Source organism: Nothobranchius furzeri, chromosome 13 (assembly GCF_043380555.1).
Source record: "Nothobranchius furzeri strain GRZ-AD chromosome 13, NfurGRZ-RIMD1, whole genome shotgun sequence".
Lineage (NCBI taxonomy): Eukaryota > Metazoa > Chordata > Actinopteri > Cyprinodontiformes > Nothobranchiidae > Nothobranchius > Nothobranchius furzeri.
In genome coordinates, this window is record NC_091753.1 from 3,322,532 (window position 1) to 3,394,620 (window position 72,089).

Genomic DNA, 72,089 nt, shown 5'->3' on the forward strand with positions numbered 1-72,089 from the left:
ATGGCACCCAGAATTATGTTGCACGAAGCACAATTTCACATCATTCTGGGTTCATTTGTGTGAAAACAAGGTCCAATCAGGCTGAAACGTTACAGGAAAGTAGAATCTATTGAGTTGTAAGTGATATGAATGTTTCATGATGATAGCACTTTCCTAAGGGGGTCAAACCATGTCCCAAAGGTCACCGGATCTGGTGTCAATTTAAAGAAGTAGTCCAGTTACACATTTGTGGGCTTATAACTTGGCTTCTGAATGTCCTAGAGAGATCAGGTTTGTTTTAGTGTACTCCAATCAACAGCCCCTACAACCACAAAAAGGAATGGAGTCATTATCACTTAAGGTTTGTAAATGGCACCCAGAATTATGTTGCACGAAGCACAATTTAACATCATTCTGGGTCCATTTGTGTGAAAACAAGGTCCAATAAGGCTGAAACGTTACAGGAAGGTAGAATCTATTGAGTTTTAAGTTATCTGAACGTTTCATGATGATAGCACTTTCCTAAGGGGGTAAAACCATGTCCCAAAGGTCACCGGATCTGGTGTCAATTTAAAGAAGCAGTCCAGTTACACATTTGTGGGTTTATAACTTGGCTTCTGAATGACCTAGAGAGATCAGGTTTGTTTTAATGTACTCCAATCAACAGCCCCTACAACCACAAAAAGGAATGGAGATATTAGCACTTATGGTTTGTAAATGGCACCCAGAATTATGTTGCACGAAGCACAATTTCACATCATTCTGGGTTCATTTGTGTGAAAACAAGGTCCAATCAGGCTGAAACGTTACAGGAAGGTAGAATCTATTGAGTTGCAAGTGATCTGAACTTTTCATGATGATAGCACTTTCCTAAGGGGGTCAAACCATGTCCCAAAAGTCACCGGATCTGGTGTCAATTTAAAGAAGTAGTCCAGTTACACATTTGTGGGCTTATAACTTGGCTTCTGAATGTCCTAGAGAGATCAGGTTAGTTTTAGTGTACTCCAATCAACAGCCCCTACAACCACAAAAAGGAATGGAGTCATTAGCACTTATGGTTTGTAAATGGCACCCAGAATTATGTTGCACGAAGCACAATTTCACATCATTCTGGGTCCATTTGTGTGAAAACAAGGTCCAATCAGGCTGAAACGCTACAAGAAGGTAGAATCTATTGAGTTGTAAGTGATCTGAACATTTCAAGATGATCGCACATTCCTATAGGGGGTAAAACCATGTCCCAAAGGTCACCGGGCCTGGTGTCACTTTAAAGTAGTAGTCCAGTTACACCTTTTGGGCTTATAACTTGGCTTCTGAATGTCCTAGAGAGGTTAGTTTGTTTTAGTGTACTCCAATCAACAGCCCCTAAAACCACAAAAAGGAATGGAGTCATTAGCACTTATGGTTTGTAAATGGCACCCAGAATTATGTTGCACGAAGCACAATTTCACATCATTCTGGGTTCATTTGTGTGGAAACAAGGTCCAATCAGGCTGAAACGTTACAGGAAGGTAGAATCTATTGAGTTGTAAGTGATCTGAACGTTTCATGATGAGAGCACTTTCCTAAGGGGGTCAAACCATGTCCCAAAGGTCACCGGATCTGGTGTCAATTTAAAGAAGTAGTCCAGTTACACATTTGTGGGCTTATAACTTGGCTTCTGAATGTCCTAGAGAGATCAGGTTTGTTTTAGTGTACTCCAATCAACAGCCCCTACAACCACAAAAAGGAATGGAGTCATTAGCACTTAAGGTTTGTAAATGACACCCAGAATTATGTTGCAGGAAGAACAATTTCACATCATTCTGGGTCCATTTGTGTGAAAACAAGGTCCAATCAGGCTGAAACGCTACAAGAAGGTAGAATCTATTGAGTTGTAAGCGATCTGAACGTTTCAAGATGATCGCTCAGTCCTATAGGGGGTAAAACCATGTCCCAAAGGTCACCGGGCCTGGTGTCACTTTAAAGAAGTAGTCCAGTTACACCTTTGTGGGCTTATAACTTGGCTTCTGAATGTCCTAGAGAGGTTAGGTTTGTTTTAGTGTTCTCCAATCAACAGCCCCTACAACCACAAAAAGGAATGGAGTCATTAGCACTTATGGTTTGTAAATGGCACCCAGAATTATGTTGCACGAAGCACAATTTCACATCATTCTGGGTTCATTTGTGTGAAAACAAGGTCCAATCAGGCAGAAACGTTACAGGAAGGTAGAATCTATTGAGTTGTAAGTGATCTGAATGTTTCATGATGATAGCACTTTCCTAAGGGGGTCAAACCATGTCCCAAAGGTCACCGGATCTGGTGTCAATTTAAAGTAGTAGTCCAGTTACACATTTGTGGGCTTATAACTTGACTTCTGAATGTCCTAGAGAGATCAGGTTTGTTTTAATGTACTCCAATCAACAGCCCCTACAACCACAAAAAGGAATGGAGTCATTAGCACTTATGGTTTGTAAATGGCACCCAGAATTATGTTGCACGAAGCACAATTTCACATCATTCTGGGTCCATTTGTGTGAAAACAAGGTCCAATCAGGCTGAAACGCTACAAGAAGGTAGAATCTATTGAGTTGTAAGTGATCTGAAGGTTTCAAGATGATTGCACATTCTTATAGGGGGTAAAACCATGTCCCAAAGGTCACCGGGCCTGGTGTCACTTTAAAGAAGTTGTCCAGTTACACCTTTGTGGGCTTATAACTTGGCTTCTGAATGTCCTAGAGAGATCAGGTTTGTTTTAGTGTACTCCAATCAACAGCCCCTACAACCACAAAAAGGAATGGAGTCATTAGCACTTATGGTTTGTAAATGGCACCCAGAATTATGTTGCACGAAGCACAATTTCACATCATTCTGGGTTCATTTGTGTGAAAACAAGGTCCAATCAGGCTGAAACGTTACAGGAAAGTAGAATCTATTGAGTTGTAAGTGAAATGAAAGTTTCATGATGATAGCACTTTCCTAAGGGGGTCAAACCATGTCCCAAAGGTCACCGGATCTGGTGTCAATTTAAAGAAGTAGTCCAGTTACACATTTGTGGGCTTATAACTTGGCTTCTGAATGTCCTAGAGAGATCAGGTTTATTTTAGTGTACTCCAATCAACAGCCCCTACAACCACAAAAAGGAATGGAGTCATTAGCACTTATGGTTTTTAAATGGCACCCAGAATTATGTTGCACAAAGCACAATTTCACATCATTCTGGGTCCATTTGTGTGAAAACAAGGTCCAATCAGGCTGAAACGTTACAGGAAGGTAGAATCTATTGAGTTGTAAGTGATCTGAACGTTTCATGATGATAGCACTTTCCTAAGGGGGTCAAACCATCTCCCAAAGGTCACTGGACCTGGTGTCAATTTAAAGAAGTAGTCCAGTTACACATTTGTGGGCTTATAACTTGGCTTCTGAATGTCCTAGAGAGATCAGGTTTGTTTTAATGTACTCCAATCAACAGCCCCTACAACCACAAAAATGAATGGAGTCATTAGCACTTATGGTTTGTAAGTGGCACCCAGAATTATGTTGCACGAAGCACAATTTCACATCATTCTGGGTCAATTTGTGTGAAAACAAGGTCCAATCCGGCTGAAACGCTACAAGAAGGTAGAATCTATTGAGTTGTAAGTGATCTGAACGTTTCAAGATGATCACACATTCCTATAGGGGGTCAAACCATGTCCCAAAGGTCACCGGGCCAAGTGTCACTTTAAAGAAGTAGTCCAGTTACACCTTTGTGGGCTTATAACTTGGCTTCTGAATGTCCTAGAGAGGTTAGGTTTGTTTTAGTGTACTCCAATCAACAGCCCCTACAACCACAAAAAGGAATGGAGTCATTAGCACTTATGGTTTGTAAATGGCACCCAGAATTATGTTGCACGAAGCACAATTTCAGATCAATCTGGGTTCATTTGTGTGAAAACAAGGTCCAATCAGGCTGAAACGTTACTGGATGCTAGAATCTATTGAGTTGTAAGTGATCTGAACGTTTCATGATGATAGCGCTTTCCTAAGGGGGTCAAACCATGTCCCAAAGGTCACCGGATCTGGTGTCAATTTAAAGAAGTAGTCCAGTTACACATTTGTGGGCTTATAACTTGGCTTCTGAATGTCCTAGAGAGATCAGGTTTATTTTAGTGTACTCCAATCAACAGCCCCTACAACCACAAAAAGGAATGGAGTCATTAGCACTTATGGTTCTTAAATGGCACCCAGAATTATGCTGCACTAAGCACAATTTCACATGATTCTGGGTCAATTTGTGTGAAAACAAGGTCCAATCCGGCTGAAACGCTACAAGAAGGTAGAATCTATTGAGTTGTAAGTGATCTGAACGTTTCAAGATGATCGCACATTCCTATAGGGCGTCAAACCATGTCCCAAAGGTCACCGGGCCAAGTGTCACTTTAAAGAAGTAGTCCAGTTACATCTTTGTGTGTGGGCTTATAACTTGGCTTCTGAATGTCCTAGAGAGATCAGGTTTGTTTTAATGTACTCCAATCAACAGCCCCTAGAACCACAAAAAGGAATGGAGACATTAGCACTTATGGTTTTTAAATGGCACCCAGAATTATGTTGCACGAAGCACAATTTCACATCATTCTGGGTTCATTTGTGTGAAAACAAGGTCCAATCAGGCTGAAACGTTACAGGAAGGTAGAATCTATTGTTGTAAGTGATCTGAACGTTTCATGATGATAGCACTTTCCTAAGGGGGTCAAACCATGTCCCAAAGGTCACCGGATCTGGTGTCTAAAGAAGTAGTCCAGTTACAAATTTGTGGGCTTATAACTTGGCTTCTGAATGTCCTAGAGAGATCAGGTTTGTTTTAGTATACTCCAATCAACAGCCCCTACAACCACAAAAAGGAATGGAGTCATTAGACTTATGGTTTTTAAATGGCACCCAGAATTATGTTGCACGAAGCACAATTTCACATCATTCTGGGTTCATTTGTGTGAAAACAAGGTCCAATCAGGGTGAAACGTCACAGGAAGGTAGAATCTATTGCGTTGTAAGTGATCTGAACGTTTCATGATGATAGCACTTTCCTAAGGGGGTCAAACGATGTCCCAAAGGTCACCGGATCTGGTGTCAATTTAAAGAAGTAGTCCAGTTACACATTTGTGGGCTTATAACTTGGCTTCTGAATGTCCTAGAGCGATCAGGTTTGTTTTAGTGTACTCCAATCAACAGCCCCTACAACCACAAAAAGGAATGGAGTCATTAGCACTTATGGTTTTTAAATGGCACCCAGAATTATGTTGCACGAAGCACAATTTCACATCATTCTGGGTTCATTTGTGTGAAAACAAGGTCCAATCAGGCTGAAACGTTACAGGAAGGTAGAATCTATTGAGTTGTAAGTGATCTGAACGTTTCATGATGATAGCACTTTCCTAAGGGGGTCAAACCATGTCCCAAAGGTCACCGGATCTGGTGTCAATTTAAAGAAGTAGTCCAGTTACACATTTGTGGGCTTATAACTTGGCTTCTGAATGTCCTAGAGAGATCAGGTTTGTTTTAGTGTACTCCAATCAACAGCCCCTACAACCACAAAAAGGAATGGAGTCATTAGCACTTATGGTTTGTAAATGGCACCCAGAATTATGTTGCACGAAGCACAATTTCACATCATTCTGGGTCCATTTGTGTGAAAACAAGGTCCAATCAGGCTGAAACATTACAGGAAGGTAGAATCTATTAAAATGTAAGTGATCTGAAGGTTTCATGATGATAGCACTTCCCTAAGGGGGTCAAACCATGTCCCAAAGGTCACCGGATCTGGTGTCTAAAGAAGTAGTCCAGTTACACATTTGTGGGCTTATAACTTGGCTTCTGAATGTCCTGGAGAGGTCAGGTTTGTTTTAATGTACTCCAATCAACAGCCCCTACAACCACAAAAAGGAATGGAGTCATTAGCACTTATGGTTTGTTAATGGCACCCAGAATTATGTTGCACGAAGCAAAATTTCACATCATTCTGGGTTCATTTGTTTGAAAACAAGGTCCAATCAGGCAGAAACGTTACAGGAAGGTAGAATCTATTGAGTTGTAAGTGATCTGAACGTTTCATGATGATAGCACTTTCCTATAGGGGGTCAAACCATGTCCCAAAGGTCACCGGGCCTGGTGTCACTTTAAAGAAGTAGTCCAGTTACACCTTTGTGGGCTTATAACTTGGCTTCTGAATGTCCTAGAGAGATCAGGGTTGTTTTAGTGTACTCCAATCAACAGCCCCCACAACCACAAAAAGGAATGGAGTCATTAGCACTTATGGTTCTTAAATGGCACCCAGAATTATGTTGCACGAAGCACAATTTCACATCATTCTGGGTCCATTTGTGTGAAAACAAGGTCCAATCAGGCTGAAACGTTACAGGAAGGTAGAATCTATTAAGTTGTAAGTGATCTGAACGTTTCAAGATGATCACACATTCCTATAGGGGTTAAAACCATGTCCCAAAGGTCACCGGGCCTGGTGTCACTTTAAAGAAGTAGTCCAGTTACATCTTTGTAGGCTTATAACTTGGCTTCTGAATGTCCTAGAGAGATCAGGTTTGTTTTAATGTACTCCAATCAACAGCCCCTACAACCACAAAAAGGAATGGAGTCATTAGCACTTATGGTTTGTAAATGGCACACAGAATTATGTTGCACGAAGCACAATTTCACATCATTCTGGGTCCATTTGTGTGAAAACAAGGTCCAATCAGGCTGAAACGTTACAAGAAGGTAGAATCTATTGAGTTGTAAGTGATCCGAACGTTTCATAATGATAGCACTTTCCTAAGGGGGTCAAACCATGTCCCAAAGGTCACCGGATCTGGTGTCAATTTAAAGAAGTAGTCCAGTTACACATTTGTGGGCTTATAACTTGGCTTCTGAATGTCCTAGAGAGGTTAGGTTTGTTTTAGTGTACTCCAATCAACAGCCCCTACAACCACAAAAAGGAATGGAGTCATTAGCACTTATGGTTTGTAAATTGCACCCAGAATTATTTTGCACGAAGCACAATTTCACATCATTCTGGGTTCATTTGTGTGAAAACAAGGTCCAGTCAGGCTGAAACGTTACTGGAAGCTAGAATCTATTGAGTTGTAAGTGATCTGAACGTTTCATGATGATAGCGCTTTCCTAAGGGGGTCAAACCATGTCCCAAAGGTCACCGGATCTGGTGTCAATTTAAAGAAGTAGTCCAGTTACACATTTGTGGGCTTATAACTTGGCTTCTGAATGTCCTAGAGAGATCAGGTTTATTTTAGTGTACTCCAATCAACAGCCCCAACAACCACAAAAAGGAATGGAGTCATTAGCACTTATGGTTCTTAAATGGCACCCAGAATTATGCTGCACTAAGCACAATTTCACATGATTCTGGGTCCATTTGTGTGAAAACAAGGTCCAATCCGGCTGAAACGCTACAAGAAGGTAGAATCTATTGAGTTGTAAGTGATCTGAACGTTTCAAGATGATCGCACATTCCTATAGGGGGTCAAACCATGTCCCAAAGGTCACCGGGCCAAGTGTCACTTTAAAGAAGTAGTCCAGTTACATCTTTGTGTGTGGGCTTATAACTTGGCTTCTGAATGTCCTAGAGAGATCAGGTTTGTTTTAGAGTACTCCAGTTAACAGCCCCCATTACCCCAAAGAGGAATGGAGTCATTAGCACTTATGGTTTGTAAATGGCACCCAGAATTATGTTGCACGAAGCACAATTTCACATCATTCTGGGTTCATTTGTGTGGAAACAAGGTCCAATCAGGCTGAAACGTTACAGGAAGGTAGAATCTATTGAGTTGTAAGTGATCTGAACGTTTCATGATGAGAGCACTTTCCTAAGGGGGTCAAACCATGTCCCAAAGGTCACCGGATCTGGTGTCAATTTAAAGAAGTAGTCCAGTTACACATTTGTGGGCTTATAACTTGGCTTCTGAATGTCCTAGAGAGATCAGGTTTGTTTTAGTGTACTCCAATCAACAGCCCCTACAACCACAAAAAGGAATGGAGTCATTAGCACTTAAGGTTTGTAAATGACACCCAGAATTATGTTGCAGGAAGAACAATTTCACATCATTCTGGGTCCATTTGTGTGAAAACAAGGTCCAATCAGACTGAAACGCTACAAGAAGGTAGAATCTATTGAGTTGTAAGTGATCTGAACGTTTCAAGATGATCGCTCATTCCTATAGGGGGTAAAACCATGTCCCAAAGGTCACCGGGCCTGGTGTCACTTTAAAGAAGTAGTCCAGTTACACCTTTGTGGGCTTATAACTTGGCTTCTGAATGTCCTAGAGAGGTTAGGTTTGTTTTAGTGTTCTCCAATCAACAGCCCCTACAACCACAAAAAGGAATGGAGTCATTAGCACTTATCGTTTGTAAATGGCACCCAGAATTATGTTGCACGAAGCACAATTTCACATCATTCTGGGTTCATTTGTGTGAAAACAAGGTCCAATCAGGCTGAAACGTTACAGGAAGGTAGAATCTATTGAGTTGTAAGTGATCTGAATGTTTCATGATGATAGCACTTTCCTAAGGGGGTCAAACCATGTCCCAAAGGTCACCGGATCTGGTGTCAATTTAAAGTAGTAGTCCAGTTACACATTTGTGGGCTTATAACTTGACTTCTGAATGTCCTAGAGAGATCAGGTTTGTTTTAATGTACTCCAATCAACAGCCCCTACAACCACAAAAAGGAATGGAGTCATTAGCACTTATGGTTTGTAAATGGCACCCAGAATTATGTTGCACGAAGCACAATTTCACATCATTCTGGGTCCATTTGTGTGAAAACAAGGTCCAATCAGGCTGAAACGCTACAAGAAGGTAGAATCTATTGAGTTGTAAGTGATCTGAAGGTTTCAAGATGATCGCACATTCTTATAGGGGGTAAAACCATGTCCCAAAGGTCACCGGGCCTGGTGTCACTTTAAAGAAGTTGTCCAGTTACACCTTTGTGGGCTTATAACTTGGCTTCTGAATGTCCTAGAGAGATCAGGTTTGTTTTAGTGTACTCCAATCAACAGCCCCTACAACCACAAAAAGGAATGGAGTCATTAGCACTTATGGTTTGTAAATGGCACCCAGAATTATGTTGCACGAAGCACAATTTCACATCATTCTGGGTTCATTTGTGTGAAAACAAGGTCCAATCAGGCTGAAACGTTACAGGAAAGTAGAATCTATTGAGTTGTAAGTGATATGAAAGTTTCATGATGATAGCACTTTCCTAAGGGGGTCAAACCATGTCCCAAAGGTCACCGGATCTGGTGTCAATTTAAAGAAGTAGTCCAGTTACACATTTGTGGGCTTATAACTTGGCTTCTGAATGTCCTAGAGAGATCAGGTTTATTTTAGTGTACTCCAATCAACAGCCCCTACAACCACAAAAAGGAATGGAGTCATTAGCACTTATGGTTTTTAAATGGCACCCAGAATTATGTTGCACAACGCACAATTTCACATCATTCTGGGTCCATTTGTGTGAAAACAAGGTCCAGTCAGGCTGAAACGTTACTGGAAGCTAGAATCTATTGAGTTGTAAGTGATCTGAACGTTTCATGATGATAGCGCTTTCCTAAGGGGGTCAAACCATGTCCCAAAGGTCACCGGATCTGGTGTCAATTTAAAGAAGTAGTCCAGTTACACATTTGTGGGCTTATAACTTGGCTTCTGAATGTCCTAGAGAGATCAGGTTTATTTTAGTGTACTCCAATCAACAGCCCCAACAACCACAAAAAGGAATGGAGTCATTAGCACTTATGGTTCTTAAATGGCACCCAGAATTATGCTGCACTAAGCACAATTTCACATGATTCTGGGTCCATTTGTGTGAAAACAAGGTCCAATCCGGCTGAAACGCTACAAGAAGGTAGAATCTATTGAGTTGTAAGTGATCTGAACGTTTCAAGATGATCGCACATTCCTATAGGGGGTCAAACCATGTCCCAAAGGTCACCGGGCCAAGTGTCACTTTAAAGAAGTAGTCCAGTTACATCTTTGTGTGTGGGCTTATAACTTGGCTTCTGAATGTCCTAGAGAGATCAGGTTTGTTTTAGAGTACTCCAGTTAACAGCCCCCATTACCCCAAAGAGGAATGGAGTCATTAGCACTTATGGTTTGTAAATGGCACCCAGAATTATGTTGCACGAAGCACAATTTCACATCATTCTGGGTTCATTTGTGTGGAAACAAGGTCCAATCAGGCTGAAACGTTACAGGAAGGTAGAATCTATTGAGTTGTAAGTGATCTGAACGTTTCATGATGAGAGCACTTTCCTAAGGGGGTCAAACCATGTCCCAAAGGTCACCGGATCTGGTGTCAATTTAAAGAAGTAGTCCAGTTACACATTTGTGGGCTTATAACTTGGCTTCTGAATGTCCTAGAGAGATCAGGTTTGTTTTAGTGTACTCCAATCAACAGCCCCTACAACCACAAAAAGGAATGGAGTCATTAGCACTTAAGGTTTGTAAATGACACCCAGAATTATGTTGCAGGAAGAACAATTTCACATCATTCTGGGTCCATTTGTGTGAAAACAAGGTCCAATCAGACTGAAACGCTACAAGAAGGTAGAATCTATTGAGTTGTAAGTGATCTGAACGTTTCAAGATGATCGCTCATTCCTATAGGGGGTAAAACCATGTCCCAAAGGTCACCGGGCCTGGTGTCACTTTAAAGAAGTAGTCCAGTTACACCTTTGTGGGCTTATAACTTGACTTCTGAATGTCCTAGAGAGATCAGGTTTGTTTTAATGTACTCCAATCAACAGCCCCTACAACCACAAAAAGGAATGGAGTCATTAGCACTTATGGTTTGTAAATGGCACCCAGAATTATGTTGCACGAAGCACAATTTCACATCATTCTGGGTCCATTTGTGTGAAAACAAGGTCCAATCAGGCTGAAACGCTACAAGAAGGTAGAATCTATTGAGTTGTAAGTGATCTGAAGGTTTCAAGATGATCGCACATTCTTATAGGGGGTAAAACCATGTCCCAAAGGTCACCGGGCCTGGTGTCACTTTAAAGAAGTTGTCCAGTTACACCTTTGTGGGCTTATAACTTGGCTTCTGAATGTCCTAGAGAGATCAGGTTTGTTTTAGTGTACTCCAATCAACAGCCCCTACAACCACAAAAAGGAATGGAGTCATTAGCACTTATGGTTTGTAAATGGCACCCAGAATTATGTTGCGCGAAGCACAATTTCACATCATTCTGGGTTCATTTGTGTGAAAACAAGGTCCAATCAGGCTGAAACGTTACAGGAAAGTAGAATCTATTGAGTTGTAAGTGATATGAAAGTTTCATGATGATAGCACTTTCCTAAGGGGGTCAAACCATGTCCCAAAGGTCACCGGATCTGGTGTCAATTTAAAGAAGTAGTCCAGTTACACATTTGTGGGCTTATAACTTGGCTTCTGAATGTCCTAGAGAGATCAGGTTTATTTTAGTGTACTCCAATCAACAGCCCCTACAACCACAAAAAGGAATGGAGTCATTAGCACTTATGGTTTTTAAATGGCACCCAGAATTATGTTGCACAACGCACAATTTCACATCATTCTGGGTCCATTTGTGTGAAAACAAGGTCCAATCAGGCTGAAACGTTACAGGAAGGTAGAATCTATTGAGTTGTAAGTGATCTGAACGTTTCATGATGATAGCACTTTCCTAAGGGGGTCAAACCATCTCCCAAAGGTCACTGGATCTGGTGTCAATTTAAAGAAGTAGTCCAGTTACACATTTGTGGGCTTATAACTTGGCTTCTGAATGTCCTAGAGAGATCAGGTTTGTTTTAATGTACTCCAATCAACAGCCCCTACAACCACAAAAATGAATGGAGTCATTAGCACTTATGGTTTGTAATTGGCACCCAGAATTATGTTGCACGAAGCACAATTTCACATCATTCTGGGTCAATTTGTGTGAAAACAAGGTCCAATCCGGCTGAAACGCTACAAGAAGGTAGAATCTATTGAGTTGTAAGTGATCTGAACGTTTCAAGATGATCACACATTCCTATAGGGGGTCAAACCATGTCCCAAAGGTCACCGGGCCAAGTGTCACTTTAAAGAAGTAGTCCAGTTACACCTTTGTGGGCTTATAACTTGGCTTCTGAATGTCCTAGAGAGGTTAGGTTTGTTTTAGTGTACTCCAATCAACAGCCCCTACAACCACAAAAAGGAATGGAGTCATTAGCACTTATGGTTTGTAAATGGCACCCAGAATTATGTTGCACGAAGCACAATTTCACATCATTCTGGGTTCATTTGTGTGAAAACAAGGTCCAATCAGGCTGAAACATTACTGGATGCTAGAATCTATTGAGTTGTAAGTGATCTGAACGTTTCATGATGATAGCGCTTTCCTAAGGGGGTCAAACCATGTCCCAAAGGTCACCGGATCTGGTGTCAATTTAAAGAAGTAGTCCAGTTACACATTTGTGGGCTTATAACTTGGCTTCTGAATGTCCTAGAGAGATCAGGTTTATTTTAGTGTACTCCAATCAACAGCCCCTAAAACCACAAAAAGGAATGGAGTCATTAGCACTTATGGTTCTTAAATGGCACCCAGAATTATGCTGCACTAAGCACAATTTCACATGATTCTGGGTCAATTTGTGTGAAAACAAGGTCCAATCCGGCTGAAACGCTACGGTAGAATCTATTGAGTTTTAAGTGATCTGAACGTTTCAAGATGATCGCACATTCCTATAGGGGGTCAAACCATGTCCCAAAGGTCACCGGGCCAAGTGTCACTTTAAAGAAGTAGTCCAGTTACATCTTTGTGTGTGGGCTTATAACTTGGCTTCTGAATGTCCTAGAGAGATCAGGTTTGTTTTAGTGTACTCCAATCAACAGCCCCTAGAACCACAAAAAGGAATGGAGACATTAGCACTTATGGTTTTTAAATGGCACCCAGAATTATGTTGCACGAAGCACAATTTCACATCATTCTGGGTTCATTTGTGTGAAAACAAGGTCCAATCAGGCTGAAACGTTACAGGAAGGTAGAATCTATTGTTGTAAGTGATCTGAACGTTTCATGATGATAGCACTTTCCTAAGGGGGTCAAACCATGTCCCAAAGGTCACCGGATCTGGTGTCTAAAGAAGTAGTCCAGTTACAAATTTGTGGGCTTATAACTTGGCTTCTGAATGTCCTAGAGAGATCAGGTTTGTTTTAGTATACTCCAATCAACAGCCCCTACAACCACAAAAAGGAATGGAGTCATTAGACTTATGGTTTTTAAATGGCACCCAGAATTATGTTGCACGAAGCACAATTTCACATCATTCTGGGTTCATTTGTGTGAAAACAAGGTCCAATCAGGCTGAAACGTTACAGGAAGGTAGAATCTATTGCGTTGTAAGTGATCTGAACGTTTCATGATGATAGCACTTTCCTAAGGGGGTCAAACCATGTCCCAAAGGTCACCGGATCTGGTGTCAATTTAAAGAAGTAGTCCAGTTACACATTTGTGGGCTTATAACTTGGCTTCTGAATGTCCTAGAGCGATCAGTTTTGTTTTAGTGTACTCCAATCAACAGCCCCTACAACCACAAAAAGGAATGGAGTCATTAGCACTTATGGTTTTTAAATGGCACCCAGAATTATGTTGCACGAAGCACAATTTCACATCATTCTGGGTTCATTTGTGTGAAAACAAGGTCCAATCAGGCTGAAACGTTACAGGAAGGTAGAATCTATTGAGTTGTAAGTGATCTGAACGTTTCATGATGATAGCACTTTCCTAAGGGGGTCAAACCATGTCCCAAAGGTCACCGGATCTGGTGTCAATTTAAAGAAGTAGTCCAGTTACACATTTGTGGGCTTATAACTTGGCTTCTGAATGTCCTAGAGAGATCAGGTTTGTTTTTAGTGTACTCCAATCAACAGCCCCTACAACCACAAAAAGGAATGGAGTCATTAGCACTTATGGTTTGTAAATGGCACCCAGAATTATGTTGCACGAAGCACAATTTCACATCATTCTGGGTCCATTTGTGTGAAAACAAGGTCCAATCAGGCTGAAACATTACAGGAAGGTAGAATCTATTAAAATGTAAGTGATCTGAAGGTTTCATGATGATAGCACTTCCCTAAGGGGGTCAAACCATGTCGCAAAGGTCACCGGATCTGGTGTCTAAAGACGTAGTCCAGTTACACATTTGTGGGCTTATAACTTGGCTTCTGAATGTCCTAGAGAGATCAGGTTTGTTTTAGTGTACTCCAATCAACAGCCCCTACAACCACAAAAAGGAATGGAGTCATTAGCACTTATGGTTTGTAAATGGCACCCAGAATTATGTTGCACGAAGCACAATTTCACATCATTCTGGGTCCATTTGTGTGAAAACAAGGTCCAATCAGGCTGAAACGTTACAGGAAGGTCGAATCTATTAAGTTGTAAGTGATCTGAACGTTTCAAGATGATCGCACATTCCTATAGGGGGTAAAACCATGTCCCAAAGGTCACCGGGCCTGGTGTCACTTTAAAGAAGTAGTCCAGTTACATCTTTGTAGGCTTATAACTTGGCTTCTGAATGTCCTAGAGAGATCAGGTTTGTTTTAATGTACTACAATCAACAGCCCCTACAACCACAAAAAGGAATGGAGTCATTAGCACTTATGGTTTGTAAATGGCACACAGAATTATGTTGCACGAAGCACAATTTCACATCATTCTGGGTCCATTTGTGTGAAAACAAGGTCCAATCAGGCTGAAACGTTACAAGAAGATAGAATCTATTGAGTTGTAAGTGATCCGAACGTTTCATGATGATAGCACTTTCCTAAGGGGGTCAAACCATGTCCCAAAGGTCACCGGATCTGGTGTCAATTTAAAGAAGTAGTCCAGTTACACATTTGTGGGCTTATAACTTGGCTTCTGAATGTCCTAGAGAGGTTAGGTTTGTTTTAGTGTACTCCAATCAACAGCCCCTACAACCACAAAAAGGAATGGAGTCATTAGCACTTATGGTTTGTAAATGGCACCCAGAATTATTTTGCACGAAGCACAATTTCACATCATTCTGGGTTCATTTGTGTGAAAACAAGGTCCAGTCAGGCTGAAACGTTACTGGAAGCTAGAATCTATTGAGTTGTAAGTGATCTGAACGTTTCATGATGATAGCGCTTTCCTAAGGGGGTCAAACCATGTCCCAAAGGTCACCGGATCTGGTGTCAATTTAAAGGAGTAGTCCAGTTACACATTTGTGGGCTTATAACTTGGCTTCTGAATGTCCTAGAGAGATCAGGTTTATTTTAGTGTACTCCAATCAACAGCCCCTACAACCACAAAAAGGAATGGAGTCATTAGCACTTATGGTTCTTAAATGGCACCCAGAATTATGCTGCACTAAGCACAATTTCACATGATTCTGGGTCAATTTGTGTGAAAACAAGGTCCAATCCGGCTGAAACGCTACAAGAAGGTAGAATCTATTGAGTTGTAAGTGATCTGAACGTTTCAAGATGATCACACATTCCTATAGGGGGTCAAACCATGTCCCAAAGGTCACCGGGCCAAGTGTCACTTTAAAGAAGTAGTCCAGTTACATCTTTGTGTGTGGGCTTATAACTTGGCTTCTGAATGTCCTAGAGAGATCAGGTTTGTTTTAGTGTACTCCAATCAACAGCCCCTAGAATCACAAAAAGGAATGGAGACATTAGCACTTATGGTTTTTAAATGGCACCCAGAATTATGTTGCACAAAGCACAATTTCACATCATTCTGGGTTCATTTGTGTGAAAACAAGGTCCAATCAGGCTGAAACGTTACAGGAAGGTAGAATCTATTGTTGTAAGTGATCTGAACGTTTCATGATGATAGCACTTTCCTAAGGGGGTCAAACCATGTCCCAAAGGTCACCGGATCTGGTGTCTAAAGAAGTAGTCCAGTTACAAATTTGTGGGCTTATAACTTGGCTTCTGAATGTCCTAGAGAGATCAGGTTTGTTTTAGTATACTCCAATCAACAGCCCCTACAACCACAAAAAGGAATGGAGTCATTAGACTTATGGTTTTTAAATGGCACCCAGAATTATGTTGCACGAAGCACAATTTCACATCATTCTGGGTTCATTTGTGTGAAAACAAGGTCCAATCAGGCTGAAACGTTACAGGAAGGTAGAATCTATTGCGTTGTAAGTGATCTGAACGTTTCATGATGATAGCACTTTCCTAAGGGGGTCAAACCATGTCCCAAAGGTCATCGGATCTGGTGTCAATTTAAAGAAGTAGTCCAGTTACACATTTGTGGGCTTATAACTTGGCTTCTGAATGTCCTGGAGCGATCAGGTTTGTTTTAGTGTACTCCAATCAACAGCCCCTACAACCACAAAAAGGAATGGAGTCATTAGCACTTATGGTTTTTAAATGGCACCCAGAATTATGTTGCACGAAGCACAATTTCACATCATTCTGGGTTCATTTGTGTGAAAACAAGGTCCAATCAGGCTGAAACGTTACAGGAAGGTAGAATCTATTGAGTTGTAAGTGATCTGAACGTTTCATGATGATAGCACTTTCCTAAGGGGGTCAAACCATGTCCCAAAGGTCACCGGATCTGGTGTCAATTTAAAGAAGTAGTCCAGTTACACATTTGTGGGCTTATAACTTGGCTTCTGAATGTCCTAGAGAGATCAGGTTTGTTTTAGTGTACTCCAATCAACAGCCCCTACAACCACAAAAAGGAATGGAGTCATTAGCACTTATGGTTTGTAAATGGCACCCAGAATTATGTTGCACGAAGCACAATTTCACATCATTCTGGGTCCATTTGTGTGAAAACAAGGTCCAGTCAGGCTGAAACATTACAGGAAGGTAGAATCTATTAAAATGTAAGTGATCTGAAGGTTTCATGATGATAGCACTTCCCTAAGGGGGTCAAACCATGTCCCAAAGGTCACCGGATCTGGTGTCTAAAGAAGTAGTCCAGTTACACATTTGTGGGCTTATAACTTGGCTTCTGAATGTCCTAGAGAGATCAGGTTTGTTTTAGTATACTCCAATCAACAGCCCCTACAACCACAAAAAGGAATGGAGTCATTAGCACTTATGGTTTTTAAATGGCACCCAGAATTATGTTGCACGAAGCACAATTTCACATCATTCTGGGTTCATTTGTGTGAAAACAAGGTCCAATCAGGCTGAAACGTTACAGAAAGGTAGAATCTATTGAGTTGTAAGTGATCTGAACGTTTCATGATGATAGCACTTTCCTAAGGGGGTCAAACCATGTCCCAAATGTCACCGGATCTGGTGTCAATTTAAAGTAGTAGTCCAGTTACACATTTGTGGGCTTATAACTTGGCTTCTGAATGTCCTGGAGAGGTCAGGTTTGTTTTAATGTACTCCAATCAACAGCCCCTACAACCACAAAAAGGAATGGAGTCATTAGCACTTATGGTTTGTAAATGGCACCCAGAATTATGTTGCACGAAGCAAAATTTCACATCATTCTGGGTTCATTTGTGTGAAAACAAGGTCCAATCAGGCAGAAACGTTACAGGAAGGTAGAATCTATTGAGTTGTAAGTGATCTGAACGTTTCATGATGAAAGCACTTTCCTATAGGGGGTCAAACCATGTCCCAAAGGTCACCGGGCCTGTTTTCACTTTAAAGAAGTAGTCCAGTTACACCTTTGTGGGCTTATAACTTGGCTTCTGAATGTCCTAGAGAGATCAGGGTTGTTTTAGTGTACTCCAATCAACAGCCCCCACAACCACAAAAAGGAATGGAGTCATTAGCACTTATGGTTCTTAAATGGCACCCAGAATTATGTTGCACGAAGCACAATTTCACATCATTCTGGGTCCATTTGTGTGAAAACAAGGTCCAATCAGGCTGAAACGTTACAGGAAGGTAGAATCTATTGAGTTGTAAGTGATTTGAACGTTTCAAGATGATCGCACATTCCTATAGGGGGTAAAACCATGTCCCAAAGGTCACCGGGCCTGGTGTCACTTTAAAGAAGTAGTCCAGTTACATCTTTGTAGGCTTATAACTTCGCTTCTGAATGTCCTAGAGAGATCAGGTTTGTTTTAATGTACTCCAATCAACAGCCCCTACAACCACAAAAAGGAATGGAGTCATTAGCACTTATGGTTTGTAAATGGCACACAGAATTATGTTGCACGAAGCACAATTTCACATCATTCTGGGTTCATTTGTGTGAAAACAAGGTCCAATCAGGCAGAAACGTTACAGGAAGGTAGAATCTATTGAGTTGTAAGTGATCTGAACGTTTCATGATGATAGCACTTTCCTAAGGGGGTCAAACCATGTCGCAAAGGTCACCGGATCTGGTGTCACTTTAAAGAATTAGTCCAGTTACACATTTGTGGGCTTATAACTTGGCTTCTGAATGTCCTAGAGTGGTCAGGTTTGTTTTAGTGTACTCCAATCAACAGCCCCTACAACCACAAAAAGGAATGAAGTCATTAGCACTTATGGTTTGTAAATGGCACCCAGAATTATGTTGCACGAAGCACAATTTCACATCATTCTGGGTCCATTTGTGTGAAAACAAGGTCCAATCAGGCTGAAACGTTACAAGAAGGTAGAATCTATTGAGTTGTAAGTGATCTGAACGTTTCATGATGATAGCACTTTCCTAAGGGGGTCAAACCATGTCCCAAAGGTCACCGGATCTGGTGTCAATTTAAAGAAGTAGTCCAGTTACACATTCGTGGGCTTATAACTTGGCTTCTGAATGTCCTAGAGCGATCAGGTTTGTTTTAGTGTACTCCAATCAACAGCCCCTACAACCACAAAAAGGAATGGAGTCATTAGCACTTATGGTTTTTAAATGGCACCCAGAATTATGTTGCACGAAGCACAATTTCACATCATTCTGGGTTCATTTGTGTGAAAACAAGGTCCAATCAGGCTGAAACGTTACAGGAACGTAGAATGTATTGAGTTGTAAGTGATCTGAACGTTTCATGATGATAGCACTTTACTAAGGGGGTCAAACCATGTCCCAAAGGTCACCGGATCTGGTGTCAATTTAAAGAAGTAGTCCAGTTACACATTTGTGGGCTTATAACTTGGCTTCTGAATGCCCTAGAGAGATCAGGTTTGTTTTAGTGTACTCCAATCAACAGCCCCTACAACCACAAAAAGGAATGGAGTCATTAGCACTTATGGTTTGTAAATGGCACCCAGAATTATGTTGCACGAAGCACAATTTCACATCATTCTGGGTCCATTTGTGTGAAAACAAGGTCCAGTCAGGCTGAAACATTACAGGAAGGTAGAATCTATTAAAATGTAAGTGATCTGAAGGTTTCATGATGATAGCACTTCCCTAAGGGGGTCAAACCATGTCCCAAAGGTCACCGGATCTGGTGTCTAAAGAAGTAGTCCAGTTACACATTTGTGGGCTTATAACTTGGCTTCTGAATGTCCTAGAGAGATCAGGTTTGTTTTAGTATACTCCAATCAACAGCCCCTACAACCACAAAAAGGAATGGAGTCATTAGCACTTATGGTTTGTAAATGGCACCCAGAATTATGTTGCACGAAGCAAAATTTCACATCATTCTGGGTTCATTTGTGTGAAAACAAGGTCCAATCAGGCAGAAATGTTACAGGAAGGTAGAATCTATTGAGTTGTAAGTGATCTGAACGTTTCATGATGATAGCACTTTCCTATAGGGGGTCAAACCATGTCCCAAAGGTCACCGGGCCTGGTGTCACTTTAAAGAAGTAGTCCAGTTACACCTTTGTGGGCTTATAACTTGGCTTCTGAATGTCCTAGAGAGATCAGGGTTGTTTTAGTGTACTCCAATCAACAGCCCCCACAACCACAAAAAGGAATGGAGTCATTAGCACTTATGGTTCTTAAATGGCACCCAGAATTATGTTGCACGAAGCACAATTTCACATCATTCTGGGTCCATTTGTGTGAAAACAAGGTCCAATCAGGCTGAAACGTTACAGGAAGGTAGAATCTATTGAGTTGTAAGTGATCAGAACGTTTCAAGATGATCGCACATTCCTATAGGGGGTAAAACCATGTCCCAAAGGTCACCGGGCCTGGTGTCACTTTAAAGAAGTAGTCCAGTTACATCTTTGTAGGCTTATAACTTTGCTTCTGAATGTCCTAGAGAGATCAGGTTTGCTTTAATGTACTTCAATCAACAGCCCCTACAACCACAAAAAGGAATGGAGTCATTAGCACTTATGGTTTGTAAATGGCACACAGAATTATGTTGCACGAAGCACAATTTCACATCATTCTGGGTTCATTTGTGTGAAAACAAGGTCCAATCAGGCAGAAACGTTACAGGAAGGTAGAATCTATTGAGTTGTAAGTGATCTGAACGTTTCATGATGATAGCACTTTCCTAAGGGGGTCAAACCATGTCGCAAAGGTCACCGGATCTGGTGTCACTTTAAAGAATTAGTCCAGTTACACATTTGTGGGCTTATAACTTGGCTTCTGAATGTCCTAGAGCGGTCAGGTTTGTTTTAGTGTACTCCAATCAACAGCCCCTACAACCACAAAAAGGAATGGAGTCATTAGCACTTATGGTTTGTAAATGGCACCCAGAATTATGTTGCACGAAGCACAATTTCACATCATTCTGGGTCCATTTGTGTGAAAACAAGGTCCAATCAGGCTGAAACATTACAAGAAGGTAGAATCTATTGAGTTGTAAGTGATCTGAACGTTTCATGATGATAGCACTTTCCTAAGGGGGTGAAACCATGTCCCAAAGGTCACCGGATCTGGTGTCAATTTAAAGAAGTAGTCCAGTTACACATTTGTGGGCTTATAACTTGGCTTCTGAATGCCCTAGAGAGATCAGGTTTGTTTTAGTGTACTCCAATCAACAGCCCCTACAACCACAAAAAGGAATGGAGTCATTGGCACTTTTGGTTTGTAAATGGCACCCAGAATTATGTTGCACGAAGCACAATTTCACTTCATTCTGGGTCCATTTGTGTGAAAACAAGGTCCAATCAGGCTGAAACGCTATAAGAAGGTAGAATCTATTGAGTTTAAGTGATCTGAATGTTTCAAGATGATCGCACATTCCTATAGGGGGTAAAACCATGTCCCAAAGGTCACCGGGCCTGGTGTCACTTTAAAGAAGTAGTCCAGTTACATCTTTGTGGGCTTATAACTTGGCTTCTGAATGTCCTAGAGAGGTTAGGTTTGTTTTAGTGTACTCCAATCAACAGCCCCTACAACCACAAAACGGAATGGAGTCATTAGCACTTATGGTTTGTAAATGGCACCCAGAATTATGTTGCACGAAGCACAATTTTACATCATTCTGGGTTCATTTGTGTGAAAACAAGGTCCAATCAGGCTGAAACGTTACAAGAAGGTAGAATCTATTGAGTTGTAAGTGATCTGAACGTTTCATGATGATCGCACATTCCTATAGGGGGTCAAACCATGTCCCAAAGGTCACCGGGCCTGGTGTCACGTTAAAGAAGTAGTCCAGTTACACATTTGTGGGCTTATAACTTGGCTTCTGAATGTCCTGGAGAGATCAGGTTTGTTTTAGTGTACTCCAATCAACAGCCCCTACAACCAAAAAAAGGAATGGAGTCATTAGCACTTATGGTTTGTAAATGGCACCCAGAATTATGTTGCATGAAGCACAATTTCACATCATTCTGGGTCCATTTGTGTGAAAACAAGGTCCAATCAGGCTGAAACGTTACAAGAAAGTAGAATCTATTGATTTGTAAGTGATCTGAACGTTTCATGATGATAGCACTTTCCTAAGGGGGTCAAACCATGTACCAAAAGGTCACCGGATCTGGTGTCAATTTAAAGAAGTAGTCCAGTTACACATTTGTGGGCTTATAACTTGGCTTCTGAATGTCCTAGAGAGATCAGGTTTGTTTTAGTGTACTCCAATCAACAGCCCCTACAACCACAAAAAGGAATGGAGTCATTAGCACTTATGGTTTGTAAATGGCACCCAGAATTATTTTGCACGAAGCACAATTTCACATCATTCTGGGTTCATTTGTGTGAAAACAAGGTCCAGTCAGGCTGAAACGTTACTGGAAGCTAGAATCTATTGAGTTGTAAGTGATCTGAACGTTTCATGATGATAGCGCTTTCCTAAGGGGGTCAAACCATGTCCCAAAGGTCACCGGATCTGGTGTCAATTTAAAGAAGTAGTCCAGTTACACATTTGTGGGCTTATAACTTGGCTTCTGAATGTCCTAGAGAGATCAGGTTTATTTTAGTGTACTCCAATCAACAGCCCCTACAACCACAAAAAGGAATGGAGTCATTAGCACTTATGGTTCTTAAATGGCACCCAGAATTATGCTGCACTAAGCACAATTTCACATGATTCTGGGTCAATTTGTGTGAAAACAAGGTCCAATCCGGCTGAATCGCTACAAGAAGGTAGAATCTATTGAGTTGTAAGTGATCTGAACGTTTCAAGATGATCGCACATTCCTATAGGGGGTCAAACCATGTCCCAAAGGTCACCGGGCCAAGTTTCACTTTAAAGAAGTAGTCCAGTTACATCTTTGTGTGTGGGCTTATAACTTGGCTTCTGAATGTCCTAGAGAGATCAGGTTTGTTTTAGTGTACTCCAATCAACAGCCCCTAGAATCACAAAAAGGAATGGAGACATTAGCACTTATGGTTTTTAAATGGCACCCAGAATTATGTTGCACAAAGCACAATTTCACATCATTCTGGGTTCATTTGTGTGAAAACAAGGTCCAATCAGGCTGAAACGTTACAGGAAGGTAGAATCTATTGTTGTAAGTGATCTGAACGTTTCATGATGATAGCACTTTCCTAAGGGGGTCAAACCATGTCCCAAAGGTCACCGGATCTGGTGTCTAAAGAAGTAGTCCAGTTACAAATTTGTGGGCTTATAACTTGGCTTCTGAATGTCCTAGAGAGATCAGGTTTGCTTTAGTGTACTCCAATCAACAGCCCCTACAACCACAAAAAGGAATGGAGTCATTAGCACTTATGGTTTGTAAATGGCACCCAGAATTATGTTGCACGAAGCACAATTTCACATCATTCTGGGTCCATTTGTGTGAAAACAAGGTCCAGTCAGGCTGAAACATTACAGGAAGGTAGAATCTATTAAAATGTAAGTCATCTGAAGGTTTCATGATGATAGCACTTCCCTAAGGGGGTCAAACCATGTCCCAAAGGTCACCGGATCTGGTGTCTAAAGAAGTAGTCCAGTTACACATTTGAGGGCTTATAACTTGGCTTCTGAATGTCCTAGAGAGATCAGATTTGTTTTAGTATACTCCAATCAACAGCCCCTACAACCACAAAAAGGAATGGAGTCATTAGCACTTATGGATTTTAAATGGCACCCAGAATTATGTTGCACGAAGCACAATTTCACATCATTCTGGGTTCATTTGTGTGAAAACAAGGTCCAATCAGGCTGAAACGTTACAGAAAGGTAGAATCTATTGAGTTGTAAGTGATCTGAACGTTTCATGATAATAGCACTTTCCTAAGGGGGTCAAACCATGTCCCAAATGTCACCGGATCTGGTGTCAATTTAAAGTAGTAGTCCAGTTACACATTTGTGGGCTTATAACTTGGCTTCTGAATGTCCTGGAGAGGTCAGGTTTGTTTTAATGTACTCCAATCAACAGCCCCTACAACCACAAAAAGGAATGGAGTCATTAGCACTTATGGTTTGTAAATGGCACCCAGAATTATGTTGCACGAAGCACAATTTCACATCATTCTGGGTCCATTTGTGTGAAAACAAGGTCCAATTAGGCTGAAACGTTACAAGAAGGTAGAATCTATTGAGTTGTAAGTGATCTGAACGTTTCATGATGATAGCACTTTCCTAAGGGGGTCAAACCATGTCCCAAAGGTCACCGGATCTGGTGTCAATTTAAAGAAGTAGTCCAGTTACACATTTGTGGGCTTATAACTTGGCTTCTGAATGTCCTAGAGCGATCAGGTTTGTTCTAGTGTACTCCAATCAACAGCCCCTACAACCACAAAAAGGAATGGAGTCATTAGCACTTATGGTTTTTAAATGGCACCCAGAATTATTTTGCACGAAGCACAATTTCACATCATTCTGGGTTCATTTGTGTGAAAACAAGGTCCAATCGGGCTGAAACGTTACAGGAACGTAGAATGTATTGAGTTGTAAGTGATCTGAACGTTTCATGATGATAGCACTTTCCTAAGGGGGTCAAACCATGTCCCAAAGGTCACCGGATCTGGTGTCAATTTAAAGAAGTAGTCCAGTTACACATTTGTGGGCTTATAACTTTGCTTCTGAATGTCCTAGAGAGATCAGGTTTGTTTTAGTGTACTCCAATCAACAGCCCCTACAACCACAAAAAGGAATGGAGTCATTAGCACTTATGGTTTGTAAATGGCACCCAGAATTATGTTGCACGAAGCACAATTTCACATCATTCTGGGTCCATTTGTGTGAAAACAAGGTCCAGTCAGGCTGAAACATTACAGGAAGGTAGAATCTATTAAAATGTAAGTGATCTGAAGGTTTCATGATGATAGCACTTCCCTAAGGGGGTCAAACCATGTCCCAAAGGTCACCGGATCTGGTGTCTAAAGAAGTAGTCCAGTTACACATTTGTGGGCTTATAACTTGGCTTCTGAATGTCCTAGAGAGATCAGGTTTGTTTTAGTATACTCCAATCAACAGCCCCTACAACCACAAAAAGGAATGGAGTCATTAGCACTTATGGTTTGTAAATGGCACCCAGAATTATGTTGCACGAAGCAAAATTTCAAATCATTCTGGGTTCATTTGTGTGAAAACAAGGTCCAATCAGGCAGAAACGTTACAGGAAGGTAGAATCTATTGAGTTGTAAGTGATCTGAACGTTTCATGATGATAGCACTTTCCTATAGGGGGGTCAAACCATGTCCCAAAGGTCACCGGGCCTGGTGTCACTTTAAAGAAGTAGTCCAGTTACACCTTTGTGGGCTTATAACTTGGCTTCTGAATGTCCTAGAGAGATCAGGGTTGATTTAGTGTACTCCAATCAACAGCCCCCACAACCACAAAAAGGAATGGAGTCATTAGCACTTATGGTTCTTAAATGGCACCCAGAATTATGTTGCACGAAGCACAATTTCACATCATTCTGGGTCCATTTGTGTGAAAACAAGGTCCAATCAGGCTGAAACGTTACAGGAAGGTAGAATCTATTGAGTTGTAAGTGATCTGAACGTTTCAAGATGATCGCACATTCCTATAGGGGGTAAAACCATGTCCCAAAGGTCACCGGGCCTGGTGTCACTTTAAAGAATTAGTCCAGTTACACATTTGTGGGCTTATAACTTGGCTTCTGAATGTCCTAGAGCGGTCAGGTTTGTTTTAGTGTACTCCAATCAACAGCCCCTACAACAACAAAAAGGAATGGAGTCATTAGCACTTATGGTTTGTAAATGGCACCCAGAATTATGTTGCACGAAGCACAATTTCACATCATTCTGGGTCCATTTGTGTGAAAACAAGGTCCAATCAGGCTGAAACATTACAAGAAGGTAGAATCTATTGAGTTGTAAGTGATCTGAACGTTTCATGATTATAGCACTTTCCTAAGGGGGTCAAACCATGTCCCAAAGGTCACCGGATCTGGTGTCAATTTAAAGAAGTAGTCCAGTTACACATTTGTGGGCTTATAACTTGGCTTCTGAATGTCCTAGAGAGATCAGGTTTGTTTTAGTATACTCCAATCAACAGCCCCTACAACCACAAAAAGGAATGGAGTCATTAGCACTTATGGTTTGTAAATGGCACCCAGAATTATGTTGCACGAAGCAAAATTTCACATCATTCTGGGTTCATTTGTGTGAAAACAAGGTCCAATCAGGCAGAAATGTTACAGGAAGGTATAATCTATTGAGTTGTAAGTGATCTGAACGTTTCATGATGATAGCACTTTCCTATAGGGGGTCAAACCATGTCCCAAAGGTCACCGGGCCTGGTGTCACTTTAAAGAAGTAGTCCAGTTACACCTTTGTGGGCTTATAACTTGGCTTCTGAATGTCCTAGAGAGATCAGGGTTGTTTTAGTGTACTCCAATCAACAGCCCCCACAACCACAAAAAGGAATGGAGTCATTAGCACTTATGGTTCTTAAATGGCACCCAGAATTATGTTGCACGAAGCACAATTTCACATCATTCTGGGTCCATTTGTGTGAAAACAAGGTCCAATCAGGCTGAAACGTTACAGGAAGGTAGAATCTATTGAGTTGTAAGTGATCAGAACGTTTCAAGATGATCGCACATTCCTATAGGGGGTAAAACCATGTCCCAAAGGTCACCGGGCCTGGTGTCACTTTAAAGAAGTAGTCCAGTTACATCTTTGTAGGCTTATAACTTCGCTTCTGAATGTCCTAGAGAGATCAGGTTTGCTTTAATGTACTTCAATCAACAGCCCCTACAACCACAAAAAGGAATGGAGTCATTAGCACTTATGGTTTGTAAATGGCACACAGAATTATGTTGCACGAAGCACAATTTCACATCATTCTGGGTTCATTTGTGTGAAAACAAGGTCCAATCAGGCAGAAACGTTACAGGAAGGTAGAATCTATTGAGTTGTAAGTGATCTGAACGTTTCATGATGATAGCACTTTCCTAAGGGGGTCAAACCATGTCGCAAAGGTCACCGGATCTGGTGTCACTTTAAAGAATTAGTCCAGTTACACATTTGTGGGCTTATAACTTGGCTTCTGAATGTCCTAGAGCGGTCAGGTTTGTTTTAGTGTACTCCAATCAACAGCCCCTACAACCACAAAAAGGAATGGAGTCATTAGCACTTATGGTTTGTAAATGGCACCCAGAATTATGTTGCACGAAGCACAATTTCACATCATTCTGGGTCCATTTGTGTGAAAACAAGGTCCAATCAGGCTGAAACATTACAAGAAGGTAGAATCTATTGAGTTGTAAGTGATCTGAACGTTTCATGATGATAGCACTTTCCTAAGGGGGTCAAACCATGTCCCAAAGGTCACCGGATCTGGTGTCAATTTAAAGAAGTAGTCCAGTTACACATTTGTGGGCTTATAACTTGGCTTCTGAATGTCCTAGAGAGATCAGGTTTGTTTTAGTGTACTCCAATCAACAGCCCCTACAACCACAAAAAGGAATGGAGTCATTGGCACTTTTGGTTTGTAAATGGCACCCAGAATTATGTTGCACGAAGCACAATTTCACTTCATTCTGGGTCCATTTGTGTGAAAACAAGGTCCAATCAGGCAGAAACGTTACAGGAAGGTAGAATCTATTGAGTTGTAAGTGATCTGAACGTTTCATGATGATAGCACATTCCTATAGGGGGTAAAACCATGTCCCAAAGGTCACCGGGCCTGGTGTCACTTTAAAGAAGTAGTCCAGTTACATCTTTGTAGGCTTATAACTTCGCTTCTGAATGTCCTAGAGAGATCAGGTTTGTTTTAATGTACTCCAATCAACAGCCCCTACAACCACAAAAAGGAATGGAGTCATTAGCACTTATGGTTTGTAAATGGCACACAGAATTATGTTGCACGAAGCACAATTTCACATCTTTCTGGGTTCATTTGTGTGAAAACAAGGTCCAATCAGGCAGAAACGTTACAGGAAGGTAGAATCTATTGAGTTGTAAGTGATCTGAACGTTTCATGATGATAGCACTTTCCTAAGGGGGTCAAACCATGTCGCAAAGGTCACCGGATCTGGTGTCACTTTAAAGAATTAGTCCAGTTACACATTTGTGGGCTTATAACTTGGCTTCTGAATGTCCTAGAGCGGTCAGGTTTGTTTTAGTGTACTCCAATCAACAGCCCCTACAACCACAAAAAGGAATGGAGTCATTAGCACTTATGGTTTGTAAATGGCACCCAGAATTATGTTGCACGAAGCACAATTTCACATCATTCTGGGTCCATTTGTGTGAAAACAAGGTCCAATTAGGCTGAAACGTTACAAGAAGGTAGAATCTATTGAGTTGTAAGTGATCTGAACGTTTCATGATGATAGCACTTTCCTAAGGGGGTCAAACCATGTCCCGAAGGTCACCGGATCTGGTGTCAATTTAAAGAAGTAGTCCAGTTACACATTTGTGGGCTTATAACTTGGCTTCTGAATGTCCTAGAGCGATCAGGTTTGTTCTAGTGTACTCCAATCAACAGCCCCTACAACCACAAAAAGGAATGGAGTCATTAGCACTTATGGTTTTTAAATGGCACCCAGAATTATGTTGCACGAAGCACAATTTCACATCATTCTGGGTTCATTTGTGTGAAAACAAGGTCCAATCGGGCTGAAACGTTACAGGAACGTAGAATGTATTGAGTTGTAAGTGATCTGAACGTTTCATGATGATAGCACTTTCCTAAGGGGGTCAAACCATGTCCCAAAGGTCACCGGATCTGGTGTCAATTTAAAGAAGTAGTCCAGTTACACATTTGTGGGCTTATAACTTGGCTTCTGAATGTCCTAGAGAGATCAGGTTTGTTTTAGTGTACTCCAATCAACAGCCCCTACAACCACAAAAAGGAATGGAGTCATTAGCACTTATGGTTTGTAAATGGCACCCAGAATTATGTTGCACGAAGCACAATTTCACATCATTCTGGGTCCATTTGTGTGAAAACAAGGTCCAGTCAGGCTGAAACATTACAGGAAGGTAGAATCTATTAAAATGTAAGTGATCTGAAGGTTTCATGATGATAGCACTTCCCTAAGGGGGTCAAACCATGTCCCAAAGGTCACCGGATCTGGTGTCTAAAGAAGTAGTCCAGTTACACATTTGTGGGCTTATAACTTGGCTTCTGAATGTCCTAGAGAGATCAGGTTTGTTTTAGTATACTCCAATCAACAGCCCCTACAACCACAAAAAGGAATGGAGTCATTAGCACTTATGGTTTGTAAATGGCACCCAGAATTATGTTGCACGAAGCAAAATTTCAAATCATTCTGGGTTCATTTGTGTGAAAACAAGGTCCAATCAGGCAGAAACGTTACAGGAAGGTAGAATCTATTGAGTTGTAAGTGATCTGAACGTTTCATGATGATAGCACTTTCCTATAGGGGGTCAAACCATGTCCCAAAGGTCACCGGGCCTGGTGTCACTTTAAAGAAGTAGTCCAGTTACACCTTTGTGGGCTTATAACTTGGCTTATGAATGTCCTAGAGAGATCAGGGTTGTTTTAGTGTACTCCAATCAACAGCCCCCACAACCACAAAAAGGAATGGAGTCATTAGCACTTATGGTTCTTAAATGGCACCCAGAATTATGTTGCACGAAGCACAATTTCACATCATTCTGGGTCCATTTGTGTGAAAACAAGGTCCAATCAGGCTGAAACGTTACAGGAAGGTAGAATCTATTGAGTTGTAAGTGATTTGAACGTTTCAAGATGATCGCACATTCCTATAGGGGGTAAAACCATGTCCCAAAGGTCACCGGGCCTGGTGTCACTTTAAAGAATTAGTCCAGTTACACATTTGTGGGCTTATAACTTGGCTTCTGAATGTCCTAGAGCGGTCAGGTTTGTTTTAGTGTACTCCAATCAACAGCCCCTACAACAACAAAAAGGAATGGAGTCATTAGCACTTATGGTTTGTAAATGGCACCCAGAATTATGTTGCACGAAGCACAATTTCACATCATTCTGGGTCCATTTGTGTGAAAACAAGGTCCAATCAGGCTGAAACATTACAAGAAGGTAGAATCTATTGAGTTGTAAGTGATCTGAACGTTTCATGATTATAGCACTTTCCTAAGGGGGTCAAACCATGTCCCAAAGGTCACCGGATCTGGTGTCAATTTAAAGAAGTAGTCCAGTTACACATTTGTGGGCTTATAACTTGGCTTCTGAATGTCCTAGAGAGATCAGGTTTGTTTTAGTGTACTCCAATCAACAGCCCCTACAACCACAAAAAGGAATGGAGTCATTGGCACTTTTGGTTTGTAAATGGCACCCAGAATTATGTTGCACGAAGCACAATTTCACTTCATTCTGGGTCCATTTGTGTGAAAACAAGGTCCAATCAGGCTGAAACGCTATAAGAAGGTAGAATCTATTGAGTTGTAAGTGATCTGAATGTTTCAAGATGATCGCACATTCCTATAGGGGGTAAAACCATGTCCCAAAGGTCACCGGGCCTGGTGTCACTTTAAAGAAGTAGTCCAGTTACATCTTTGTGGGCTTATAACTTGGCTTCTGAATGTCCTAGAGAGGTTAGGTTTGTTTTAGTGTACTCCAATCAACAGCCCCTACAACCACAAAACGGAATGGAGTCATTAGCACTTATGGTTTGTAAATGGCACCCAGAATTATGTTGCACGAAGCACAATTTTACATCATTCTGGGTTCATTTGTGTGAAAACAAGGTCCAATCAGGCTGAAACGTTACAAGAAGGTAGAATCTATTGAGTTGTAAGTGATCTGAACGTTTCATGATGATCGCACATTCCTATAGGGGGTCAAACCATGTCCCAAAGGTCACCGGGCCTGGTGTCACTTTAAAGAAGTAGTCCAGTTACACATTTGTGGGCTTATAACTTGGCTTCTGAATGTCCTGGAGAGATCAGGTTTGTTTTAGTGTACTCCAATCAACAGCCCCTACAACCAAAAAAAGGAATGGAGTCATTAGCACTTATGGTTTGTAAATGGCACCCAGAATTATGTTGCATGAAGCACAATTTCACATCATTCTGGGTCCATTTGTGTGAAAACAAGGTCCAATCAGGCTGAAACGTTACAAGAAAGTAGAATCTATTGATTTGTAAGTGATCTGAACGTTTCATGATGATAGCACTTTCCTAAGGGGGTCAAACCTTGTACCAAAAGGTCACCGGATCTGGTGTCAATTTAAAGAAGTAGTCCAGTTACACATTTGTGGGCTTATAACTTGGCTTCTGAATGTCCTAGAGAGATCAGGTTTGTTTTAGTGTACTCCAATCAACAGCCCCTACAACCACAAAAAGGAATGGAGTCATTAGCACTTATGGTTTGTAAATGGCACCCAGAATTATGTTGCACGAAGCACAATTTCACTTCATTCTGGGTCCATTTGTGTGAAAACAAGGTCCAATCAGGCTGAAACGTTACAAGAAGGTAGAATCTATTGAGTTGTAAGTGATCTGAACGCTTCATGATGATCTCACATTCCTATAGGGGGTCAAACCATGTCCCAAAGGTCACCGGATCTGGTGTCAATTTAAAGAAGTAGTCCAGTTACACATTTGTGGGCTTATAACGTGGCTTCTGAATGTCCTAGAGAGATCAGGTTTGTTTTAGTATACTCCAATCAACAGCCCCTACAACCACAAAAAGGAATGGAGTCATTAGCACTTATGGTTTTTAAATGGCACCCAGAATTATGTAGCACGAAGCACAATTTCACATGATTCTGGGTCCATTTGGGTGAAAACAAGGTCCAATCAGGCTGAAACGTTACAGGAAGGTAGAATCTATTGAGTTGTAAGTGATCTGAACGTTTCATGATGATAGCACTTTCCTAAGGGGGTCAAACCATGCCCCAAAGGTCACCGGATCTGGTGTCAATTTAAAGAAGTAGTCCAGTTACACATTTGTGGGCTTATAACTTGGCTTCTGAATGTCCTAGAGAGATCAGGTTTATTTTAGTGTACTCCAATCAACAGCCCCTACAACCACAAAAAGGAATGGAGTCATTATCACTTATGGTTTGTAAATGGCACCCAGAATTATGTTGCACGAAGCACTATTTCACATCATTCTGGGTCCATTTGTGTGAAAACAAGGTCCAATCAGGCTGAAACGTTACAGGAAGGTAGAATCTATTGAGTTGTAAGTGATCTGAACGTTTCATGATGATAGCACTTTCCTAAGGGGGTCAAACCATGTCCCAAAGGTCACCGGATCTGGTGTCAATTTAAATAAGTAGTCCAGTTACACATTTGTGGGCTTATAACTTGGCTTCTGAATGTCCTAGAGAGATCAGGTTTATTGTAGTGTACTCCAATCAACAGCCCCTACAACCACAAAAAGGAATGGAGTCATTAGCGCTTATGGTTTGTAAATGGCACCCAGAATTATGTTGCACGAAGCACTATTTCACATCATTCTGGGTCCATTTGTGTGAAAACAAGGTCCAATCAGGCTGAAACGTTACAGGAAGGTAGAATCTATTGAGTTGTAAGTGATCTGAACGTTTAATGATGATAGCACTTTCCTAAGGGGGTCAAACCATGTCCCAAAGGTCACCGGATCTGGTGTCAATTTAAAGAAGTAGTCCAGTTACACATTTATGGGCTTATAACTTGGCTTCTGAAGGTCCTAGAGCGATCAGGTTTGTTTTAGTGTACTCCAATTAACAGCCCCTACAACCACAAAAAGGAATGGAGTCATTAGCACTTATGGCTTTTAAATGGCACCCAGAATTATGTTGCACGAAGCACAATTTCACATCATTCTGGGTTCATTTGTGTGAAAACAAGGTCCAATCAGGCTGAAACGTTACATGAAGGTAGAATCTATTGAGTTGTATGTGATCTGAAGGTTTCATGATGATAGCACTTTCCTAAGGGGGTCAAACCATGTCTCAAAGGTCACCGGATCTGGTGTCAATTTAAAGAAGTAGTCCAGTTACACATTTGTGGGCTTATAACTTGGCTTCTGAATGTCCTAGAGCGATCAGGTTTGTTTTAGTGTACTCCAATCAACAGCCCCTAGAACCACAAAAAGGAATGGAGACATTAGCACTTATGGTTTTTAAATGGCACCCAGAATTATGTTGCACGAAGCACAATTTCACATCATTCTGGGTTCATTTGTGTGAAAACAAGGTCCAATCAGGCTGAATCGTTACAGGAAGGTAGAATCTATTGAGTTGTAAGTGATCTGAACGTTTCATGATGATAGCACTTTCCTAAGGGGGTCAAACCATGTCCCAAAGGTCACCGGATCTGGTTTCTAAAGAAGTAGTCCAGTTACACATTTGTGGGCTTATAACTTGGCTTCTGAATGTCCTAGAGAGATCAGGTTTGTTTTAGTATACTCCAATCAACAGCCCCTACAACCACAAAAAGGAATGGAGTCATTAGCACTTATGGTTTTTAAATGGCACCCAGAATTATGTTGCACGAAGCACAATTTCACATCATTCTGGGTTCATTTGTGTGAAAACAAGGTCCAATCAGGCTGAAACGTTACAGGAAGGTAGAATCTATTGAGTTGTAAGTGATCTGAACGTTTCATGATGATAGCACTTTCCTAAGGGGGTCAAACAATGTCCCAAAGGTCACCGGATCTGGTGTCAATTTAAAGAAGTAGTCCAGTTACACATTTGTGGGCTTATAACTTGGCTTCTGAATGTCCTAGAGCGATCAGGTTTGCTTTAGTGTGCTCCAATCAACAGCCCCTACAACCACAAACAGGAATGGAGACATTAGCACTTATGGTTTTTAAATGGCACCCAGAATTATGTTGCACGAAGCACAATTTCACATCATTCTGGGTCCATTTGTGTGAAAACAAGGTCCAATCAGGCTGAAACGTTACAGGAAGGTAGAATCTATTGAGTTGTAAGTGATCTGAACGTTTCAAGATGATCGCACATTCCTATAGGGGGTAAAACCATGTCCCAAAGGTCACCGGGCCTGGTGTCACTTTAAAGAAGTAGTCCAGTTACATGTTTGTAGGCTTATAACTTCGCTTCTGAATGTCCTAGAGAGATCAGGTTTGTTTTAATGTACTCCAATCAACAGCCCCTACAACCTCAAAAAGGAATGGAGTCATTAGCACTTATGGTTTGTAAATGGCACCCAGAATTATGTTGCACGAAGCAAAATTTCACATCATTCTGGGTTCATTTGTGTGAAAACAAGGTCCAATCAGGCAGAAACGTTACAGGAAGGTAGAATCTATTGAGTTGTAAGTGATCTGAACGTTTCATGATGATAGCACTTTCCTATAGGGGGTCAAACCATGTCCCAAAGGTCACCGGGCCTGGTGTCACTTTAAAGAAGTAGTCCAGTTACACCTTTGTGGGCTTATAACTTGGCTTCTGAATGTCCTAGAGAGATCAGGGTTGTTTTAGTGTACTCCAATCAACAGCCCCCACAACCACAAAAAGGAACTGAGTCATTAGCACTTATGGTTCTTAAATGGCACCCAGAATTATGTTGCACGAAGCACAATTTCACATCATTCTGGGTCCATTTGTGTGAAAACAAGGTCCAATCAGGCTGAAACGTTACAGGAAGGTAGAATCTATTGAGTTGTAAGTGATCTGAACGTTTCAAGATGATCGCACATTCCTATAGGGGGTAAAACCATGTCCCAAAGGTCACCGGGCCTGGTGTCACTTTAAAGTAGTCCAGTTACATGTTTGTAGGCTTATAACTTCGCTTCTGAATGTCCTAGAGAGATCAGGTTTGTTTTAATGTACTCCAATCAACAGCCCCTACAACCACAAAAAGGAATGGAGTCATTAGCACTTATGGTTTGTAAATGGCACACAGAATTATGTTGCACAAAGCACAATTTCACATCATTCTGGGTTCATTTGTGTGAAAACAAGGTCCAATCAGGCAGAAACGTTACAGGAAGGTAGAATCTATTGAGTTATAAGTGATCTGAACGTTTCATGATGATAGCACTTTCCTAAGGTGGTCAAACCATGTCGCAAAGGTCACCGGATCTGGTGTCACTTTAAAGAATTAGTCCAGTTACACATTTGTGGGCTTATAACTTGGCTTCTGAATGTCCTAGAGCGGTCAGGTTTGTTTTAGTGTACTCCAATCAACAGCCCCTACAACCACAAAAAGGAATGGAGTCATTAGCACTTATGGTTTGTAAATGGCACCCAGAATTATGTTGCACGAAGCACAATTTCACATCATTCTGGGTCCATTTGTGTGAAAACAAGGTCCAATCAGGCTGAAACGTTACAAGAAGGTAGAATCTATTGAGTTGTAAGTGATCTGAACGTTTCATGATGATAGCACTTTCCTAAGGGGGTCAAACCATGTCCCAAAGGTCACCGGATCTGGTGTCAATTTAAAGAAGTAGTCCAGTTACACATTTGTGGGCTTATAACTTGGCTTCTGAATGTCCTAGAGCGATCAGGTTTGTTTTAGTGTACTCCAATCAACAGCCCCTACAACCACAAAAAGGAATGGAGTCATTAGCACTTATGGTTTTTAAATGGCACCCAGAATTATGTTGCACGAAGCACAATTTCACATCATTCTGGGTTCATTTGTGTGAAAACAAGGTCCAATCAGGCTGAATCGTTACAGGAAGGTAGAATCTATTGAGTTGTAAGTGATCTGAACGTTTCATGATGATAGCACTTTCCTAAGGGGGTCAAACCATGTCCCAAAGGTCACCGGATCTGGTTTCTAAAGAAGTAGTCCAGTTACACATTTGTGGGCTTATAACTTGGCTTCTGAATGTCCTAGAGCGATCAGGTTTGTTTTAGTGTACTCCAATCAACAGCCCCTACAACCACAAAAAGGAATGGAGTCATTAGCACTTATGGTTTTTAAATGGCACCCAGAATTATGTTGCACGAAGCACAATTTCACATCATTCTGGGTCCATTTGTGTGAAAACAAGGTCCAATCAGGCTGAAACATTACAAGAAGGTAGATTCTATTGAGTTGTAAGTGATCTGAACGTTTCATGATGATAGCACTTTCCTAAGGGGGTCAAACCATGTCCCAAAGGTCACCGGATCTGGTGTCAATTTAAAGAAGTAGTCCAGTTACACATTTGTGGGCTTATAACTTGGCTTCTGAATGTCCTAGAGAGATCAGGTTTGTTTTAGTGTACTCCAATCAACAGCCCCTACAACCACAAAAAGGAATGGAGTCATTGGCACTTTTGGTTTGTAAATGGCACCCAGAATTATGTTGCACGAAGCACAATTTCACTTCATTCTGGGTCCATTTGTGTGAAAACAAGGTCCAATCAGGCAGAAACGTTACAGGAAGGTAGAATCTATTGAGTTGTAAGTGATCTGAACGTTTCATGATGATAGCACATTCCTATAGGGGGTAAAACCATGTCCCAAAGGTCACCGGGCCTGGTGTCACTTTAAAGAAGTAGTCCAGTTACATCTTTGTAGGCTTATAACTTCGCTTCTGAATGTCCTAGAGAGATCAGGTTTGTTTTAATGTACTCCAATCAACAGCCCCTACAACCACAAAAAGGAATGGAGTCATTAGCACTTATGGTTTGTAAATGGCACCCAGAATTATGTTGCACGAAGCAAAATTTCACATCATTCTGGGTTCATTTGTGTGAAAACAAGGTCCAATCAGGCAGAAACGTTACAGGAAGGTAGAATCTATTGAGTTGTAAGTGATCTGAACGTTTCATGATGATAGCACTTTCCTATAGGGGGTCAAACCATGTCCCAAAGGTCACCGGGCCTGGTGTCACTTTAAAGAAGTAGTCCAGTTACACCTTTGTGGGCTTATAACTTGGCTTCTGAATGTCCTAGAGAGATCAGGGTTGTTTTAGTGTACTCCAATCAACAGCCCCCACAACCACAAAAAGGAACTGAGTCATTAGCACTTATGGTTCTTAAATGGCACCCAGAATTATGTTGCACGAAGCACAATTTCACATCATTCTGGGTCCATTTGTGTGAAAACAAGGTCCAATCAGGCTGAAACGTTACAGGAAGGTAGAATCTATTGAGTTGTAAGTGATCTGAACGTTTCAAGATGATCGCACATTCCTATAGGGGGTAAAACCATGTCCCAAAGGTCACCGGGCCTGGTGTCACTTTAAAGAATTAGTCCAGTTACACATTTGTGGGCTTATAACTTGGCTTCTGAATGTCCTAGAGCGGTCAGGTTTGTTTTAGTGTACTCCAATCAACAGCCCCTACAACAACAAAAAGGAATGGAGTCATTAGCACTTATGGTTTGTAAATGGCACCCAGAATTATGTTGCACGAAGCACAATTTCACATCATTCTGGGTCCATTTGTGTGAAAACAAGGTCCAATCAGGCTGAAACATTACAAGAAGGTAGAATCTATTGAGTTGTAAGTGATCTGAACGTTTCATGATTATAGCACTTTCCTAAGGGGGTCAAACCATGTCCCAAAGGTCACCGGATCTGGTGTCAATTTAAAGAAGTAGTCCAGTTACACATTTGTGGGCTTATAACTTGGCTTCTGAATGTCCTAGAGAGATCAGGTTTGTTTTAGTATACTCCAATCAACAGCCCCTACAACCACAAAAAGGAATGGAGTCATTAGCACTTATGGTTTGTAAATGGCACCCAGAATTATGTTGCACGAAGCAAAATTTCACATCATTCTGGGTTCATTTGTGTGAAAACAAGGTCCAATCAGGCAGAAATGTTACAGGAAGGTATAATCTATTGAGTTGTAAGTGATCTGAACGTTTCATGATGATAGCACTTTCCTATAGGGGGTCAAACCATGTCCCAAAGGTCACCGGGCCTGGTGTCACTTTAAAGAAGTAGTCCAGTTACACCTTTGTGGGCTTATAACTTGGCTTCTGAATGTCCTAGAGAGATCAGGGTTGTTTTAGTGTACTCCAATCAACAGCCCCCACAACCACAAAAAGGAATGGAGTCATTAGCACTTATGGTTCTTAAATGGCACCCAGAATTATGTTGCACGAAGCACAATTTCACATCATTCTGGGTCCATTTGTGTGAAAACAAGGTCCAATCAGGCTGAAACGTTACAGGAAGGTAGAATCTATTGAGTTGTAAGTGATCAGAACGTTTCAAGATGATCGCACATTCCTATAGGGGGTAAAACCATGTCCCAAAGGTCACCGGGCCTGGTGTCACTTTAAAGAAGTAGTCCAGTTACATCTTTGTAGGCTTATAACTTCGCTTCTGAATGTCCTAGAGAGATCAGGTTTGCTTTAATGTACTTCAATCAACAGCCCCTACAACCACAAAAAGGAATGGAGTCATTAGCACTTATGGTTTGTAAATGGCATACAGAATTATGTTGCACGAAGCACAATTTCACATCATTCTGGGTTCATTTGTGTGAAAACAAGGTCCAATCAGGCAGAAACGTTACAGGAAGGTAGAATCTATTGAGTTGTAAGTGATCTGAACGTTTCATGATGATAGCACTTTCCTAAGGGGGTCAAACCATGTCGCAAAGGTCACCGGATCTGGTGTCACTTTAAAGAATTAGTCCAGTTACACATTTGTGGGCTTATAACTTGGCTTCTGAATGTCCTAGAGCGGTCAGGTTTGTTTTAGTGTACTCCAATCAACAGCCCCTACAACCACAAAAAGGAATGGAGTCATTAGCACTTATGGTTTGTAAATGGCACCCAGAATTATGTTGCACGAAGCACAATTTCACATCATTCTGGGTCCATTTGTGTGAAAACAAGGTCCAATCAGGCTGAAACATTACAAGAAGGTAGAATCTATTGAGTTGTAAGTGATCTGAACGTTTCATGATGATAGCACTTTCCTAAGGGGGTCAAACCATGTCCCAAAGGTCACCGGATCTGGTGTCAATTTAAAGAAGTAGTCCAGTTACACATTTGTGGGCTTATAACTTGGCTTCTGAATGTCCTAGAGAGATCAGGTTTGTTTTAGTGTACTCCAATCAACAGCCCCTACAACCACAAAAAGGAATGGAGTCATTGGCACTTTTGGTTTGTAAATGGCACCCAGAATTATGTTGCACGAAGCACAATTTCACTTCATTCTGGGTCCATTTGTGTGAAAACAAGGTCCAATCAGGCAGAAACGTTACAGGAAGGTAGAATCTATTGAGTTGTAAGTGATCTGAACGTTTCATGATGATAGCACATTCCTATAGGGGGTAAAACCATGTCCCAAAGGTCACCGGGCCTGGTGTCACTTTAAAGAAGTAGTCCAGTTACATCTTTGTAGGCTTATAACTTCGCTTCTGAATGTCCTAGAGAGATCAGGTTTGTTTTAATGTACTCCAATCAACAGCCCCTACAACCACAAAAAGGAATGGAGTCATTAGCACTTATGGTTTGTAAATGGCACACAGATTTATGTTGCACGAAGCACAATTTCACATCTTTCTGGGTTCATTTGTGTGAAAACAAGGTCCAATCAGGCAGAAACGTTACAGGAAGGTAGAATCTATTGAGTTGTAAGTGATCTGAACGTTTCATGATGATAGCACTTTCCTAAGGGGGTCAAACCATGTCGCAAAGGTCACCGGATCTGGTGTCACTTTAAAGAATTAGTCCAGTTACACATTTGTGGGCTTATAACTTGGCTTCTGAATGTCCTAGAGCGGTCAGGTTTGTTTTAGTGTACTCCAATCAACAGCCCCTACAACCACAAAAAGGAATGGAGTCATTAGCACTTATGGTTTGTAAATGGCACCCAGAATTATGTTGCACGAAGCACAATTTCACATCATTCTGGGTCCATTTGTGTGAAAACAAGGTCCAATTAGGCTGAAACGTTACAAGAAGGTAGAATCTATTGAGTTGTAAGTGATCTGAACGTTTCATGATGATAGCACTTTCCTAAGGGGGTCAAACCATGTCCCGAAGGTCACCGGATCTGGTGTCAATTTAAAGAAGTAGTCCAGTTACACATTTGTGGGCTTATAACTTGGCTTCTGAATGTCCTAGAGCGATCAGGTTTGTTCTAGTGTACTCCAATCAACAGCCCCTACAACCACAAAAAGGAATGGAGTCATTAGCACTTATGGTTTTTAAATGGCACCCAGAATTATGTTGCACGAAGCACAATTTCACATCATTCTGGGTTCATTTGTGTGAAAACAAGGTCCAATCGGGCTGAAACGTTACAGGAACGTAGAATGTATTGAGTTGTAAGTGATCTGAACGTTTCATGATGATAGCACTTTCCTAAGGGGGTCAAACCATGTCCCAAAGGTCACCGGATCTGGTGTCAATTTAAAGAAGTAGTCCAGTTACACATTTGTGGGCTTATAACTTGGCTTCTGAATGTCCTAGAGAGATCAGGTTTGTTTTAGTGTACTCCAATCAACAGCCCCTACAACCACAAAAAGGAATGGAGTCATTAGCACTTATGGTTTGTAAATGGCACCCAGAATTATGTTGCACGAAGCACAATTTCACATCATTCTGGGTCCATTTGTGTGAAAACAAGGTCCAGTCAGGCTGAAACATTACAGGAAGGTAGAATCTATTAAAATGTAAGTGATCTGAAGGTTTCATGATGATAGCACTTCCCTAAGGGGGTCAAACCATGTCCCAAAGGTCACCGGATCTGGTGTCTAAAGAAGTAGTCCAGTTACACATTTGTGGGCTTATAACTTGGCTTCTGAATGTCCTAGAGAGATCAGGTTTGTTTTAGTATACTCCAATCAACAGCCCCTACAACCACAAAAAGGAATGGAGTCATTAGCACTTATGGTTTGTAAATGGCACCCAGAATTATGTTGCACGAAGCAAAATTTCAAATCATTCTGGGTTCATTTGTGTGAAAACAAGGTCCAATCAGGCAGAAACGTTACAGGAAGGTAGAATCTATTGAGTTGTAAGTGATCTGAACGTTTCATGATGATAGCACTTTCCTATAGGGGGTCAAACCATGTCCCAAAGGTCACCGGGCCTGGTGTCACTTTAAAGAAGTAGTCCAGTTACACCTTTGTGGGCTTATAACTTGGCTTATGAATGTCCTAGAGAGATCAGGGTTGTTTTAGTGTACTCCAATCAACAGCCCCCACAACCACAAAAAGGAATGGAGTCATTAGCACTTATGGTTCTTAAATGGCACCCAGAATTATGTTGCACGAAGCACAATTTCACATCATTCTGGGTCCATTTGTGTGAAAACAAGGTCCAATCAGGCTGAAACGTTACAGGAAGGTAGAATCTATTGAGTTGTAAGTGATTTGAACGTTTCAAGATGATCGCACATTCCTATAGGGGGTAAAACCATGTCCCAAAGGTCACCGGGCCTGGTGTCACTTTAAAGAATTAGTCCAGTTACACATTTGTGGGCTTATAACTTGGCTTCTGAATGTCCTAGAGCGGTCAGGTTTGTTTTAGTGTACTCCAATCAACAGCCCCTACAACAACAAAAAGGAATGGAGTCATTAGCACTTATGGTTTGTAAATGGCACCCAGAATTATGTTGCACGAAGCACAATTTCACATCATTCTGGGTCCATTTGTGTGAAAACAAGGTCCAATCAGGCTGAAACATTACAAGAAGGTAGAATCTATTGAGTTGTAAGTGATCTGAACGTTTCATGATTATAGCACTTTCCTAAGGGGGTCAAACCATGTCCCAAAGGTCACCGGATCTGGTGTCAATTTAAAGAAGTAGTCCAGTTACACATTTGTGGGCTTATAACTTGGCTTCTGAATGTCCTAGAGAGATCAGGTTTGTTTTAGTGTACTCCAATCAACAGCCCCTACAACCACAAAAAGGAATGGAGTCATTGGCACTTTTGGTTTGTAAATGGCACCCAGAATTATGTTGCACGAAGCACAATTTCACTTCATTCTGGGTCCATTTGTGTGAAAACAAGGTCCAATCAGGCTGAAACGCTATAAGAAGGTAGAATCTATTGAGTTGTAAGTGATCTGAATGTTTCAAGATGATCGCACATTCCTATAGGGGGTAAAACCATGTCCCAAAGGTCACCGGGCCTGGTGTCACTTTAAAGAAGTAGTCCAGTTACATCTTTGTGGGCTTATAACTTGGCTTCTGAATGTCCTAGAGAGGTTAGGTTTGTTTTAGTGTACTCCAATCAACAGCCCCTACAACCACAAAACGGAATGGAGTCATTAGCACTTATGGTTTGTAAATGGCACCCAGAATTATGTTGCACGAAGCACAATTTTACATCATTCTGGGTTCATTTGTGTGAAAACAAGGTCCAATCAGGCTGAAACGTTACAAGAAGGTAGAATCTATTGAGTTGTAAGTGATCTGAACGTTTCATGATGATCGCACATTCCTATAGGGGGTCAAACCATGTCCCAAAGGTCACCGGGCCTGGTGTCACTTTAAAGAAGTAGTCCAGTTACACATTTGTGGGCTTATAACTTGGCTTCTGAATGTCCTGGAGAGATCAGGTTTGTTTTAGTGTACTCCAATCAACAGCCCCTACAACCAAAAAAAGGAATGGAGTCATTAGCACTTATGGTTTGTAAATGGCACCCAGAATTATGTTGCATGAAGCACAATTTCACATCATTCTGGGTCCATTTGTGTGAAAACAAGGTCCAATCAGGCTGAAACGTTACAAGAAAGTAGAATCTATTGATTTGTAAGTGATCTGAACGTTTCATGATGATAGCACTTTCCTAAGGGGGTCAAACCTTGTACCAAAAGGTCACCGGATCTGGTGTCAATTTAAAGAAGTAGTCCAGTTACACATTTGTGGGCTTATAACTTGGCTTCTGAATGTCCTAGAGAGATCAGGTTTGTTTTAGTGTACTCCAATCAACAGCCCCTACAACCACAAAAAGGAATGGAGTCATTAGCACTTATGGTTTGTAAATGGCACCCAGAATTATGTTGCACGAAGCACAATTTCACTTCATTCTGGGTCCATTTGTGTGAAAACAAGGTCCAATCAGGCTGAAACGTTACAAGAAGGTAGAATCTATTGAGTTGTAAGTGATCTGAACGCTTCATGATGATCTCACATTCCTATAGGGGGTCAAACCATGTCCCAAAGGTCACCGGATCTGGTGTCAATTTAAAGAAGTAGTCCAGTTACACATTTGTGGGCTTATAACGTGGCTTCTGAATGTCCTAGAGAGATCAGGTTTGTTTTAGTATACTCCAATCAACAGCCCCTACAACCACAAAAAGGAATGGAGTCATTAGCACTTATGGTTTTTAAATGGCACCCAGAATTATGTAGCACGAAGCACAATTTCACATGATTCTGGGTCCATTTGGGTGAAAACAAGGTCCAATCAGGCTGAAACGTTACAGGAAGGTAGAATCTATTGAGTTGTAAGTGATCTGAACGTTTCATGATGATAGCACTTTCCTAAGGGGGTCAAACCATGCCCCAAAGGTCACCGGATCTGGTGTCAATTTAAAGAAGTAGTCCAGTTACACATTTGTGGGCTTATAACTTGGCTTCTGAATGTCCTAGAGAGATCAGGTTTATTTTAGTGTACTCCAATCAACAGCCCCTACAACCACAAAAAGGAATGGAGTCATTATCACTTATGGTTTGTAAATGGCACCCAGAATTATGTTGCACGAAGCACTATTTCACATCATTCTGGGTCCATTTGTGTGAAAACAAGGTCCAATCAGGCTGAAACGTTACAGGAAGGTAGAATCTATTGAGTTGTAAGTGATCTGAACGTTTCATGATGATAGCACTTTCCTAAGGGGGTCAAACCATGTCCCAAAGGTCACCGGATCTGGTGTCAATTTAAATAAGTAGTCCAGTTACACATTTGTGGGCTTATAACTTGGCTTCTGAATGTCCTAGAGAGATCAGGTTTATTGTAGTGTACTCCAATCAACAGCCCCTACAACCACAAAAAGGAATGGAGTCATTAGCGCTTATGGTTTGTAAATGGCACCCAGAATTATGTTGCACGAAGCACTATTTCACATCATTCTGGGTCCATTTGTGTGAAAACAAGGTCCAATCAGGCTGAAACGTTACAGGAAGGTAGAATCTATTGAGTTGTAAGTGATCTGAACGTTTAATGATGATAGCACTTTCCTAAGGGGGTCAAACCATGTCCCAAAGGTCACCGGATCTGGTGTCAATTTAAAGAAGTAGTCCAGTTACACATTTATGGGCTTATAACTTGGCTTCTGAAGGTCCTAGAGCGATCAGGTTTGTTTTAGTGTACTCCAATTAACAGCCCCTACAACCACAAAAAGGAATGGAGTCATTAGCACTTATGGCTTTTAAATGGCACCCAGAATTATGTTGCACGAAGCACAATTTCACATCATTCTGGGTTCATTTGTGTGAAAACAAGGTCCAATCAGGCTGAAACGTTACATGAAGGTAGAATCTATTGAGTTGTATGTGATCTGAAGGTTTCATGATGATAGCACTTTCCTAAGGGGGTCAAACCATGTCTCAAAGGTCACCGGATCTGGTGTCAGTTTAAAGAAGTAGTCCAGTTACACATTTGTGGGCTTATAACTTGGCTTCTGAATGTCCTAGAGCGATCAGGTTTGTTTTAGTGTACTCCAATCAACAGCCCCTAGAACCACAAAAAGGAATGGAGACATTAGCACTTATGGTTTTTAAATGGCACCCAGAATTATGTTGCACGAAGCACAATTTCACATCATTCTGGGTTCATTTGTGTGAAAACAAGGTCCAATCAGGCTGAATCGTTACAGGAAGGTAGAATCTATTGAGTTGTAAGTGATCTGAACGTTTCATGATGATAGCACTTTCCTAAGGGGGTCAAACCATGTCCCAAAGGTCACCGGATCTGGTTTCTAAAGAAGTAGTCCAGTTACACATTTGTGGGCTTATAACTTGGCTTCTGAATGTCCTAGAGAGATCAGGTTTGTTTTAGTATACTCCAATCAACAGCCCCTACAACCACAAAAAGGAATGGAGTCATTAGCACTTATGGTTTTTAAATGGCACCCAGAATTATGTTGCACGAAGCACAATTTCACATCATTCTGGGTTCATTTGTGTGAAAACAAGGTCCAATCAGGCTGAAACGTTACAGGAAGGTAGAATCTATTGAGTTGTAAGTGATCTGAACGTTTCATGATGATAGCACTTTCCTAAGGGGGTCAAACAATGTCCCAAAGGTCACCGGATCTGGTGTCAATTTAAAGAAGTAGTCCAGTTACACATTTGTGGGCTTATAACTTGGCTTCTGAATGTCCTAGAGCGATCAGGTTTGCTTTAGTGTGCTCCAATCAACAGCCCCTACAACCACAAACAGGAATGGAGACATTAGCACTTATGGTTTTTAAATGGCACCCAGAATTATGTTGCACGAAGCACAATTTCACATCATTCTGGGTCCATTTGTGTGAAAACAAGGTCCAATCAGGCTGAAACGTTACAGGAAGGTAGAATCTATTGAGTTGTAAGTGATCTGAACGTTTCAAGATGATCGCACATTCCTATAGGGGGTAAAACCATGTCCCAAAGGTCACCGGGCCTGGTGTCACTTTAAAGAAGTAGTCCAGTTACATGTTTGTAGGCTTATAACTTCGCTTCTGAATGTCCTAGAGAGATCAGGTTTGTTTTAATGTACTCCAATCAACAGCCCCTACAACCACAAAAAGGAATGGAGTCATTAGCACTTATGGTTTGTAAATGGCACCCAGAATTATGTTGCACGAAGCAAAATTTCACATCATTCTGGGTTCATTTGTGTGAAAACAAGGTCCAATCAGGCAGAAACGTTACAGGAAGGTAGAATCTATTGAGTTGTAAGTGATCTGAACGTTTCATGATGATAGCACTTTCCTATAGGGGGTCAAACCATGTCCCAAAGGTCACCGGGCCTGGTGTCACTTTAAAGAAGTAGTCCAGTTACACCTTTGTGGGCTTATAACTTGGCTTCTGAATGTCCTAGAGAGATCAGGGTTGTTTTAGTGTACTCCAATCAACAGCCCCCACAACCACAAAAAGGAACTGAGTCATTAGCACTTATGGTTCTTAAATGGCACCCAGAATTATGTTGCACGAAGCACAATTTCACATCATTCTGGGTCCATTTGTGTGAAAACAAGGTCCAATCAGGCTGAAACGTTACAGGAAGGTAGAATCTATTGAGTTGTAAGTGATCTGAACGTTTCAAGATGATCGCACATTCCTATAGGGGGTAAAACCATGTCCCAAAGGTCACCGGGCCTGGTGTCACTTTAAAGTAGTCCAGTTACATGTTTGTAGGCTTATAACTTCGCTTCTGAATGTCCTAGAGAGATCAGGTTTGTTTTAATGTACTCCAATCAACAGCCCCTACAACCACAAAAAGGAATGGAGTCATTAGCACTTATGGTTTGTAAATGGCACACAGAATTATGTTGCACGAAGCACAATTTCACATCATTCTGGGTTCATTTGTGTGAAAACAAGGTCCAATCAGGCAGAAACGTTACAGGAAGGTAGAATCTATTGAGTTATAAGTGATCTGAACGTTTCATGATGATAGCACTTTCCTAAGGTGGTCAAACCATGTCGCAAAGGTCACCGGATCTGGTGTCACTTTAAAGAATTAGTCCAGTTACACATTTGTGGGCTTATAACTTGGCTTCTGAATGTCCTAGAGCGGTCAGGTTTGTTTTAGTGTACTCCAATCAACAGCCCCTACAACCACAAAAAGGAATGGAGTCATTAGCACTTATGGTTTGTAAATGGCACCCAGAATTATGTTGCACGAAGCACAATTTCACATCATTCTGGGTCCATTTGTGTGAAAACAAGGTCCAATCAGGCTGAAACGTTACAAGAAGGTAGAATCTATTGAGTTGTAAGTGATCTGAACGTTTCATGATGATAGCACTTTCCTAAGGGGGTCAAACCATGTCCCAAAGGTCACCGGATCTGGTGTCAATTTAAAGAAGTAGTCCAGTTACACATTTGTGGGCTTATAACTTGGCTTCTGAATGTCCTAGAGCGATCAGGTTTGTTTTAGTGTACTCCAATCAACAGCCCCTACAACCACAAAAAGGAATGGAGTCATTAGCACTTATGGTTTTTAAATGGCACCCAGAATTATGTTGCACGAAGCACAATTTCACATCATTCTGGGTTCATTTGTGTGAAAACAAGGTCCAATCAGGCTGAATCGTTACAGGAAGGTAGAATCTATTGAGTTGTAAGTGATCTGAACGTTTCATGATGATAGCACTTTCCTAAGGGGGTCAAACCATGTCCCAAAGGTCACCGGATCTGGTTTCTAAAGAAGTAGTCCAGTTACACATTTGTGGGCTTATAACTTGGCTTCTGAATGTCCTAGAGCGATCAGGTTTGTTTTAGTGTACTCCAATCAACAGCCCCTACAACCACAAAAAGGAATGGAGTCATTAGCACTTATGGTTTTTAAATGGCACCCAGAATTATGTTGCACGAAGCACAATTTCACATCATTCTGGGTCCATTTGTGTGAAAACAAGGTCCAATCAGGCTGAAACATTACAAGAAGGTAGAATCTATTGAGTTGTAAGTGATCTGAACGTTTCATGATGATAGCACTTTCCTAAGGGGGTCAAACCATGTCCCAAAGGTCACCGGATCTGGTGTCAATTTAAAGAAGTAGTCCAGTTACACATTTGTGGGCTTATAACTTGGCTTCTGAATGTCCTAGAGAGATCAGGTTTGTTTTAGTGTACTCCAATCAACAGCCCCTACAACCACAAAAAGGAATGGAGTCATTGGCACTTTTGGTTTGTAAATGGCACCCAGAATTATGTTGCACGAAGCACAATTTCACTTCATTCTGGGTCCATTTGTGTGAAAACAAGGTCCAATCAGGCAGAAACGTTACAGGAAGGTAGAATCTATTGAGTTGTAAGTGATCTGAACGTTTCATGATGATAGCACATTCCTATAGGGGGTAAAACCATGTCCCAAAGGTCACCGGGCCTGGTGTCACTTTAAAGAAGTAGTCCAGTTACATCTTTGTAGGCTTATAACTTCGCTTCTGAATGTCCTAGAGAGATCAGGTTTGTTTTAATGTACTCCAATCAACAGCCCCTACAACCACAAAAAGGAATGGAGTCATTAGCACTTATGGTTTGTAAATGGCACACAGAATTATGTTGCACGAAGCACAATTTCACATCTTTCTGGGTTCATTTGTGTGAAAACAAGGTCCAATCAGGCAGAAACGTTACAGGAAGGTAAAATCTATTGAGTTGTAAGTGATCTGAACGTTTCATGATGATAGCACTTTCCTAAGGGGGTCAAACCATGTCGCAAAGGTCACCGGATCTGGTGTCACTTTAAAGAATTAGTCCAGTTACACATTTGTGGGCTTATAACTTGGCTTCTGAATGTCCTAGAGCGGTCAGGTTTGTTTTAGTGTACTCCAATCAACAGCCCCTACAACCACAAAAAGGAATGGAGTCATTAGCACTTATGGTTTGTAAATGGCACCCAGAATTATGTTGCACGAAGCACAATTTCACATCATTCTGGGTCCATTTGTGTGAAAACAAGGTCCAATTAGGCTGAAACGTTACAAGAAGGTAGAATCTATTGAGTTGTAAGTGATCTGAACGTTTCATGATGATAGCACTTTCCTAAGGGGGTCAAACCATGTCCCGAAGGTCACCGGATCTGGTGTCAATTTAAAGAAGTAGTCCAGTTACACATTTGTGGGCTTATAACTTGGCTTCTGAATGTCCTAGAGCGATCAGGTTTGTTCTAGTGTACTCCAATCAACAGCCCCTACAACCACAAAAAGGAATGGAGTCATTAGCACTTATGGTTTTTAAATGGCACCCAGAATTATGTTGCACGAAGCACAATTTCACATCATTCTGGGTTCATTTGTGTGAAAACAAGGTCCAATCGGGCTGAAACGTTACAGGAAAGTAGAATGTATTGAGTTGTAAGTGATCTGAACGTTTCATGATGATAGCACTTTCCTAAGGGGGTCAAACCATGTCCCAAAGGTCACCGGATCTGGTGTCAATTTAAAGAAGTAGTCCAGTTACACATTTGTGGGCTTATAACTTGGCTTCTGAATGTCCTAGAGAGATCAGGTTTGTTTTAGTGTACTCCAATCAACAGCCCCTACAACCACAAAAAGGAATGGAGTCATTAGCACTTATGGTTTGTAAATGGCACCCAGAATTATGTTGCACGAAGCACAATTTCACATCATTCTGGGTCCATTTGTGTGAAAACAAGGTCCAGTCAGGCTGAAACATTACAGGAAGGTAGAATCTATTAAAATGTAAGTGATCTGAAGGTTTCATGATGATAGCACTTCCCTAAGGGGGTCAAACCATGTCCCAAAGGTCACCGGATCTGGTGTCTAAAGAAGTAGTCCAGTTACACATTTGTGGGCTTATAACTTGGCTTCTGAATGTCCTAGAGAGATCAGGTTTGTTTTAGTATACTCCAATCAACAGCCCCTACAACCACAAAAAGGAATGGAGTCATTAGCACTTATGGTTTGTAAATGGCACCCAGAATTATGTTGCACGAAGCAAAATTTCAAATCATTCTGGGTTCATTTGTGTGAAAACAAGGTCCAATCAGGCAGAAACGTTACAGGAAGGTAGAATCTATTGAGTTGTAAGTGATCTGAACGTTTCATGATGATAGCACTTTCCTATAGGTGGTCAAACCATGTCCCAAAGGTCACCGGGCCTGGTGTCACTTTAAAGAAGTAGTCCAGTTACACCTTTGTGGGCTTATAACTTGGCTTATGAATGTCCTAGAGAGATCAGGGTTGTTTTAGTGTACTCCAATCAACAGCCCCCACAACCACAAAAAGGAATGGAGTCATTAGCACTTATGGTTCTTAAATGGCACCCAGAATTATGTTGCACGAAGCACAATTTCACATCATTCTGGGTCCATTTGTGTGAAAACAAGGTCCAATCAGGCTGAAACGTTACAGGAAGGTAGAATCTATTGAGTTGTAAGTGATCTGAACGTTTCAAGATGATCGCACATTCCTATAGGGGGTAAAACCATGTCCCAAAGGTCACCGGGCCTGGTGTCACTTTAAAGAATTAGTCCAGTTACACATTTGTGGGCTTATAACTTGGCTTCTGAATGTCCTAGAGCGGTCAGGTTTGTTTTAGTGTACTCCAATCAACAGCCCCTACAACAACAAAAAGGAATGGAGTCATTAGCACTTATGGTTTGTAAATGGCACCCAGAATTATGTTGCACGAAGCACAATTTCACATCATTCTGGGTCCATTTGTGTGAAAACAAGGTCCAATCAGGCTGAAACATTACAAGAAGGTAGAATCTATTGAGTTGTAAGTGATCTGAACGTTTCATGATTATAGCACTTTCCTAAGGGGGTCAAACCATGTCCCAAAGGTCACCGGATCTGGTGTCAATTTAAAGAAGTAGTCCAGTTACACATTTGTGGGCTTATAACTTGGCTTCTGAATGTCCTAGAGAGATCAGGTTTGTTTTAGTGTACTCCAATCAACAGCCCCTACAACCACAAAAAGGAATGGAGTCATTGGCACTTTTGGTTTGTAAATGGCACCCAGAATTATGTTGCACGAAGCACAATTTCACTTCATTCTGGGTCCATTTGTGTGAAAACAAGGTCCAATCAGGCTGAAACGCTATAAGAAGGTAGAATCTATTGAGTTGTAAGTGATCTGAATGTTTCAAGATGATCGCACATTCCTATAGGGGGTAAAACCATGTCCCAAAGGTCACCGGGCCTGGTGTCACTTTAAAGAAGTAGTCCAGTTACATCTTTGTGGGCTTATAACTTGGCTTCTGAATGTCCTAGAGAGGTTAGGTTTGTTTTAGTGTACTCCAATCAACAGCCCCTACAACCACAAAACGGAATGGAGTCATTAGCACTTATGGTTTGTAAATGGCACCCAGAATTATGTTGCACGAAGCACAATTTTACATCATTCTGGGTTCATTTGTGTGAAAACAAGGTCCAATCAGGCTGAAACGTTACAAGAAGGTAGAATCTATTGAGTTGTAAGTGATCTGAACGTTTCATGATGATCGCACATTCCTATAGGGGGTCAAACCATGTCCCAAAGGTCACCGGGCCTGGTGTCACTTTAAAGAAGTAGTCCAGTTACACATTTGTGGGCTTATAACTTGGCTTCTGAATGTCCTGGAGAGATCAGGTTTGTTTTAGTGTACTCCAATCAACAGCCCCTACAACCAAAAAAAGGAATGGAGTCATTAGCACTTATGGTTTGTAAATGGCACCCAGAATTATGTTGCATGAAGCACAATTTCACATCATTCTGGGTCCATTTGTGTGAAAACAAGGTCCAATCAGGCTGAAACGTTACAAGAAAGTAGAATCTATTGATTTGTAAGTGATCTGAACGTTTCATGATGATAGCACTTTCCTAAGGGGGTCAAACCTTGTACCAAAAGGTCACCGGATCTGGTGTCAATTTAAAGAAGTAGTCCAGTTACACATTTGTGGGCTTATAACTTGGCTTCTGAATGTCCTAGAGAGATCAGGTTTGTTTTAGTGTACTCCAATCAACAGCCCCTACAACCACAAAAAGGAATGGAGTCATTAGCACTTATGGTTTGTAAATGGCACCCAGAATTATGTTGCACGAAGCACAATTTCACTTCATTCTGGGTCCATTTGTGTGAAAACAAGGTCCAATCAGGCTGAAACGTTACAAGAAGGTAGAATCTATTGAGTTGTAAGTGATCTGAACGCTTCATGATGATCTCACATTCCTATAGGGGGTCAAACCATGTCCCAAAGGTCACCGGATCTGGTGTCAATTTAAAGAAGTAGTCCAGTTACACATTTGTGGGCTTATAACGTGGCTTCTGAATGTCCTAGAGAGATCAGGTTTGTTTTAGTATACTCCAATCAACAGCCCCTACAACCACAAAAAGGAATGGAGTCATTAGCACTTATGGTTTTTAAATGGCACCCAGAATTATGTAGCACGAAGCACAATTTCACATGATTCTGGGTCCATTTGGGTGAAAACAAGGTCCAATCAGGCTGAAACGTTACAGGAAGGTAGAATCTATTGAGTTGTAAGTGATCTGAACGTTTCATGATGATAGCACTTTCCTAAGGGGGTCAAACCATGCCCCAAAGGTCACCGGATCTGGTGTCAATTTAAAGAAGTAGTCCAGTTACACATTTGTGGGCTTATAACTTGGCTTCTGAATGTCCTAGAGAGATCAGGTTTATTTTAGTGTACTCCAATCAACAGCCCCTACAACCACAAAAAGGAATGGAGTCATTATCACTTATGGTTTGTAAATGGCACCCAGAATTATGTTGCACGAAGCACTATTTCACATCATTCTGGGTCCATTTGTGTGAAAACAAGGTCCAATCAGGCTGAAACGTTACAGGAAGGTAGAATCTATTGAGTTGTAAGTGATCTGAACGTTTCATGATGATAGCACTTTCCTAAGGGGGTCAAACCATGTCCCAAAGGTCACCGGATCTGGTGTCAATTTAAAGAAGTAGTCCAGTTACACATGTGTGGGCTTATAACTTGGCTTCTGAATGTCCTAGATAGATCAAGTTTATTTTAGTGTACTCCAATCAACAGCCCCTACAACCACAAAAAGGAATGGAGTCATTAGCACTTATGGTTTGTAAATGGCACCCAGAATTATGTTGCACGAAGCACTATTTCACATCATTCTGGGTCCATTTGTGTGAAAACAAGGTCCAATCAGGCTGAAACGTTACAAGAAGGTAGAATCAATTGAGTTGTAAGTGATCTGAACATTTCATGATGATAGCACTTTCCTAAGGGGGTCAAACCATGTCCCAAAGGTCACCGGATCTGGTGTCAATTTAAAGAAGTAGTCCAGTTACACCTTTGTGGGCTTATAACTTGGCTTCTGAATGTCCTAGAGAGGTTAGGTTTGTTTTAGTGTACTCCAATCTACAGCCCCTACAACCACAAAAAGGAATGTAGTCATTAGCACTTATGGTTTGTAAATGGCACCCAGAATTATGTTGCACGAAGCACAATTTCACATCATTCTGGGTTCATTTGTGTGAAAACAAGGTCCAATCAGGCTGAAACGTTACAGGAAGGTAGAATCTATTGAGTTGTAAGTGATCTGAACGTTTAATGATGATAGCACTTTCCTAAGGGGGTCAAACCATGTCCCAAAGGTCACCGGATCTGGTGTCAATTTAAATAAGTAGTCCAGTTACACATTTGTGGGCTTATAACTTGGCTTCTGAATGTCCTAGAGAGATCAGGTTTATTGTAGTGTACTCCAATCAACAGCCCCTACAACCACAAAAAGGAATGGAGTCATTAGCGCTTATGGTTTGTAAATGGCACCCAGAATTATGTTGCACGAAGCACTATTTCACATCATTCTGGGTCCATTTGTGTGAAAACAAGGTCCAATCAGGCTGAAACGTTACAGGAAGGTAGAATCTATTGAGTTGTAAGTGATCTGAACGTTTAATGATGATAGCACTTTCCTAAGGGGGTCAAACCATGTCCCAAAGGTCACCGGATCTGGTGTCAATTTAAAGAAGTAGTCCAGTTACACATTTATGGGCTTATAACTTGGCTTCTGAAGGTCCTAGAGCGATCAGGTTTGTTTTAGTGTACTCCAATCAACAGCCCCTACAACCACAAAAAGGAATGGAGTCATTAGCACTTATGGCTTTTAAATGGCACCCAGAATTATGTTGCACGAAGCACAATTTCACATCATTCTGGGTTCATTTGTGTGAAAACAAGGTCCAATCAGGCTGAAACGTTACATGAAGGTAGAATCTATTGAGTTGTATGTGATCTGAAGGTTTCATGATGATAGCACTTTCCTAAGGGGGTCAAACCATGTCTCAAAGGTCACCGGATCTGGTGTCAATTTAAAGAAGTAGTCCAGTTACACATTTGTGGGCTTATAACTTGGCTTCTGAATGTCCTAGAGCGATCAGGTTTGTTTTAGTGTACTCCAATCAACAGCCCCTAGAACCACAAAAAGGAATGGAGACATTAGCACTTATGGTTTTTAAATGGCACCCAGAATTATGTTGCACGAAGCACAATTTCACATCATTCTGGGTTCATTTGTGTGAAAACAAGGTCCAATCAGGCTGAATCGTTACAGGAAGGTAGAATCTATTGAGTTGTAAGTGATCTGAACGTTTCATGATGATAGCACTTTCCTAAGGGGGTCAAACCATGTCCCAAAGGTCACCGGATCTGGTTTCTAAAGAAGTAGTCCAGTTACACATTTGTGGGCTTATAACTTGGCTTCTGAATGTCCTAGAGAGATCAGGTTTGTTTTAGTATACTCCAATCAACAGCCCCTACAACCACAAAAAGGAATGGAGTCATTAGCACTTATGGTTTTTAAATGGCACCCAGAATTATGTTGCACGAAGCACAATTTCACATCATTCTGGGTTCATTTGTGTGAAAACAAGGTCCAATCAGGCTGAAACGTTACAGGAAGGTAGAATCTATTGAGTTGTAAGTGATCTGAACGTTTCATGATGATAGCACTTTCCTAAGGGGGTCAAACAATGTCCCAAAGGTCACCGGATCTGGTGTCAATATAAAGAAGTAGTCCAGTTACACATTTGTGGGCTTATAACTTGGCTTCTGAATGTCCTAGAGCGATCAGGTTTGCTTTAGTGTGCTCCAATCAACAGCCCCTACAACCACAAACAGGAATGGAGACATTAGCACTTATGGTTTTTAAATGGCACCCAGAATTATGTTGCACGAAGCACAATTTCACATCATTCTGGGTCCATTTGTGTGAAAACAAGGTCCAATCAGGCTGAAACGTTACAGGAAGGTAGAATCTATTGAGTTGTAAGTGATCTGAACGTTTCAAGATGATCGCACATTCCTATAGGGGGTAAAACCATGTCCCAAAGGTCACCGGGCCTGGTGTCACTTTAAAGAAGTAGTCCAGTTACATGTTTGTAGGCTTATAACATCGCTTCTGAATGTCCTAGAGAGATCAGGTTTGTTTTAATGTACTCCAATCAACAGCCCCTACAACCACAAAAAGGAATGGAGTCATTAGCACTTATGGTTTGTAAATGGCACCCAGAATTATGTTGCACGAAGCAAAATTTCACATCATTCTGGGTTCATTTGTGTGAAAACAAGGTCCAATCAGGCAGAAACGTTACAGGAAGGTAGAATCTATTGAGTTGTAAGTGATCTGAACGTTTCATGATGATAGCACTTTCCTATAGGGGGTCAAACCATGTCCCAAAGGTCACCGGGCCTGGTGTCACTTTAAAGAAGTAGTCCAGTTACACCTTTGTGGGCTTATAACTTGGCTTCTGAATGTCCTAGAGAGATCAGGGTTGTTTTAGTGTACTCCAATCAACAGCCCCCACAACCACAAAAAGGAACTGAGTCATTAGCACTTATGGTTCTTAAATGGCACCCAGAATTATGTTGCACGAAGCACAATTTCACATCATTCTGGGTCCATTTGTGTGAAAACAAGGTCCAATCAGGCTGAAACGTTACAGGAAGGTAGAATCTATTGAGTTGTAAGTGATCTGAACGTTTCAAGATGATCGCACATTCCTATAGGGGGTAAAACCATGTCCCAAAGGTCACCGGGCCTGGTGTCACTTTAAAGTAGTCCAGTTACATGTTTGTAGGCTTATAACTTCGCTTCTGAATGTCCTAGAGAGATCAGGTTTGTTTTAATGTACTCCAATCAACAGCCCCTACAACCACAAAAAGGAATGGAGTCATTAGCACTTATGGTTTGTAAATGGCACACAGAATTATGTTGCACGAAGCACAATTTCACATCATTCTGGGTTCATTTGTGTGAAAACAAGGTCCAATCAGGCAGAAACGTTACAGGAAGGTAGAATCTATTGAGTTATAAGTGATCTGAACGTTTCATGATGATAGCACTTTCCTAAGGTGGTCAAACCATGTCGCAAAGGTCACCGGATCTGGTGTCACTTTAAAGAATTAGTCCAGTTACACATTTGTGGGCTTATAACTTGGCTTCTGAATGTCCTAGAGCGGTCAGGTTTGTTTTAGTGTACTCCAATCAACAGCCCCTACAACCACAAAAAGGAATGGAGTCATTAGCACTTATGGTTTGTAAATGGCACCCAGAATTATGTTGCACGAAGCACAATTTCACATCATTCTGGGTCCATTTGTGTGAAAACAAGGTCCAATCAGGCTGAAACGTTACAAGAAGGTAGAATCTATTGAGTTGTAAGTGATCTGAACGTTTCATGATGATAGCACTTTCCTAAGGGGGTCAAACCATGTCCCAAAGGTCACCGGATCTGGTGTCAATTTAAAGAAGTAGTCCAGTTACACATTTGTGGGCTTATAACTTGGCTTCTGAATGTCCTAGAGCGATCAGGTTTGTTTTAGTGTACTCCAATCAACAGCCCCTACAACCACAAAAAGGAATGGAGTCATTAGCACTTATGGTTTTTAAATGGCACCCAGAATTATGTTGCACGAAGCACAATTTCACATCATTCTGGGTTCATTTGTGTGAAAACAAGGTCCAATCAGGCTGAATCGTTACAGGAAGGTAGAATCTATTGAGTTGTAAGTGATCTGAACGTTTCATGATGATAGCACTTTCCTAAGGGGGTCAAACCATGTCCCAAAGGTCACCAGATCTGGTTTCTAAAGAAGTAGTCCAGTTACACATTTGTGGGCTTATAACTTGGCTTCTGAATGTCCTAGAGAGATCAGGTTTGTTTTAGTATACTCCAATCAACAGCCCCTACAACCACAAAAAGGAATGGAGTCATTAGCACTTATGGTTTTTAAATGGCACCCAGAATTATGTTGCACGAAGCACAATTTCACATCATTCTGGGTTCATTTGTGTGAAAACAAGGTCCAATCAGGCTGAAACGTTACAGGAAGGTAGAATCTATTGAGTTGTAAGTGATCTGAACGTTTCATGATGATAGCACTTTCCTAAGGGGGTCAAACAATGTCCCAAAGGTCACCGGATCTGGTGTCAATTTAAAGAAGTAGTCCAGTTACACATTTGTGGGCTTATAACTTGGCTTCTGAATGTCCTAGAGCGATCAGGTTTGCTTTAGTGTGCTCCAATCAACAGCCCCTACAACCACAAACAGGAATGGAGACATTAGCACTTATGGTTTTTAAATGGCACCCAGAATTATGTTGCACGAAGCACAATTTCACATCATTCTGGGTCCATTTGTGTGAAAACAAGGTCCAATCAGGCTGAAACGTTACAGGAAGGTAGAATCTATTGAGTTGTAAGTGATCTGAACGTTTCAAGATGATCGCACATTCCTATAGGGGGTAAAACCATGTCCCAAAGGTCACCGGGCCTGGTGTCACTTTAAAGAAGTAGTCCAGTTACATGTTTGTAGGCTTATAACTTCACTTCTGAATGTCCTAGAGAGATCAGGTTTGTTTTAATGTACTCCAATCAACAGCCCCTACAACCACAAAAAGGAATGGAGTCATTAGCACTTATGGTTTGTAAATGGCACCCAGAATTATGTTGCACGAAGCTAAATTTCACATCGTTCTGGGTTCATTTGTGTGAAAACAAGGTCCAATCAGGCAGAAACGTTACAGGAAGGTAGAATCTATTGAGTTGTAAGTGATCTGAACGTTTCATGATGATAGCACTTTCCTATAGGGGGTCAAACCATGTCCCAAAGGTCACCGGGCCTGGTGTCACTTTAAAGAAGTAGTCCAGTTACACCTTTGTGGGCTTATAACTTGGCTTCTGAATGTCCTAGAGAGATCAGGGTTGTTTTAGTGTACTCCAATCAACAGCCCCCACAACCACAAAAAGGAACTGAGTCAGTAGCACTTATGGTTCTTAAATGGCACCCAGAATTATGTTGCACGAAGCACAATTTCACATCATTCTGGGTCCATTTGTGTGAAAACAAGGTCCAATCAGGCTGAAACGTTACAGGAAGGTAGAATCTATTGAGTTGTAAGTGATCTGAACGTTTCAAGATGATCGCACATTCCTATAGGGGGTAAAACCATGTCCCAAAGGTCACCGGGCCTGGTGTCACTTTAAAGTAGTCCAGTTACATGTTTGTAGGCTTATAACTTCGCTTCTGAATGTCCTAGAGAGATCAGGTTTGTTTTAATGTACTCCAATCAACAGCCCCTACAACCACAAAAAGGAATGGAGTCATTAGCACTTATGGTTTGTAAATGGCACCCAGAATTATGTTGCACGAAGCACAATTTCACATCATTCTGGGTTCATTTGTGTGAAAACAAGGTCCAATCAGGCTGAAACGTTACTGAAAGGTAGAATCTATTGAGGTGTAAGTGATCTGAACGTTTCATGATGATAGCACTTTCCCAAGGGGGTCAAACCATGTCCCAAAGGTCACCGGGCCTGGTGTCACTTTAAAGAAGTAGTCCAGTTACACCTTTGTGGGCTTATAACTTGGCTTCTGAATGTCCTAGAGAGATCAGGGTTGTTTTAGTGTACTCCAATCAACAGCCCCCACAACCACAAAAAGGAACTGAGTCATTAGCACTTATGGTTCTTAAATGGCACCCAGAATTATGTTGCACGAAGCACAATTTCACATCATTCTGGGTCCATTTGTGTGAAAACAAGGTCCAATCAGGCTGAAACGTTACAGGAAGGTAGAATCTATTGAGTTGTAAGTGATCTGAACGTTTCAAGATGATCGCACATTCCTATAGGGGGTAAAACCATGTCCCAAAGGTCACCGGGCCTGGTGTCACTTTAAAGTAGTCCAGTTACATGTTTGTAGGCTTATAACTTCGCTTCTGAATGTCCTAGAGAGATCAGGTTTGTTTTAATGTACTCCAATCAACAGCCCCTACAACCACAAAAAGGAATGGAGTCATTAGCACTTATGGTTTGTAAATGGCACCCAGAATTATGTTGCACGAAGCACAATTTCACATCATTCTGGGTTCATTTGTGTGAAAACAAGGTCCAATCAGGCTGAAACGTTACTGAAAGGTAGAATCTATTGAGGTGTAAGTGATCTGAACGTTTCATGATGATAGCACTTTCCCAAGGGGGTCAAACCATGTCCCAAATGTCACCGGATCTGGTGTCAATTTAAAGTAGTAGTCCAGTTACACATTTGTGGGCTTATAACTTGGCTTCTGAATGTCCTGGAGAGGTCAGGTTTGTTTTAATGTACTCCAATCAACAGCCCCTACAACCACAAAAAGGAATGGAGTCATTAGCACTTATGGTTTGTAAATGGCACCCAGAATTATGTTGCACGAAGCAAAATTTCACATCATTCTGGGTTCATTTGTGTGAAAACAAGGTCCAATCAGGCAGAAACGTTACAGGAAGGTAGAATCTATTGAGTTGTAAGTGATCTGAACGTTTCATGATGATAGCACTTTCCTATAGGGGGTCAAACCATGTCCCAAAGGTCACCGGGCCTGGTGTCACTTTAAAGATGTAGTCCAGTTACATCTTTGTAGGCTTATAACTTTGCTTCTGAATGTCCTAGAGAGATCAGGTTTGTTTTAATGTACTCCAATCAACAGCCCCTACAACCACATAAAGGAATGGAGTCATTAGCACTTATGGTTTGTAAATGGCACACAGAATTATGTTGCACGAAGCACAATTTCACATCATTCTGGGTTCATTTGTGTGAAAACAAGGTCCAATCAGGCAGAAACGTTACAGGAAGGTAGAATCTATTGAGTTGTAAGTGATCTGAACGTTTCATGATGATAGCACTTTCCTAAGGGGGTCAAACCATGTCGCAAAGGTCACCGGATCTGGTGTCACTTTAAAGAATTAGTCCAGTTACACATTTGTGGGCTTATAACTTGGCTTCTGAATGTCCTAGAGCGGTCAGGTTTGTTTTAGTGTACTCCAATCAACAGCCCCTACAACCACAAAAAGGAATGGAGTCATTAGCACTTATGGTTTTTAAATGGCACCCAGAATTATGTTGCACGAAGCACAATTTCACATCATTCTGGGTTCATTTGTGTGAAAACAAGGTCCAATCAGGCTGAAACGTTACAGGAAGGTAGAATGTATTGAGTTGTAAGTGATCTGAACGTTTCATGATGATAGCACTTTCCTAAGGGGGTCAAACCATGTCCCAAAGGTCACCGGATCTGGTGTCAATTTAAAGAAGTAGTCCAGTTACACATTTGTGGGCTTATAACTTGGCTTCTGAATGTCCTAGAGAGATCAGGTTTGTTTTAGTGTACTCCAATCAACAGCCCCTACAACCACAAAAAGGAATGGAGTCATTAGCACTTATGGTTTGTAAATGGCACCCAGAATTATGTTGCACGAAGCACAATTTCACATCATTCTGGGTCCATTTGTGTGAAAACAAGGTCCAGTCAGGCTGAAACATTACAGGAAGGTAGAATCTATTAAAATGTAAGTGATCTGAAGGTTTCATGATGATAGCACTTCCCTAAGGGGGTCAAACCATGTCCCAAAGGTCACCGGATCTGGTGTCTAAAGAAGTAGTCCAGTTACACATTTGTGGGCTTATAACTTGGCTTCTGAATGTCCTAGTGAGATCAGGTTTGTTTTAGTATACTCCAATCAACAGCCCCTACAACCACAAAAAGGAATGGAGTCATTAGAACTTATGGTTTTTAAATGGCACCCAGAATTATGTTGCACGAAGCACAATTTCACATCATTCTGGGTTCATTTGTGTGAAAACAAGGTCCAATCAGGCTGAAACGTTACAGAAAGGTAGAATCTATTGAGTTGTAAGTGATCTGAACGTTTCATGATGATAGCACTTTCCTAAGGGGGTCAAACCATGTCCCAAATGTCACCGGATCTGGTGTCAATTTAAAGGAGTAGTCCAGTTACACATTTGTGGTCTTATAACTTGGCTTCTGAATGTCCTGGAGAGGTCAGGTTTGTTTTAATGTACTCCAATCAACAGCCCCTACAACCACAAAAAGGAATGGAGTCATTAGCACTTATGGTTTGTAAATGGCACCCAGAATTATGTTGCACGAAGCAAAATTTCACATCATTCTGGGTTCATTTGTGTGAAAACAAGGTCCAATCAGGCAGAAACGTTACAGGAAGGTAGAATCTATTGAGTTGTAAGTGATCTGAACGTTTCATGATGATAGCACTTTCCTATAGGGGGTCAAACCATGTCCCAAAGGTCACCGGGCCTGGTGTCACTTTAAAGAAGTAGTCCAGTTACACCTTTGTGGGCTTATAACTTGACTTCTGAATGTCCTAGAGAGATCAGGGTTGTTTTAGTGTACTCCAATCAACAGCCCCCACAACCACAAAAAGGAATGGAGTCATTAGCACTTATGGTTCTTAAATGGCACCCAGAATTATGTTGCACGAAGCACAATTTCACATCATTCTGGGTCCATTTGTGTGAAAACAAGGTCCAATCAGGCTGAAACGTTACAGGAAGGTAGAATCTATTGAGTTGTAAGTGATCTGAACGTTTCAAGATGATCGCACATTCCTATAGGGGGTAAAACCATGTCCCAAAGGTCACCGGGCCTGGTGTCACTTTAAAGAAGTAGTCCAGTTACATCTTTGTGGGCTTATAACTTCGCTTCTGAATGTCCTAGAGAGATCAGGTTTGTTTTAATGTACTCCAATCCACAGCCCCTACAACCACAAAAAGGAATGGAGTCATTAGCACTTATGGTTTGTAAATGGCACACAGAATTATGTTGCACGAAGCACAATTTCACATCATTCTGGGTTCATTTGTGTGAAAACAAGGTCCAATCAGGCAGAAACGTTACAGGAAGGTAGAATCTATTGAGTTGTAAGTGATCTGAACGTTTCATGATGATAGCACTTTCCTAAGGGGGTCAAACCATGTCGCAAAGGTCACCGGATCTGGTGTCACTTTAAAGAATTAGTCCAGTTACACATTTGTGGGCTTATAACTTGGCTTCTGAATGTCCTAGAGCGGTCAGGTTTGTTTTAGTGTACTCCAATCAACAGCCCCTACAACCACAAAAAGGAATGGAGTCATTAGCACTTATGGTTTGTAAATGGCACACAGAATTATGTTGCACGAAGCACAATTTCACATCATTCTGGGTCCATTTGTGTGAAAACAAGGTCCAATCAGGCTGAAACGTTACAAGAAGGTAGAATCTATTGAGTTGTAAGTGATCTGAACGTTTCATGATGATAGCACTTTCCTAAGGGGGTCAAACCATGTCCCAAAGGTCACCGGATCTGGTGTCAATTTAAAGAAGTAGTCCAGTTACACATTTGTGGGCTTATAACTTGGCTTCTGAATGTCCTAGAGAGATCAGGTTTGTTTTAGTGTACTCCAATCAACAGCCCCTACAACCACAAAAAGGAATGGAGTCATTGGCACTTTTGGTTTGTAAATGGCACCCAGAATTATGTTGCACGAAGCACAATTTCACTTCATTCTGGGTCCATTTGTGTGAAAACAAGGTCCAATCAGGCTGAAACGCTATAAGAAGGTAGAATCTATTGAGTTGTAAGTGATCTGAATGTTTCAAGATGATCGCACATTCCTATAGGGGGTAAAACCATGTCCCAAAGGTCACCGGGCCTGGTGTCACTTTAAAGAAGTAGTCCAGTTACATCTTTGTGGGCTTATAACTTGGCTTCTGAATGTCCTAGAGAGGTTAGGTTTGTTTTAGTGTACTCCAATCAACAGCCCCTACAACCACAAAACAGAATGGAGTCATTAGCACTTATGGTTTGTAAATGGCACCCAGAATTATGTTGCACGAAGCACAATTTTACATCATTCTGGGTTCATTTGTGTGAACACAAGGTCCAATCAGGCTGAAACATTACAAGAAGGTAGAATCTATTGAGTTGTAAGTGATCTGAACGTTTCATGATGATCGCACATTCCTATAGGGGGTCAAACCATGTCCCAAAGGTCACCGGGCCTGGTGTCACTTTAAAGAAGTAGTCCAGTTACACATTTGTGGGCTTATAACTTGGCTTCTGAATGTCCTGGAGAGATCAGGTTTGTTTTAGTGTACTCCAATCAACAGCCCCTACAACCAAAAAGAGGAATGGAGTCATTAGCACTTATGGTTTGTAAATGGCACCCAGAATTATGTTGCATGAATCACAATTTCACATCATTCTGGGTCCATTTGTGTGAAAACAAGGTCCAATCAGGCTGAAACGTTACAAGAAAGTAGAATCTATTGATTTGTAAGTGATCTGAACGTTTCATGATGATAGCACTTTCCTAAGGGGGTCAAACCATGTACCAAAAGGTCACCGGATCTGGTGTCAATTTAAAGAAGTAGTCCAGTTACACATTTGTGGGCTTATAACTTGGCTTCTGAATGTCCTAGAGAGATCAGGTTTGTTTTAATGTACTCCAATCAACAGCCCCTACAACCACAAAAAGGAATGGAGTCATTAGCACTTATGGTTTGTAAATGGCACACAGAATTATGTTGCACGAAGCACAATTTCACTTCATTCTGGGTCCATTTGTGTGAAAACAAGGTCCAATCAGGCTGAAACGTTACAAGAAGGTAGAATCTATTGAGTTGTAAGTGATCTGAACGCTTCATGATGATCTCACATTCCTATAGGGGGTCAAACCATGTCCGAAAGGTCACCGGACCTGGTGTCACTTTAAAGAAGTAGTCCAGTTACACATTTGTGGGCTTATAACTTGGCTTCTGAATATCCTAGAGAGGTCAGGTTTGTTTTAGAGTACTCCAGTTAACAGCCCCCATTACCCCAAAGAGGAATGGAGTCATTAGCACTTATGGTTTTTAAATGGCACCCAGAATTATGTTGCACGAAGCACACTTTCACATCATTCTGGGTTCATTTGTGTGAAAACAAGGTCCAATCAGGCTGAAACGTTACAGGAAGTTAGAATCTATTGAGTTGTAAGTGATCTGAACGTTTCATGATGATAGCACTTTCCTAAGGGGGTCAAACCATGTCCCAAAGGTCACCGGATCTGGTGTCAATTTAAAGAAGTAGTCCAGTTACACATTTGTGGGCTTATAACTTGGCTTCTGAATGTCCTGGAGAGATCAGGTTTGTTTTAGTGTACTCCAATCAACAGCCCCTACAACCAAAAAAAGGAATGGAGTCATTAGCACTTATGGTTTGTCAATGGCACCCAGAATTATGTTGCATGAAGCACAATTTCACATCATTCTGGGTCCATTTGTGTGAAAACAAGGTCCAATCAGGCTGAAACGTTACAAGAAAGTAGAATCTATTGATTTGTAAGTGATCTGAACGTTTCATGATGATAGCACTTTCCTAAGGGGGTCAAACCATGTACCAAAAGGTCACCGGATCTGGTGTCAATTTAAAGAAGTAGTCCAGTTACACATTTGTGGGCTTATAACTTGGCTTCTGAATGTCCTAGAGAGATCAGGTTTGTTTTAGTGTACTCCAATCAACAGCCCCTACAACCACAAAAAGGAATGGAGTCATTAGCACTTATGGTTTGTAAATGGCACCCAGAATTATGTTGCACGAAGCACAATTTCACTTCATTCTGGGTCCATTTGTGTGAAAACAAGGTCCAATCAGGCTGAAACGTTACAAGAAGGTAGAATCTATTGAGTTGTAAGTGATCTGAACGCTTCATGATGATCTCACATTCCTATAGGGGGTCAAACCATGTCCCAAAGGTCACCGGACCTGGTGTCACTTTAAAGAAGTAGTCCAGTTACACATTTGTGGGCTTATAACTTGGCTTCTGAATATCCTAGAGAGGTCAGGTTTGTTTTAGAGTACTCCAGTTAACAGCCCCCATTACCCCAAAGAGGAATGGAGTCATTAGCACTTATGGTTTTTAAATGGCACCCAGAATTATGTTGCACGAAGCACACTTTCACAACATTCTGGGTTCATTTGTGTGAAAACAAGGTCCAATCAGGCTGAAACGTTACAGGAAGTTAGAATCTATTGAGTTGTAAGTGATCTGAACGTTTCATGATGATAGCACTTTCCTAAGGGGGTCAAACCATGTCCCAAAGGTCACCGGATCTGGTGTCAATTTAAAGAAGTAGTCCAGTTACACATTTGTGGGCTTATAACGTGGCTTCTGAATGTCCTAGAGAGATCAGGTTTGTTTTAGTATACTCCAATCAACAGCCCCTACAACCACAAAAAGGAATGGAGTCATTAGCACTTATGGTTTTTAAATGGCACCCAGAATTATGTTGCACGAAGCACAATTTCACATGATTCTGGGTCAAGTTGTGTGAAAACAAGGTCCAATCAGGCTGAAACGTTACAGGAAGGTAGAATCTATTGAGTTGTAAGTGATCTGAACGTTTCATGATGATAGCACTTTCCTAAGGGGGTCAAACCATGTCCCAAAGGTCACCGGATCTGGTGTCAATTTAAAGAAGTAGTCCAGTTACACATTTGTGGGCTTATAACTTGGCTTCTGAATGTCCTAGAGAGATCAGGTTTATTTTAGTGTACTCCAATCAACAGCCCCTACAACCACAAAAAGGAATGGAGTCATTATCACTTATGGTTTGTAAATGGCACCCAGAATTATGTTGCACGAAGCACTATTTCACATCATTCTGGGTCCATTTGTGTGAAAACAAGGTCCAATCAGGCTGAAACGTTACAGGAAGGTAGAATCTATTGAGTTGTAAGTGATCTGAACGTTTCATGATGATAGCACTTTCCTAAGGGGGTCAAACCATGTCCCAAAGGTCACCGGATCTGGTGTCAATTTAAAGAAGTAGTCCAGTTACACATGTGTGGGCTTATAACTTGGCTTCTGAATGTCCTAGAGAGATCAAGTTTATTTTAGTGTACTCCAATCAACAGCCCCTACAACCACAAAAAGGAATGGAGTCATTAGCACTTATGGTTTGTAAATGGCACCCAGAATTATGTTGCACGAAGCACTATTTCACATCATTCTGGGTCCATTTGTGTGAAAACAAGGTCCAATCAGGCTGAAACGTTACAAGAAGGTAGAATCTATTGAGTTGTAAGTGATCTGAACATTTCATGATGATAGCACTTTCCTAAGGGGGTCAAACCATGTCCCAAAGGTCACCGGATCTGGTGTCAATTTAAAGAAGTAGTCCAGTTACACCTTTGTGGGCTTATAACTTGGCTTCTGAATGTCCTAGAGAGGTTAGGTTTGTTTTAGTGTACTCCAATCTACAGCCCCTACAACCACAAAAAGGAATGGAGTCATTAGCACTTATGGTTTGTAAATGGCACCCAGAATTATGTTGCACGAAGCACAATTTCACATCATTCTGGGTTCATTTGTGTGAAAACAAGGTCCAATCAGGCTGAAACGTTACAGGAAGGTAGAATCTATTGAGTTGTAAGTGATCTGAATGTTTAATGATGATAGCACTTTCCTAAGGGGGTCAAACCATGTCCCAAAGGTCACCGGGCCTGGTGTCACTTTAAAGAAGTAGTCCAGTTACACCTTTGTGGGCTTATAACTTGGCTTCTGAATGTCCTAGAGAGGTTAGGTTTTTTTAGTGTACTCCAATCAACAGCCCCTACAACCACAAAAAGGAATGGAGTCATTAGCACTTATGGTTTTTAAATGGCACCCAGAATTATGTTGCACAAAGCACAATTTCACATCATTCTGGGTTCATTTGTGTGAAAACAAGGTCCAATCAGGCTGAAACGTTACAGGAAGGTAGAATCTATTGAGTTGTAAGTGATCTGAACGTTTCATGATGATAGCACTTTCCTAAGGGGTTCAAACCATGTCCCAAAGGTCACCGGATCTGGTGTCAATTTAAAGAAGTAGTCTAGTTACACATTTGTGGGCTTATAACTTGGCTTCTGAATGTCCTAGAGAGATCAGGTTTGTTTTAGTGTACTCCAATCAACAGCCCCTACAACCACAAAAAGGAATGGAGTCATTAGCACTTATGGTTTGTAAATGGCACCCAGAATTATGTTGCACGAAGCACAATTTCACATCATTCTGGGTCCATTTGTGTGAAAACAAGGTCCAATCAGGCTGAAACATTACAGGAAGGTAGAATCTATTAAGTTGTAAGTGATCTGAACGTTTCATGATGATAGCACTTCCCTAAGGGGGTCAAACCATGTCCCAAAGGTCACCGGATCTGGTGTCTAAAGAAGTTGTCCAGTTACACATGTGTGGGCTTATAACTTGGCTTCTGAATGTCCTAGAGAGATCAAGTTTATTTTAGTGTACTCCAATCAACAGCCCCTACAACCACAAAAAGGAATGGAGTCATTAGCACTTATGGTTTGTAAATGGCACCCAGAATTATGTTGCACGAAGCACTATTTCACATCATTCTGGGTCCATTTGTGTGAAAACAAGGTCCAATCAGGCTGAAACGTTACAAGAAGGTAGAATCTATTGAGTTGTAAGTGATCTGAACATTTCATGATGATAGCACTTTCCTAAGGGGGTCAAACCATGTCCCAAAGGTCACCGGATCTGGTGTCAATTTAAAGAAGTAGTCCAGTTACACCTTTGTGGGCTTATAACTTGGCTTCTGAATGTCCTAGAGAGGTTAGGTTTGTTTTAGTGTACTCCAATCTACAGCCCCTACAACCACAAAAAGGAATGGAGTCATTAGCACTTATGGTTTGTAAATGGCACCCAGAATTATGTTGCACGAATCACAATTTCACATCATTCTGGGTTCATTTGTGTGAAAACAAGGTCCAATCAGGCTGAAACGTTACAGGAAGGTAGAATCTATTGAGTTGTAAGTGATCTGAATGTTTAATGATGATAGCACTTTCCTAAGGGGGTCAAACCATGTCCCAAAGGTCACCGGGCCTGGTGTCACTTTAAAGAAGTAGTCCAGTTACACCTTTGTGGGCTTATAACTTGGCTTCTGAATGTCCTAGAGAGGTTAGGTTTTTTTAGTGTACTCCAATCAACAGCCCCTACAACCACAAAAAGGAATGGAGTCATTAGCACTTATGGTTTTTAAATGGCACCCAGAATTATGTTGCACAAAGCACAATTTCACATCATTCTGGGTTCATTTGTGTGAAAACAAGGTCCAATCAGGCTGAAACGTTACAGGAAGGTAGAATCTATTGAGTTGTAAGTGATCTGAACGTTTCATGATGATAGCACTTTCCTAAGGGGTTCAAACCATGTCCCAAAGGTCACCGGATCTGGTGTCAATTTAAAGAAGTAGTCCAGTTACACATTTGTGGGCTTATAACTTGGCTTCTGAATGTCCTAGAGAGATCAGGTTTGTTTTAGTGTACTCCAATCAACAGCCCCTACAACCACAAAAAGGAATGGAGTCATTAGCACTTATGGTTTGTAAATGGCACCCAGAATTATGTTGCACGAAGCACAATTTCACATCATTCTGGGTCCATTTGTGTGAAAACAAGGTCCAATCAGGCTGAAACATTACAGGAAGGTAGAATCTATTAAGTTGTAAGTGATCTGAACGTTTCATGATGATAGCACTTCCCTAAGGGGGTCAAACCATGTCCCAAAGGTCACCGGATCTGGTGTCTAAAGAAGTTGTCCAGTTACACATTTGTGGGCTTATAACTTGGCTTCTGAATGTCCTAGAGAGATCAGGTTTGTTTTAGTATACTCCAATCAACAGCCCCTACAACCACAAAAAGGAATGGAGTCATTAGCACTTATGGTTTTTAAATGGCACCCAGAATTTTGTTGCACGAAGCACAATTTCACATCATTCTGGGTTCATTTGTGTGAAAACAAGGTCCAATCAGGCTGAAACGTTACAGGAAGGTAGAATCTATTGAGTTGTAAGTGATCTGAACGTTTCATGATGATAGCACTTTCCTAAGGGGTTCAAACCATGTCCCAAAGGTCACCGGATCTGGTGTCAATTTAAAGAAGTAGTCCAGTTACACATTTGTGGGCTTATAACTTGGCTTCTGAATGTCCTAGAGAGATCAGGTTTGTTTTAGTGCACTCCAATCAACAGCCCCTACAACCACAAAAAGGAATGGAGTCATTAGCACTTATGGTTTGTAAATGGCACCCAGAATTATGTTGCACGAAGCACAATTTCACATCATTCTGGGTCCATTTGTGTGAAAACAAGGTCCAATCAGGCTGAAACATTACAGGAAGGTAGAATCTATTAAGTTGTAAGTGATCTGAACGTTTCATGATGATAGCACTTCCCTAAGGGGGTCAAACCATGTCCCAAAGGTCACCGGATCTGGTGTCTAAAGAAGTAGTCCAGTTACACATTTGTGGGCTTATAACTTGGCTTCTGAATGTCCTAGAGAGATCAGGTTTGTTTTAGTGTACTCCAATCAACAGCCCCTACAACCACAAAAAGGAATGGAGTCATTAGCACTTATGGTTTGTAAGTGGCACCCAGAATTATGTTGCACGAAGCACAATTTCACATCATTCTGGGTCAATTTGTGTGAAAACAAGGTCCAATCCGGCTGAAACGCTACAAGAAGGTAGAATCTATTGAGTTGTAAGTGATCTGAACGTTTCAAGATGATCGCACATTCCTATAGGGGGTCAAACCATGTCCCAAAGGTCACCGGGCCAAGTGTCACTTTAAAGAAGTAGTCCAGTTACACCTTTGTGGGCTTACAACTTGGCTTCTGAATGTCCTAGAGATATCAGGTTTGTTTTAGTATACTCCAATCAACAGCCCCTACAACTACAAAAAGGAATGGAGTCATTAGCACTTATGGTTTGTAAATGGCACCCAGAATTATGTTGCACGAAGCACAATTTCACATCATTCTGGGTCCATTTGTGTGAAAACAAGGTCCAATAAGGCTGATACGTTACAAGAAGGTAGAATCTATTGAGTTGTAAGTGATCTGAACGTTTCATGATGATAGCACTTTCCTAAGGGGGTCAAACCATGTCCCAAAGGTCACCGGATCTGGTGTCAATTTAAAGAAGTAGTCCAGTTACACATTTGTGGGCTTATAACTTGGCTTCTGAATGTCCTAGAGAGATCAGGTTTGTTTTAGTGTACTCCAATCAACAGCCCCTACAACCACAAAAGGAATGGAGTCATTAGCACTTATGGTTTGTAAATGGCACCCAGAATTATGTTGCACGAAGCACAATTTCACATCATTCTGGGTCCATTTGTGTGAAAACAAGGTCCAATCAGGCTGAAACGTTACAAGAAGGTAGAATCTATTGAGTTGTAAGTGATCTGAACGTTTCATGATTATCTCACATTCCCATAGGGGGTCAAACCATGTCCTAAAGGTCACCGGGCCTTGTGTCACTTTAAAGAAGTAGTCCAGTTACACCTTTGTGGGCTTATAACTTAGCTTCTGAATGTCCTAGAGAGGTCAGGTTTGTTTTAGTGTACTCCAGTCAACAGCCCCTACAACCACAAAAAGGAATGGAGTCATTAGCACTTATGGTTTGTAAATGGCACCCAGAATTATGTTGCACGAAGCACAATTTCACATCATTCTGGGTCCATTTGTGTGAAAACAAGGTCCAATAAGGCTGAAACGTTACAGGAAGGTAGAATCTATTGAGTTGTAAGTGATCTGAACGTTTCATGATGATAGCACTTTCCTAAGGGGGTCAAACCATGTCCCAAAGGTCACCGGATCTGGTGTCAATTTAAAGTAGTCCAGTTACACATTTGTGGATTATAACTTGGCTTCTGAATGTCCTAGAGAGATCAGGTTTGTTTTAATGTACTCCAATCAACAGCCCCTACAACCATAAAAAGGAATGGAGACATTAGCACTTATGGTTTTTAAATGGCACCCAGAATTATGTTGCACGAAGCACAATTTCACATCATTCTGGGTTCATTTGTGTGAAAACAAGGTCCAATCAGGCTGAAACAATACAGGAAGGTAGAATCTATTGAGTTGTAAGTGATCTGAACGTTTCATGATGATCGCACTTTCCTAAGGGGGTCAAACCATGTCCCAAATTTCACCGGATCTGGTGTCACTTTAAAGAAGTAGTCCAGTTACACATTTGTGGGCTTATAACTTGGCTTCTGAATGTCCTAGAGAGGTCAGGGTTGTTTTAGTGTACTCCAATCAACAGCCCCTACAACCACAAAAAGGAATGGAGTCATTAGCACTTATGGTTTTTAAATGGCACCCAGAATTATGTTGCACGAAGCACAATTTCACATCATTCTGGGTTCATTTGTGTGAAAACAAGGTCCAATCAGGCTGAAACGTTACAGGAAGGTAGAATCTACTGAGTTGTAAGTGATCTGAACGTTTCATGATGATAGCACTTTCCTAAGGGGGTCAAACCATGTCCCAAAGATCACCGGATCTGGTGTCAATTTAAAGAAGTAGTCCAGTTGCACATTTGTGGGCTTATAACTTGGCTTCTGAATGTCCTAGAGAGATCAGGTTTGTTTTAATGTACTCCAATCAACAGCCCCTACAACCACAAAAAGGAATGGAGTCATTAGCACTTATAGTTTGTATGTGGCACCCAGAATTATGTTGCACGAAGCACAATTTCACATCATTCTGGGTCAATTTGTGTGAAAACAAGGTCCAATCCGGCTGAAACGCTACAAGAAGGTAGAATCTATTGAGTTGTAAGTGATCTGAACGTTTCAAGATGATCGCACATTCCTATAGGGGGTCAAACCATGTCCCAAAGGTCACCGGGCCAAGTGTCACTTTAAAGAAGTAGTCCAGTTACACCTTTGTGGGCTTATAACTTGGCTTCTGAATGTCCTAGAGAGGTTAGGTTTGTTTTAGTGTACTCCAATCAACACTCCCTACAACCACAAAAAGGAATGGAGTCATTAGCACTTATGGTTTGTAAATGGCACCCAGAATTATTTTGCACGAAGCACAATTTCACATCATTCTGGGTTCATTTGTGTGAAAACAAGGTCCAATCAGGCTGAAACGTTACTGGAAGCTAGAATCTATTGAGTTGTAAGTGATCTGAACGTTTCATGATGATAGCGCTTTCCTAAGGGGGTCAAACCATGTCCCAAAGGTCACCGGATCTGGTGTAAATTTAAAGAAGTAGTCCAGTTACACATTTGTGGGCTTATAACTTGGCTTCTGAATGTCCTAGAGAGATCAGGTTTGTTTTAGTATACTCCAATCAACAGCCCCTACAACCACAAAAAGGAATGGAGTCATTAGCACTTATGGTTTGTAAATGGCACCCAGAATTATGTTGCACAAAGCACAATTTCACATCATTCTTGGTCCATTTGTGTGAAAACAAGGTCCAATCAGGCTGATACGTTACAAGAAGGTAGAATCTATTGAGTTGTAAGTGATCTGAATGTTTCATGATGATAGCACTTTCCTAAGGGGGTCAAAGCATGTCCCAAAGGTCACCGGATCTGGTGTCAATTTAAAGAAGTAGTCCAGTTACACATTTGTGGGCTTATAGCTTGGCTTCTGAATGTCCTAGAGAGATCAGGTTTGTTTTAATGTACTCCAATCAACAGCCCCTACAACCACAAAAAGGAATGGAGTCATTAGCATTTATGGTTTGTAAATGGCACCCAGAATTATGTTGCACGAAGCACAATTTCACATCATTCTGGGTTCATTTGTGTGAAAACAAGGTCCAATCAT